Source organism: Pelobates fuscus, chromosome 6, assembly GCF_036172605.1.
Source record: "Pelobates fuscus isolate aPelFus1 chromosome 6, aPelFus1.pri, whole genome shotgun sequence".
NCBI lineage: Eukaryota > Metazoa > Chordata > Amphibia > Anura > Pelobatidae > Pelobates > Pelobates fuscus.
The window spans coordinates 214,141,784-214,213,872 of record NC_086322.1 but is presented as its reverse complement, the minus strand read 5'-3'; the positions used below and the strand labels follow the sequence as shown (position 1 = coordinate 214,213,872).

The window sequence follows — 72,089 nt, the reverse complement described above, 5'->3', positions numbered from 1 at the left end:
TTTAGATCGTTAATTGTATCAAACATTTTAAGAAATTATAAACTTAAGAATAATATTTAAAATAATAATAACGCATATGCGTCAATTTATAACGTGTTTTATCCACTTCTCAGCATCCCATCTCTTAAAATTGATATTCTAAATTTAGTATCATACTAAAGAGATCTGTGTAGGCTCACAGATTGCATTAGAGTTTTTTCAAATCTATATACATAAGCCATAGTCCTTAAATTTTGTAGTCGCCAGACTGCCATATAATTTTGTTATCTACCATCAATTACAGTATTAATCTACTGTTCAAAGAACAATCTATGGGCTGGACCTTCAGAATGGCTGTTTATAAATGAATGACATTCTATTCCAGTTTGTCAAAAATCTTAAAATGCAACTAAACATGCAAACTTCTGATATACAAAGCATTCTAAAGGAACAGCATTGGATCAAATTCAATAAAAGTAAATGCCTTGAGTCACCTCTTGAGACTTGTAACCATCACAGATATTCTACATGTATCCATTTAAATCACACATTATGTGACCTTATTTTTTTAAATCACTGTGGATATAGACTTAACTAAGGAGCTTTTTGTCTAATAATATCTAAATTCTGTAGTAAATCATCAACCTGAATACAGTTCCTTTCTATTCTACAATGTATAGAAAAAACATCAGAAACATCAGATAAAGAACATAAAAGACGGGGGCGGGGCTTGACCACCACTCTGAGCCGACGCATGGCTGGTGGGCTCCCCACATAATGTAACAAAAATCATTATAAACCAGGTGACTAATCTATTTACCAATCGTGTTCTGGGGCTGCAGAGAGGCTACTGGCTGTTAACTGGAGCATTCGAGCGCCATGAAATGACGAAGAACTTACTAATCTTTGTGGCCTTTCAGGACCCGACCGGGATTGTTCCCTCTCCCCCTCCCCGGGCCGGCGGGATATATCCCTATCCCTGCTGACCACATTCAGTCTCTGCCAAACTACCCTGGCACCTGGCTTCAGCACTGAGGCACACCGATGCAACTCCTACCACCCAGGATGGTGGCAGACCCTCTCTGCAACATATGGTACCTGGTCCTAGTGCGACCACCCTCTCGCAGCAATATTTAGCAAGGTGTGCAGCGTCTGGATGAAATCTGTAATGCCTTCTGGGCTTGACTGCAGGCCCGAATGCAGCAACCACCACAGACTTATATTAAAGTGGATAAGAGCGCCATAGTGCAAGGAGGAAGGTGTCACCTCCGGACAAAGGCTCACCTACTCACACTCCAGGGTTCCACCATCTCTGGCACAAAGTCACCAGAGGCACAACCTTCAAACGTCGACCACACCAGCCGAAGACTTACAGCAGGCACTCACCATCATGCTCCTCTGGCTGCCCCGACAGGGGAAAAGACTTGGAACCCAGGCAGCCCTGAGATTTTGGTACCCACACCAGAGTGCTGCCTCAATATTGTGATGACAGAGGCCAAGGAGCTACCTGTTTCTGATGGGCAACTAATCGTTATTATAATTTTGAAGCAGTGTTCTTGCATTTTAGTTAACATTTACATTTTTCTTGCATATCCGTTCAGGTTAGCGAGTCTATAGATATATGTTCTCAGCAGACTTCATCTATGTTCATATGCTGTGTCTAGCTTCATTTTTCAAATTGCCTCTCAAAAGAGAATAGGGCATCGCCTAGCAGTATGACTCAGGTTTGAACACTGCTTACTTTTCTAAATTTTGTCTATCTCTCCTCACACATGACAGATCTTAATTCATATACTATATCACTTATGCCATGTTTTCTTATGTCTCTACGCATTTTAGTTACTCTCTTTATATATACAAATTGTGCTGCAATCTCAGTGCCATGCCTGTGTTATACTCTGTTGATGTTACTGTGCCTGCTTTTGCTGTCATGGCGAAGCAAGCTGCCTTGTTATTGTTAACGTATGCATAACAAAAATAAAGAATATTACAAAATTTTAAAAAGAAACAGAATTATTCTAATTGTGTAACTAGTAATTAAAGGGATACTACAGGCTCCAAAACAACTTTTGCTTAATGAAGCATTTTTTTTTTTTATGGATCAAATGCTTTATTAAAGTTTTGTAACGGCATATTGTCATAGCATAAGTGAGACTTGCAGGTCTCCGTATCAGGAGGTAACAATGTGGCCTCGCAAGGCCTATCAACTGAAAGCATTTGTTAGTGCATTTAACAGCAGTTAAGCGAGTGTCAACATCATAGCATGTAACCTTTCAAGTCACATGGGGTAAGTATGTGTTCTGCTGGTTTGGTGGGTTTTAGAGAAGAAAGAATTAGTGCGATGAGATGAGGGTGTGATAGTGTGTACCCGTTTTAGTTTGCGTTTTGGTAGCCTTATATTAGCATTTGCTTTGTGAAGGTCTCTCGGGTGTTGAGGATTTTCCTATACCATGTTGTCTTGTCCCTAGTGTTGTTGTCCCTGCTATCGAAATAGTGCAGGGTTTATGTTGAATGTGTTGACTTGTGATGTCCAGTTCGCTATGCGTGGTTTTTAGGAGCGGGGTAATAAAGCATTTATGGTGTAAATATCATGCCCTTGCAGTTTCACAGTGCAATTCTCTACCATTTAAGAGTTACATCACTTTATACAGCCCTAGTTAAACCTCCCTGCATGTGACTTAGACAACCTTCCTAAACACTTCCTGTAAAAAATTATCTAATGTTTACACTTCCTTTATTGCAAATTCTGTTTAACTGAAAACGTCTTACCTACTGCTCTGTTAATGGCCTGTTACAGTCTGCAAAAGTCTCCTGTGTGTGATTACCATTTAATTTATAGAGTTAAGAGTAAATTAAGTTAAGATCTGATTGAAAATGAAACCACTTTTTTTTGTCAGTCAAAGTCTGGAGAGGTTTGGCTAGGGCTGCAGAAACCGAAACAAAAGTGATTCAACTTTTAAATGACAGAAAATTGAGCATTGAGACTGCACAGGCATGATCTATACACACAAAAACTGCTTCATTAACCTAAGCTTGTCTTGATGCCTATAGTATCCCTTTAAGATTGCTTTTCCCAGCCAAGAGTACTTTATCATCATGTAAGCATGTACGGTATATTTTTGTAGCAAATATTTGGATAAATAGTTTGTCATTGCCTGTTCCTTACTAAGTTAAAAGGATGGCAGGACCGAAGAAACAAATTATAAATCTGCACAGATTTGTAATATATTTCTGTGAGTAGTCACATTTTTCCAGTGATGCAGATGTAAAATAACAGATTAAACTAGTATCTTGTAATACCTTGTTATTGGATTAACAGAATTCTGTTACTAAATACTAATACAGCACTGACCCATGGCATGCACATAGTTGTCCTTTTTGCATATGTCATAATACCATAACCTTAAACCCCCCAAAAAGACACGGACACCAGATTTAAATTGGATAAAATATCCCGCCTTTAATAAAATATATATATATAATTAAATATATAAATAACAAAATGGGTCATTGCCAAACATACCCAATTTTAACATAGACACATAATTCACCACAACTTTTAACAGTACTCTACCCACTTACAATGACCCATAACATAAGCTAACAATAATCCATATAACAAGATATGAATAACATAACACAAGACACAGCCACAACAGGCATCATACTCCAAGTGATTTAACATTGTAGGAGTATACCGAGATACCCCTACACACAGAGGTTGAAAACCACATACGGGCTCCAACCTACCAATTAACAAATTCAACCATGTGAATATTGTTACCAAACGTCCAAACATCACAGCTACCAAATCTACCTACCCCCCAATGTCTTATCCAGCCCCCACCACCGTGACCAAGCGGGACAAAATAAGAAAAGACCATAACCCAAAAAATAAGGGACGGAGGGTGGGACAACAACAGGTAAGAATGGCTAATTAAAATGGACCCTAATCTAAAATGTCCGTTATTAATAACTGTTATCAAATTAAGCCCCCCACAACCACCTAGCCAATAAACACTGACCACTCCATATGCCTGCCTCCTAGCTCTGTCAAGGCCCATTCCCTAAGCTTCGCTGGTCCCTAGGCTACAGGAAGCACCTTTAGCGGCCATCTGAGTGTCAGACACTGGAGTTATCCTTAGGCATTATTTATCTGCAAAGGCAGTGTTTACATTAACATGCCTGCAGAGACATGCTATAGACACCATAACAACTACATTAAGCTGACTATAGTGTCCCTTTAACATTATACTTTTCCAAAGCAACAGTCACATACAAACCCTACTCGGTGTTTTTTACCAGGATTTCATAAAAGTCCAACACAGATCATGCATCACAGAATTAATAATAATGTAATAACGGCAAATAAACATTAAAAACTGGCAAATTCGCTTGACATTTTCTCTTAAAGAGCTTTCAATGCCTGAAGAAGCAAACAAATAACATGAAAAATACCACACATGCAAATGCTTAAAGTGTCCAGTTCAAATAAAGTCAAAACTAACTAATACAAAAACAAACAAACATATACCGTAAATAAACACAATAGACACTGCTGGAGTTTACACATAATGACAGAACAACAGGAGTAGAAAAGACTGTGTGACAGGACTAGATAGAATTTGCTAGTTGTTAGTTTTTTCTGCTCTCTGCATGAGTTTAATCACGCTGAGTTAAAAGGGAGAAAGTTCAAACAATGGGGAGAATTTGGAATTATTGCATGTATTTGTAAGCACACACCCCAGGTGTCTGATAAATAGGTTTTTTTGCAATTTAGAATATGCACTCCAGTGTTAAATAAACTTACGTTAGTAAAGGAAGTGGAAATCCGAGGGGGGTCTTTTGTTCATGTCTAGGCTTGTTCTCCAAATCAAGCAGAATTATATTTTTCTGAATATCTTTTCTCGTAGAATATTGCTGATTTCATATTAAACCTGGAAGAACAAACCCTATATACAAACATCATTGGATTTCTTCTTGTTTTTATACATACATTACCAAGCAAGCAACAAGTACATCATTTTTTCATGTTCAAATTCTTCTTCAGAACAGTCTAATAAACATATAACAATATTGTCAAAGTTTACATATGTAAAATCACATTGGTTTCATGCAAAAAGTAAGTTTGTCTATTAAACCCTCTGCAATGCAGTGTTAATTTTGTTGACTAACAATTTTAGTTTGATTTTAGTCGACTAAAATTCTTTAGATTTAGTCGACTAAAACTAGATTAAAACTAAAATACGACTAAAACTAAAATGGTGCTTTAGTTAAAAGACTATGACTGAAACTAAATTAAAATTTGCCACGAAAACTAACACTGCACAGAGGTGTGGTGGAAGGGCAGAAGAGACAGATAGATGCTTTAACTAAACCCATTAGATTTTAGTTGTGTCGACTAAAATCTACTGGAGATTTATGTGACTAAAATCTACTTGAGATTGTGTTGACTAAAACTAGACTAAAACTTAAACAACTCAGATGACTGAAATACAAAAGACTATGACTAAAACTAAATAGAAATTTACCGTCAAAATTAACACTGCACAGAGGGGCTCTGGAAAGGGCAAAAGAGCTGTGGGTTAATAGATATTTATTTTCCATAGATAGATTTGCCCAGTGATTGCGAGACAACAAAGGCAGACCATGTTGAGTGGAAATTACTAGCTGTTGCGATATTATGAGTGTCATAAACTTTCCCACAAGGAACTTAAAACTTCAGGATTCTTATTGAGTCACCTGAAAATACTAGCATATCTTCTCAACTTAAATAAAATGAAATCAAACATTAACGTCCCAGGTATATTTACTACTGACCACGTATTAGACTGCTATTAAGTGCAATATTCTGAGGCTATAGACTAGTTCAGCGGTTCCCACACTGTGTGCCGCGGTGCCTGCCGCGGAATGTTTCCCCGATGCTATGATTATAGCACCGGGTAAACACTGTTGCTCAACAGGGACCCGGTCGAGTGCCGCGGTCCTTTAAGACCACGACCGGGCCCCTGTAATGTCACCCGGCTGGGAGGAAGTGACAGCCTGTCATTTCCTACCAGCGTCATGCAGATAGATGGCACGGGAGGGAGTCTGAGCATGAAGAGCTCCATACCCCTTAATCCCCCCCAACTGGAGCAGGACTTCAAGCCACCCTCCTGGACCCCTAAGGTAAGCTAACAGGAGGGTGGCAGGAGATATAAAAAACGTGTGTATGAGTTTGAGTGTGCGTGTGAGTGTGTGTATATTAGTGTGAGAGTTAGTGTGTGTATGTGTATGAGTGTGTGTATGAGTGTGTGTGAGTGTATGTGTATGAGTGTTTGTATGTGGTTGAGTGTATGTGTATGAGTGTGTGTATGTGTATGAGTGTTTGTATGTGTGTGGGTGGACGTATGAGTGTATGTGTGTGAGTGTGAGTGAGTATGAGTGTGTGTGTGTCAGGGTGTTTGTGAGAGTGTGTGTGTGTGTGTCAGGGTGAGAGTCAGTGTGCTTCTGTGTCTGTGTGTGCGCACACATCTGTGTATGTGCCTCTGTGTGTAAGGGTGTGTGTTTTTATGTCAGTGTGTGTATCTGTGTCATGGTGTGGGCATGTATCAATGTTTGTGTGTGTCAGGGTGCATGTATGTATGTCAGTGTGTATCTATGTGTGTGTATCTGTCTGTGTGTATCTATATGTGTATGTGTCGGTGTCTATATGAATTTGTGTGTATTTGTCGGTGTATTTATATGCATTTGTGTGTTAATGTGCATGAATATCTGTATAAGTATATATGTATGTGGTAGTGTATTTGCATACATCCAATCAGTCAAACACCAGCACAACAAGCACACTCCTGCAATCTAACACAAATATTACATACAAACACACCCCTGCATTCAAACTCAAAAAAATATATATACAAACACACCCGTTCCCCCAAACACAAATACTTCATACAAATGTACATCCACATTTAAAAGTGAACATTACATTCAGACACACGCCTGCAATCAAACGCAAACATTACATACAAACACACCCCTGTATTAAAACACAATACATGTATACAAGCACCCCTTCAAACACCAACACTGTACATTACACTATAGCGCCAGTAAATGTTGCAGCGCTGTATAGATTTACAACCTAAAAATTGTGACTTGGGGTGCCTTGGAAAAATACGGAAATGTTAAGGGCGCCTTAACCCCTTAAGGACACATGACATGTGTGACATGTCATGATTCCCTTTTATTCCAGAAGTTTGGTCCTTAAGGGGTTAAACCTAAAAAGTTTGGGAACCGTTGGACTAGTTGATATTTACTGTTATTTATTTCATAGACAGTGGGGTTGACAGCGTTTTGACAGTTGGTATTTTCATTCTAGTGTTGCACCTTATAATATATGAAGATTGTACTTTTTTACACATGTTGTTGCATACTGATGCTCTAATACTTTATTATACCATCATTTTCTTTCCTGTCAATACAGAAACTAATCAATAAAATGTTTAAAAAATAAAATAAAATGAGATCAAACCAACAGCTGTCACCAGGACTTCTGAGTAACCAGTGAGTACACAATAGAATGTACTTTCCCCTTACTCTGCATGCAGTGTGTTTAGGGGCTCAGTTACTTTGTGGGTGCTCCACAAGATACCTGACCTTTCACTCCATCTCATGGTCATATGGAATTGTGTACAAATTGCAAGCAATGTCTATCTTTAATTTCTGTATGCGTTTGTGTGGTTTTTACAGCACTTGGACACACTACTTCTGCATTGAAGGAGTTAATGTAGTCACAGCTTGTCTAGTGGCAAACCAAGTGAGGATTTTTGGCCCAGGAAAAAGTGCTTCTATTGTTTCTAGCCTAGACTATCATGTTTATTATGATTATTTACTCTGTTGCAGAACGAGTGCTGGGGTATACATTATTATTAGGATTTGATGTTATTCCATGGTTGCCCTTGTTTTGCAAACTTTTTTAAATTAATCCGTGCATAAACACACAAGTACGTTTTAGAACATACATTAGTTGTGTGAGGGGCAAATAAGGCCGTATAGGAAGTGAAAGGGAAATAAGTCGGTTGAGGTGTACCGGAACCAACGTCGTAGTAGGCCTGTAATAAAAGAGGGCCCACCCATAAGTAGTAATGAAAGTATAGACATGCGAGTCGCTAAAAAAAACGTGCGGGACGGAGGAAGGTGAATAGGGGGGATTAAATAGGCACCATGCCCCTCCCACTACTGCAGGCCAAGCCTTTACATTTATCTATATGTGCACAGTCATGAGAGAGATTTATCAAGGTGTTCTGGTCTACAAATTGATCTGAAATGGGATAATCACCATGGAAACCACTGGAACTAGCAGACACATTAGTGACTCTCTTTTAGAACACTTTGATAAATCTCCCCCACTCATTGCAAAAAGAGAGGCCTCAGGCGCACATATGCCATCACTCTATTGTGTTTTTGAGTTTTCCTCTTCTGTTCAGAGTGCCTACTGGGCTTTTACACTGTGCTGGTAGGGGTGCCATATGCAATCATTCTGAGAATGCAGTGAAAAAAAAATAGGGTGGCAGATGGGTTATTCACTCAGTAAAAGAGGATGAGCAATGACAGAACTTTTAGAAAAGTAAGTGTTTACGATGTACTTTATTTTTTTCACTCTGAAAACAATGAACAGTTTCCTGCTGCAACAAATTCTGAATATTCCTGAGTAGCCATGTTGTGTAGTTAAAGGGTTACTGTAAGCACCATAACCACTACAGCCTATTGTACTGGTTAGGATGCCAGGATTACCCTGGCCCATTTCCCCGATAATGGGGCAAACTGTTTTGCAACTGTTTGACCTTTTATTTGTAGTGAGAAAAGTAACAGGTGAAATAATTATTCCAATTCAGATATTTTAAAAACAAATGTACAATTCTACGGTCAATTCTCCGCTATTTCCAGTTTAACTAACAACCCCATCAGATTTTAATTCAAGTCTATTTATTCTATTAACCCTAGTGCTACTGCTTGACACCAAGAGCATTTCTACCCCCGAGTATTTCTACCTTTCCCTTAATTAAATCAAGCATTAACTGCTAACAATGAGGTGGTTGTCACTGTTAGATGTCCCAACTAATGCAATTAAATATAACTACATTATTACACTATCAGGTCCATGGACAAAGGTTTTGATTAAATAACTTGAATTGCATTAACTCTATCAACTCAGGATAAGCATTTCTATATAATCTATATAGTTTTTTTTTAATCTAATTTTATACATTGAAAGAAAAGCTGATATCCTAATTTTCCTTTAAAATGATAAGGAGCTCTTCTTGCAAATTATTCTCAGCAAAGAAGATTCCAGCGCAGGCTGTGGAATGTTCCCAACTGAAGTAATAACACCTACCATGGAGAATAAAAATTCCTAGCTCCTTGATGTTTAATAGAAATGACATACTTCACATGCCATTCTATCTGTGTAAAGAAAGATAAAAAGAATGCAGATTTCGTTATATGTATTTTTTAACAAACACCTGGAGGATTCAGTGTTGCCAGGATTATTTTTGACTGTTTCAATAAAAACACCTGTGCACCTTTAGAGACGGCAACGAATGTTCACAGAAACAACTTGTCAGTTATCTGCAATCTGTGCAGGTATCATTGCATTTTTATTTCTATTGGGAAGAAAAATTATGATCTTTTGCTACATTGTTAAAGAGACTCTGTCACTATTTGGGGTCTTTTTGCACTGGTGGGTGTCCGGTGGCCACGTGGTGCAGGGAAAAGTGAGGTTTACGCTATATAAATACCAATAATAATAGGAAATATAGTAAGACATAGTAGAATCTATGTATATCTTTTGACTGCGTTGAAATTTCAGCTCCCTATGGAGAAACATAGGAGGACCGCGATCATGGCTGAAAGGTACGTCAATGGCTGAAAGGTAAGTAATACTTATTCTTCCAACCCTCACACGGTGGGGGGACACCACAGTGAGCCGCAGGACACTATTGCATTGGGAATACAGGTTTGTATACCTAATGTTATAGTGTTCCTTTAAGCTGCAGTCTTTGTATGCAATACCTCCATCATGGAATTAGATATACTGAAAATATTAGCTGGGAAAGTAAAGTAAATAGGCCTAAATCATTTTTAGATGATTCCAGAATGGATGTCGGAAATCATTTTGTAACTAATTGTAAAAGAGACTGCTAAATATATTTTTGTTTATTTAGCAATCAAATTCTGACGGATACAAACAGAATTGTGTTGGTTTTGTAAAACACAGACTTGCAGGTACCTGTGGTTCTGCGCAAATCAGCAGAACTATTAAAATTACAATAAAATTTATAATAATTACACCTTTATTACCAAGCCATTACAACTAGCATTCCAATGCTTCATAACGGTGAGTCACTCATAAGCTGCAGAACCTTTCGACAAGCGAAAACGTCTGCATGCTACAGCCCTGCCTCACACATGACTGCTGACTCCTTCGATCACCAAATCCCGTTACCCTTCCATTCCCAATAAGTAATGCAACACCATGTTAAGTGGGTAAGGGCAACGGCACAGCTTTATTTAAACCAGCACAAACAAATACTGTCAGCTGCCGGTCGGGTTCCTGGGCTGGTTGCTGGGCGGGCGGCGCTGGCGGGCGGCGAGGGAGCACTTCCTTTGAGCTGTCTGCCAGCACCGCCCGCCCAGCAACCAGCATGTCAATTAGCCGCAAGGCTAACAAGACATTTGCCGCTTTTTTTGACGCTCCCTGGAAAATTCCGCCCAAGGCAAATGCCTTGTTTGCCTCGTGGCTAAAACGTCCCTGCAGCAGGCGGGTACACTTAAAACTTGTTCCAAAGCTTCTTCAGCCTGTCCTTCGTCATCAACCAAATTCAGGCTGCGACTCCCCAAGCCCGTTCGGGCATTATTCATTTACCAGACTTGCTGGCGCAGGAAACCCGCAGCTGTGACAAAATTAAAAACAAAGAAAACACAACACAAAACAACAATTCCAGAATAGAACCATTGGGGAGGGAGGGTGGGTGAGGAAAGACACTGCCAGGCTCCCTCAGCATTGCTCACCAATAGTCAGAATTCTCTGTTCTCAACTGTAAAACCAACTGTATCCATTTGGTTGCTATGCCAACCCCTCAGGGCAGCAGTCATGCTCCACCCTCTCTCTATTCGCTCTGAGGGTTGACCTGATTGCTCTGCTCATCCCTTGAAAAATACTTAATCTTTTCAGTTTTGTTACTACCACAGAATGAGTGAAAGAGCCTTTGTTTACACAAACAAATTGAGAGCCAGGGAGCTGTGAGAATATGTTTGACTGTTTGTTCCTGTGAAGTCTGTAAATTCAGCAGCAGGTGCGGAGTGGAATTTTCTGGTTGTTTAATCTGCTTTGTGAGGTCACTTTTATGGATCTGTCTTTTTCATTGGCTGCAAAATCTTTCACTGATTGAGTACATATGGCAATAAAACATTATTTTTCAGTTATAGAATGTGACTTGAGGAACAAAATAGACTATGATAGTCTAGACATTGATTCTTCTACATTAAAATTACAATTGATTCAAAGTAAATGAGAGAAAAATATATATATATGAAAATTTAGATTATGTAATGTAAAGTTCTCTGTCTAAATACCTGGGATTTATTATTATTATATTTATATAGCGCCAACAAATTCCATAGCGCTGTTCAATGAGTGGACTTACAGACGTGTAATTGTAGCCAGACAAGTGTGACACACAGTAACAGAGGGGTCGAGGGCCCTGCTTAATGAGCTTACATGCTAGAGGGAGTGGGTTAAAGGGACACAATAGGTAAGGGTAGTATTAGGGAAGTAGATGGGTAGAATAGTATTCAAGGAAGACTTAGTGTGAATTGTTGTTTTTTTTTTTTTTTTAATGACAGTTGCAAGAGATTAATCAGTTGGGAGCCATTAACAATTTAATTGATACACTTTTGTGAAAAAGGGAGTTTTTAATTATTTTTTGAAGGAGTGGAGACCAGGTGAGCATCTAAGGGAAAAGGGAAGGGAGTTGAATAGGAACGGTGCAGCCCTAGAGAAATCTTGAATGCGAGCATCAGAGGTGGGAGTACAAACAGAGTATAGACATAGGTCTTCAGCAGAGCGTAGGGGCCTACACGGGACATACTTGTGTACTAGGGAGGATAGATAAGTGGGAGTAGCAGTGTAGAGATTTGAAAGCAAGAACCAGAATTTTATATTTTATACTGATTTTAACCTAATAACGCAGGGCCAGCTTGGACAGTGTGTTGCCTGGATCCAAGGATGAAATGCAGCAGTGTGTGTTTAATGGATGCAGAGTAATGGATATTGTGTGTGCGTGTGTGTGCTGCAGTATGTCAAGGTGATACATTGTCTTTTTGAGTGATTTTGGATGCAGTGTATGTGCTGGGAATGTAGTTTGTATGTGTGTGTGCTGGGGATGAATGAAGTGTCTGTCTGTGTGTGCAGGGGACCAAGTGTTTCTGTGTGCTGGGGATGGAGTTAGTTCATGTGAGTTTTCCCCTGGACAACTTGGGAAGGGGGAGCTTGACTGCTGCCCGTGCTTAGTGGGCTGAATTAAAATGGATAGTAATGTTGCAAAATGGATAGTTTTGAAGGATCCTAGTAGAGGAGACTTACCAGTCAGCAGAGTCAAGGAAAAGGAGCAAACTGACTTTCCCGCCCTCCCACCCTGGCTTTGGGTCGTTTGTGGTTTAGGGTCTTGTTGTGTGTTTCTGTTTTGTCACAGCTTGGCGGTATCCTGGGCAGCACAGAAGGAAAAAGTATAAAATGACGAGTCGCTTTGGGGAGATGACAGCCTGCACGGGAGCTGATGGCAAGTGCCAGCTGTTTAGGCTCTTGGAAAATAGTTGGAGAACTATCTGTTGGACTTCAGCTTAACAGCTGACAGGGTTTTGGATAATGTTAAAGATTGATATGTTAATAAAGCTGTGGCCGTTATATGTGTTATGGGTCAGCAGTCATGTGCTGGGGATGAAGTGTGTGTCTGTGTGTGCTGGGGATGTAGTGTATCTGTGTGTGCTGGGGGTGTAGTGGCACACCTCTGCTATCAACTCACAGCCATCCTGCCAAATTCCCTGGCACATACCTGGCACTGTATCTAGCCTGTTCCTACCGCTCAATAGCAGTTGGTAGCAACTTTTACCTTCCTCAGCCCCGCCATGCAGGAGGAGGAGAAAGCTGAAGGCATGTAGAGTAAGGAGGAAAGAGCGGCTGCTGCGGTAGGGGGAGAGGGAGCGGGAGCTGCGCATTTCATCTGCCCCTTCCTCCCTGGCTGAGTGTGAGTACGCTTGTGAGGCGAGGGTTGTCTCAGCTGCACAAAAGGAGCGTGTGACTGACTGACTGCACTGCACCGGCCAACACGGTGTTGAAAAGTGCCACCCGGAACAGACCGTCCACACCCCCAGTTATGGCACTGCCAACTGCTGTTAGTTAATGACAGGGGCAGCATGGAGCCATGGTACCATTGGGACAAGCCGTCCCTGTAATAATATGCATGCTACAAGAGTAATTTGCCAAAGAGAGCAATGAAAGATTCAAACGTGTATATATATAAACCAAATACTATAATATAATAATAAAGCTAATGGACATTTAGTAATGAAATAAAAAAACAAAAAATATCCTTGGGCTCAGACTACCACTACGCAGCAATGGCTATAGTATTCATGGACCTAAATGCATAAAAAATACACATTTTTTCAAAAGTTACCTGTGCACACTTTATCATTTGGTTCTTGGTACCACTGCAATGGTCATTAAAGTATAAGCCTATTATGTAAGTCTTACATTTTGAACTTTGTCTATGATTTTAAAAAACATTTTTTTTTGTTCTGATGCATCCATAATAGTTGTCAAAATACTCCCTGCAAAACCTACAACAGGAAGACGGATAATCTGTATATTATTAATAAAACTATCCAAAGTTATCTTTGTTTCTATTCTTCACATATTGACGTTGTTATCACTTTAGCATACTATGGCTTTAGTCACAAATTTGTGTTTTTACAGACTATTTAGATAACTTGGGTCCCACATTTGTTTCAATATTTGGGCTACAATTGAACGTATCTTAGCTAATGAGATTTCCAAGAAGCAGCATCAGGTGACTTATGTTATAATACACTATTGCTGGACCTCAAGCCACGCTACATACAAATCATTTCCTGATTTTTACTACTTATTTAAACTCAAAAGAGGAAATTGTCAAGAATATCCACTAGTCCTCTTAACATCTTCAAATCTTTTAACCTTGAGCAAGACTTGTGGTTGATAACAGTGAAAAGCTCAGAAGAAATACCTAATTACAAAATAGTAGCAGTAGCTGCCAGGGTCACTTTAAGGCATTGTTAGATCTTGGGTACAACACTTAAAGGACCACTAAAGTCACCTAGATCACAACCTCAAAAAAGTGGTATGGGTGCAGTGGCCTATTAGTATTAACCATTCAATGTAAAATATTGCAGTTTTGTAGAATGTTTCCATTGCAGGGTTAAACACACCTCTAGTGAATGTCCTCCTGACAATTCCCTGAATTATCCAAACCATTAGCCACACCACCACTACAACTCCTTTAAATAAGTTAAAAAAAATACAGAAAAAAAACAGACTGCACAAATAAGAAATACCAGATAACGTATACAGATATGTATACACAATACTATATATAAAATATTGAGATATAGCAATCATAAAGAGTCCCAGCAGAAAAAGTTTTGTTTAGATATAAGAACCTTTTGAAGGTAGTGCTTTTTTGGAGTCAGTCCTTAGTGTTCAAGTAGACAAAACATTAGTGCCGATAAGGAATTATGTTGTTGGTATCTCATTTGAAATAAAACACCAATGACAATGTTTGAAACTAAGGTTACAATATAAATAAATGTACAACAGGATTCAGAGTTTAATCAGAAAATTAACCTTGCCAATTCTTATAAAGCTGTTATTACCTTCAAAAGTCAAGAATGTGGCCTTGGAATGTAAGGAAGAGGAAAATAGCTACAGAATTAGGAAGGGTTAGTAAATATGCAAAAATGACAATTATTCCCTGAGGAAATGCTGATACCATTTCCTCTGGAGAACAGAAAGTACATAAATTCTGACATGAATTTGTTTCTCTGTGTTCTGCATATTTCCTGGTATAATGTTGATGACTTACACATCAATGTCCATGAGAGGAAAGCCCCTTCAAGGGGTACTCCAAGCACCCACAAGTTACATTCTAACTGCAGATTCGGTTACAATTAGTAATGCTGGGAGATTTATTTCATTGATCTTCTTCAGGTTTTGTTTGTTAAATAATGATTAGGATAGAGTATTCCTCATAGGTCTCTCTTTCTGCCCTCTCCTGTTTTGTCTTTTTGTCCCAATAATGCTGCTAGGTTATGCTTTTGGAAGTTTTACTTATAGCTTTGTACAGTAGAATTAAATTCCAACTCTCACAAACATTTTTGTTTTCGTAAATCACTTTTTATGGGATAAGATCAGCAGTGTTATAGAAAATGAAGAGAGCAGCGTGCACTTCTGAGTCACTTCCTGTTCTAGTGACTCTCTGCAGAAGCTGCAAAGTCTGGTGATTTGCAAAAGCAGGTTTATCTCACGTGAGTTTCTCTTTTATTATTGTCATTATTTTAATTTTTAATGTGCTTCTTTTAAATGTTTTGTTAATTCGTTGAAAAATACCTGGATCAGTCCTCAGAGTGTCCCCTGAATCATAATATTTATTCAAGTAATCTTCTTCTATTTTTCTGATTTATTTGCATGTATATTTAAATAAATAAGAATATCAATGATCCTGAGTGATTCCATGGTTACATACTAACAACATACTACCCATATGTACATAAAAACAACAATACCATATTATTGCAGAGCACCTAACTAAATACAAAACATTTATTGCTGCAGAGCAATTCTGAATTAAAGGGACACTAAAGTCATCAGACTCACTACAGCTTATTGTAGTGGTTCTGGTGTCTATTGCAGGTCTCTGCAGGCTTTTCAATGTAAACGCTGCCTTTTCGGAGAAAAGGTAGTATTACCTAGCTGTCTAGTAATACCTCTAGTGACTGTTACCCTGACAGCCACTAGAGGTGATTTCCTAGTCCAGTGCTGCACAGTGTGCAGGACTGGCATTCAGGGTCTCTACATTCTACATGGAGACGCTAAATGTTCCCAATAGGGATACATTGACTCAATGTTTTGATGTGCATGTGCAATAGCTTCCCAATACTTTTCTATGGGTAAGCTTTTGATTGGCAGAGATTATAAAGATTGATCATTTCAGCCATGGAGGCGGGGCCAGCAAGAGCAAGAGCGGCGCAGGGTGAGAAAAAAGGGCAGCACAAAACCAGGATACACCACTGCACACACACCAGCCTCAACCAGCAAGTCACTCTCCTGCAGACAACTGGTATGCTAACAGAAGGATAACTGCAAATATAAAAAAAAAAAATGTGTTAAATTTAAATTTGGCATAGGCGATGGAATTTTGCAGTATTACCTGTATAATTAGAAATGTCCCAGCATGGGACCAGTGAAGTTGGGTCTGGTTCTACAATAAACCTTCCCCCCTATGCCTGAAGGGGTCAGGGATTGAAATGGTCCATTGTCTGCTCCCCATGCCAGAGATTGTACATTGGAGAAAGCAGCCCCAAGGAGCAGAGATCGGTTTTAGCCAAGGAATACAGGTGTCATCTCTTTTATGTTTGTGCTACTAGAGCCACAATTACCTTTTTAAGCTGAAAGATCTGTGAAGTTTTGTGCATAAAAAAAATAATACTTTGTACATGCACCCTAAGCCAAAGGTTGTGTGTGGCTAATTATGAGCATGTTAGAGAGAGCACCACTAGTTTGGACTAATGTATGTTAAAATAACTAATGTGGTGTGATGTGAGTGTGGTCGATTAGGTATGCGTGAGAGAGAGTATCTTAAAAGGGAACTATCACTTCTCTAGAAATGACACCTTTGGATTAAAAGTTGAAAATCACCTACAACTATCACCTTTTTAATGTGATGCTTTGTTTTCTTTTTTAATTATATTAAAGATTTAGCAAATTGAAGCACAATCCAGTTTGATCAGGACAAGCCAGGGCAAACCCCTCGCTCTCTCTCTCTCTCTCTCTCTCTCTCTCTCAAAGCTGCAAAGGATAGAACTTCTAACAATTACCATATTCTTAGGAAACCACTCACAGAGAAGGTTGTATTTTTAAACTTGATTTCACTTTTCACAAATGCATTGTGAGGGGGCAGTAAACAGTTCCTCTTTAAGATATATGTGAGAGTATGGTTAACTGAGATAAATGTGAGAGTATGGTCACTACTGAAAATATTGACTGGTTAAATTTTCGGCCTTATTCCCAACCTTCTAGGAAAATTTGTCAAATCATATACTTGTTACATTTGTCCAAATTAGTTTGACACACAGAACTCTTTAGTCTTCATTAAAAAGTTAGAAAATGTTTTAATATTAGCAAATTATGCAAAGAAACTAAAATAGATGTGAAAAAAACTATTGCTACTTGACTATACTTGTGCCACTTGACTATAGTTGTTTTACATGTACAAGATGTATGTCCACCTATCTTTTTCCATTTTCTCTTTGTTTCTTTCTTCCTTTGGTTTTATTGTATTGTGGAATATCTAATAAACTACAAGTAAAAAAAATAAAAATAAAAAAAAAAGACTATTGCGATGACTAAATTCAGTTTTCTAAAAAAAAGAAAAAAAAAGTAAATCATTTCTTAAAAGAATGGGGTCAAGATTTTTTAATTTTCTTTTTTATTATTCTAGTAAAAACAAATCAAAAGAAAGAATAGAACAAATAAGCACCGAAATCATCAAAATGGTGTACTGACTGACTCGAAAATTGCTATTAATGCATGCTTCATGCAAAAGGGAGTTTCTATAGAGCTATAACTTATTGACAGAGGATGGTTTGTAAGTATTTTTTTTTTTTTGTGTGTGTCCTTGAATTTGAAAAAATATGGTCACCTAATGTGTTCAATTGCAGTTAAACAATGTGCTATACAATGTGTTATGTACTATTACTCTAAAACTTCTTGAGGCTTAATATATGGGTTATCTACTTGGTATAACAGTCTCCTTGTGGCTGCATTTACAATTCTTATCTTTCCAGCCCTCCTCATTACACCTTCATCTACAATCACTTTACTGTGATCCAAGACAATAGGAGGCAGTGATTACATTCTTGAGTGGAACATGACTAATTGTACTGCTTTCTTTAAAATGCAAAACAGATTTTGATTCACTATGAGGAAAATTAACTGAATAGAGATGCTTTTTGGGGGCAATGGGGCATATAGTTAAACCTCAAGGTGAGATTGGGTGTAACCAAGGAGTAAACAGTTGGGATCCTGGTATGTCTTATAATAAGTCCACTAACAGCTTTCTCAGACAAATTAGATCTAAATAGTTTCCTGCAGATTCTGATATAGTGACCCCTTTCCCCTTAAATTAGTGCCTCTAGTAACTTGCCATTTTAACAGCATTCACTGTAAGTGACTTGCACTGAAGATGAAGATGACTACTCAACTCAGATAGGGAAAGTATGAGACTTATGTTGCCTTTTCTAATGTAAAATGAGGAGTTATGTAGGAAAGAAAAATGTTTCCACGTGGTGATTATGCCACACTTAGCATTTAGATTTTGAATTGCTTCAGCTTGGCCTTATTATATGTTACCCTTGGTAAACCAAACCTATAAACTTGTTGAAGCTAGAAAATTCAAGAAGCAGCACTAATTGTGAAGATTGAGTGTGTTACAGTTAAAGTAGAATTTTGCCTCACTTTTCTAGTAGAATAATCACTTTGTAAATTTCCCCCATTGGGAGTTACTTCTAAAGTTTAGTTGTGGTGCAAAGTTCTAAACCTGGAGACGTTAGAAAATTGAATGAACATCCCATTGTTCTTCATTGTGATTGCACCATTTTCAGAACTGTACCCTAGATTGACCTTTATAAATAACTCCTAAAATGGCTGAATGAACACATTGATTTTAAATGAGAAAACAAGAAAAAAACAACTTCAATTGATCAATGCCCACCTCTCCATCTCTTCTACTGGATAATGCTGGATTACTCAGCATACAAGATATTTGTACACTAAATACAAATCGCAGTGAATTAAATTTAAAACTGAATTACAAAATTATGACAAAGCACAGATTTGGAGGGGAGAAAAAGTCTTTTTAGGCGGTAGTCACATTGGTTTACTCACTAGAGTCTAAATAAATCCCAAATCTAAAGAATAGAAAAATGTATCTGGGACAATCAATTTGGAGGATAAAGTGTAGAATATATTTTTAATATTTGTCAAGATCAGAATAGGTGTAAATGGATGCTGGGTTAGATAACGTTTGTAGGAAGATATTTGTCAATTCTAATAGACGTTTTCATACCTAAACGCCGCCATCAGCATCATTTTTTTTTATATCTGACCCCATAGGGGAAAGGGTTAACTCTACAGAGGGATTATATATATATATATATATATATATATATATATATATATATATATAATACAATTCCCATTATTTCATTCATATAAATATATTATAATAACTTTCCAGTAGGCTGCCTACAAAATATAGGTATGTATATCTATAGGTGAATTCATTTTGCACATTAGTTTTTTTTACATATTTCGCAGTTCCATTTTCAATTTACCACAGAACCTTTATAAGCGAATAAACCCCACAGTATTTTTTATCTCATATGTTGCACTATTTTCCAATACACATATTTCTGAGTAAGTCATTTATTAAATTCAGGCCATTTTGAAAGTCACACTGCTCTCACTAATTTTGGAACTTTTGACACAACTGACACAAAGTCGTGCCAAAATAGGTGAAATACAGTATTTCTCCAGGACACAGTGGGTTAATGACTCTTCCTTTTGTTTGTCAAGTCTTTCCTAATGTAAAGAGTTTAATTGCGCTAAAACAACCAGGTTTAAACGGACAAAGTGTGTCCTGTGGGTGGAGAAACGTGTTCGGGACCCATACTGATCCTGTGCAGTTGGATAAGAGAAGTTTTCAGCCCCTCCTACTATTCTCTACCTCTAAGCCTGCCTGTGTTCGCTGTATCAGTGTGGATCGGGCTGTCAGCTCAACCAGTGCACAACTTGGACTAATTGTGCTAAAATCTAGAGAGTGGCACTGCCAGCTTCTTTACTTCCCAGCATCCCATCCGCATCCCTGGATTACTTTATACCGAAGACCAACTCACAGAGTTCTAATCACCAGGTAATGTGATACAAACTTATTTTTATTGAATGAACACATGTTAGAACTGACTTAGACACATAATGTATTTATTCATATATAAACCATTCTACCAGCAAGGATCCATTGCGATTTCTCTAGTTTTCAAGTATATAAAAGGGCACCCCATGTTCTCTTATAGCGTTGATGCCTTTAGTTGTGCATATACCGTATCTCCTGTATGAACTGCAATAGGAACTTGTCCAGGCAATAGCTTATTCCATTCACTTTTCTCCTGTTGTCTGGTGTTTATCCCACCCCTTCCCCCAGGCTGCTAGCAGAGAAAGGGTTACACAGGGCATGTGTGCTTCGGTTACTTATACCAAGGGGCTGGGGGAATAAGGAGGGGTGGTGGTAGTAGTAAAAAGAAAAAGACAGAAACACCATTGGTGTTGCATTTCAACCCAAAACAGAGATTTCTTTTTCTTTTGTTAATACAGACAGTGTGGGGGTCCTTCCTTTTTTTTTTTTTTTTTTTAAATTGGATGTGGAGATTACTCAGAGTTTGACTATATTGGATTTCATTGGGCAGACTGGTTAACCAGGCACAATTAAAGTCAAGAGAGATTTGAAGCAGGGAAAATTGATCTATTAAAGTGGAAATTCAAGAAAGGGGACTTGTTAAAAGGGAATTTCAAATTGTTTGCCCAAATAGCTGACTTGGGAAAAAAAAAAAAATCCCCAAGTCAACTTTGAGTGGTTATTTTGGCCTGAAAAGTTTCAATTCCATTTGAATTCCTGACAATTTAGTCTTTAGTCAGTAACCCTCTACAGATACATCAGGGGTTTTGCTGTGATCTAGGGAGATTAGAAACCGAAAACATGATTTAACATCTGTAAAATCAACCCTGCAGTATAGAACTTCTATTACTGTGTTTGGTTTTTTAAGGGAACTTTAAGGCAACTGAGTTAACCTTTTACATGCCATACACATTTGCTTCTGTTACTGTTCTAATGAGTACATATATGTCCATATACAAATACATTAGTTTTTAGTATTCTCTATTTGAACTTGATTCTGTATACTAGTAATTCACCTTAGCTATGGGTATTAGCGTTTCTCTCGGTTTGGGTTGTATTTTAACTCTGTTCTGTAAGAATATTTTCTTAACATTCTGAGACAGTTGTAGGAGGAAATACAGAACCCACCATGTGACTGTTTAAACCACCAGACCCTGACTTCCAAAGTTATATGTTAAATGTAACCACTGTTGTAAGGGAGTTTATGTGCTAAATTTTAATTTTGGGAATTTTTATCGAAAATGGACAAGCAAATGGTAACATTTTAGTCCAAAACTGAGCATGCTTCCCTATTTTAGTCTATTTTTGACTACAATTTGCACATTTATTGTCTAATCTGCACAACTTCCAGTTTAGCAAATAAACCTGACCACAAAATTAGAGTCAGAGGCAGATTTATAAAATTTTCATCTTTCTATTGTATTGTTCTACCCAGACTTGTCCCTGTTAATATACTGCCAGAATATTGTGTGGTATGCATTCACTCACAGATTTTATACACGACTTAAGTGGTATTCACCAACACTCCACATTTATAGGGTACTTGTTTTTATAAAAGAATATACTGTAAACCTTTGTTTCGTGGCTGCTATTCTGCTTCATTTCTAGTTATTTTTCACAATATTTTGTTTTTTGTGACCTGATTCAATCTGGTTACATGTCTAATAGTGGACGTGTGCCATGCACTTTGCTGGTTCAGTAAGAGGATGTGTGGCAAGGCTACCAAATGGCACTCTACAACTAACTTCTGAATTTTACACCCATCCTAAAGAGTTTGGTTTCCTGCTTATTCCAATAGCTGGTAATCATTGCACCTTTAGGATTCCATTATGTATTTTATTACTGTTTATTATGGGGTATCCCTGTAATTAGACCTCTGTAGGTTTACCATAATTGGAGTACTGGATCGTTACAGAACTCTTTTCTTTAGTCTTCTTGAATATTAGACGACTCCTGCTGGAGTATTTTGTAAACCTCATAGTTAAAGCTGAAATGAAATAGGTATAGGACTGACCATCTTCACTATGCTCAAGTAAATTAACATTCCAGGTAAAAGGATGAGTGTAATGCATATTTCATCTCCCAGTAAAATAACAACATGATTAGCTTAGTACTTGTTGTCTAGATTTTGTAGAACTCAATTAATATAATTTTTTTTAAATCCCCTTGCATCTTATTAACTTCTATGATAAACATGCACACTTGCTATTCTACAAAGGCATGCTCAATAATTTGCTATAGAAAACTATTTTAAGACAGGTAATGGCTGATAGAGTGCAACCAATAACCAAAAGAGGTTGAAAAGTTGCTTGGGAACTTGTATAAAAGTAGGACATTCAAGGACTGGCTTTGGAAATAGTAGTAGATCTCTGGGTATTTTTGAGTGTGCAACGTAATACATGCAAACCATACAGGTGTGAACACCTGTTTCATAGAATATGGGTAATGGGCATAATATCAAAATCAAGTTGCATCATCAGGTACTTTGCACTTTGACCTCTATCCTTGTTATCATACTCCTCAGATACAGGAGTTGTTACTCATTTATAGTTTATTGCTATGTTTTAACGCAGTTGTTTCCTCTCATATACTTTTCCAGTACCTACTACATACATGTAGTGTGTGTATATGTGTGTGTGTATATATATATATATATATATATATATATATATATATATATATATATATATATTTATATTTAGTAAGATTTGCCAAACTATCTTGTCCTGAAAAGGTTAAACAATATAGTATGGGGAAACAAATATTGGAGCACTTAAAGGAACACTACAAACCTGTCATGTACAGGTCCCCCTTCCTATTTTACTTCACTTTTTCCAGCGCCAAGACTCCCTCGGCTCTGTTCACCTCCTCAGACGTTGTCCAGAAGGCATGGTCACCTCTGGCAATGGTCCATTCCAATGTTCTATATAGTGGACAATTGGAGCACATGCATTGCATAGGAATCCTATGTTTTCCTCTGAGCTTCTGAGTCGCACAAGAAAACTGCCACTGGAGGTGTTTTTAACCATGAAATAAAGGCATAGCATTTTCTACAAAACGGTAATGTTTTACACTGCAGGGTCAAAATGACAGAACCAGTCCACCCAAACCACTTAATTGAGATGATGGAGTGTAGGTGACTTTAGTGGTTGTTTACTAACTTGTGCAACCACCGTTGCATAATGCTTTATTCATATTATTGGCTACTTAAAAAGATGTTGGTTTGTTTTCCCTCTTAACGAACAGTGTAGTTATTTTGGATAAAATTGTTGGGTTATTCTAGATTTTCCTTCGTTGTGGATATAATAGTGTTTTGCTAGAGTTCCCATTAGATTTTCCCCAGCAGTTTAAGACAAAGACACAGAGTCTCATGTGAAAGGAGTGGAATGCAAACTGATCAGACTGTTCAGATAGGGATCCACAGAAATTCCTGTCATGTTTTCACAGCAAGTCAGTATCTGAAATAAAGTGCTAGTGTGTTTACAAAAAGCTTTACACTGGGAACAAGTTGATTGCATTTTTGTTTACACGTGATGTTGGTTCAGCATAGCAATTAATCATAAAAGTCTCCAATCTTTTTACATTTAATGTTTATAGTAGTTGTCTTTGGAAATGTCAAAACAATTGGAACTCCTCAAAAGTACTTTTTTGTACTATAGAAAAATCAGCCCTTTGGAACTTCAAATATTTGGGAGCATGGTGGAAGATACCATCCACTGTGCTGTTGTGACAATCCTGGAGTGTGCAAATGCAGACTAACAAAGGCTATATTCTGCACCTTATACAATTGAACTTTTTTGGGGTTTTATATACTTTTAATTGCTAAGAACTAAGGAAATTGCAAAATTTAGGTCAAGATGGCTGAATTGGGAAAAAAAAAATGTTCCAAATTTACTATTATTTCCAGTTAGCTTGTATGGTCTAAACTTTGCAATTCCTACCCAATCAGTCAGTAGCTTGGTGAAAAAAAAAACTTTGTCTCTCTGAAAGTTCAAAGGCAGATAATTCATGTGAATTCCTCTGCAATGAGTAGTTTGATTGGTGCAGCAGTGTTGGAAGTTTTCATTGAGCAAGCAAATACACAGATTTTTGTTAACTAAGTCATTTGATCCATTGTTAAAGGACCACTATAGTGCCAGGAAAACATACTCGTTTTCCTGGCTCTATAGGGTCCTTGGATCTCCCTCCCGCCGGGATCTAGGGGGAGGAAGGGGTTAAACTCTTACCTTTTTTCCAGCGCTGGGGACTCTCCTCCTCCTTTCCCCGTCATCGGCTGAATGTGTATGAGCCGCGCACGCTAGGGATCGACCGATATTGATTTTTTTAAAGCCGATACCGATAATCTTTGAACTTTCAGGCCGATAGCCGATAACTTGCCGATATTCTGTACATTTACCATTTTGAAAAATAAACTATTTCTAACGGTAAATGCACAAAATATACATGCCACATGTAGTGGATGAAGTGTATTTAGACAGGGGAGCTGTGTGTGTAGTGGATGCAGTGTGTATTTGTGTAGTGTGTAGTGTGTGTATAGTGAATGCAGTGTGTGTGTGTGTGTGTATAGTGAATGCAGTGTGTGTGTGTGTGTGTATAGTGAATGCAGTGTGTGTGTTTGTGTAGTGTGTATAGTGAATGCAGTGTGTGTGTGTGTGTGTGTATAGTGGATGCAGTGTGTGTGTGTATAGTGGATGCAGTGTGTGTGTGTGTGTGTGTGTATAGTGGATGCAGTGTGTGTGTGTGTGTGTGTGTGTGTTTGTGTAGTGTGTGTATAGTGAATGCAGTGTGTGTGTGTGTGTGTGTATAGTGGATGCAGTGTGTGTGTGTGTGTATAGTGGATGCAGTGTGTGTGTGTGTGTGTGTGTGTGTGTTTGTGTAGTGTGTGTATAGTGGATGCAGTGTGTGTGTGTGTGTGTGTTTGTGTAGTGTGTGTATAGTGGATGCAGTGTGTGTGTGTGTGTGTGTGTGTTTGTGTAGTGTGTGTATAGTGGATGCAGTGTGTGTGTGTGTGTGTGTTTGTGTAGTGTGTGTATAGTGGATGCAGTGTGTGTGTGTGTTTGTGTAGTGTGTGTGTGTATAGTGGATGCAGTGTGTGTGTGTGTGTGTTTGTGTAGTGTGTGTGTATAGTGGATGCAGTGTGTGTGTGTGTTTGTGTAGTGTGTGTGTATAGTGGATGCAGTGTGTGTGTGTGTTTGTGTAGTGTGTGTGTATAGTGGATGCAGTGTGTGTGTGTGTTTGTGTAGTGTGTGTGTGTGTATAGTGGATGCAGTGTGTGTGTGTGTTTGTGTAGTGTGTGTATAGTGGATGCAGTGTGTGTGTGTGTGTGTGTGTGTTTGTGTAGTGTGTGTGTGTGTGTGTGTGTGTTTGTGTAGTGTGTGTATAGTGAATGCAGAGTGTGTGTTTGTGTAGTGTGTGTATAGTGAATGCAGAGTGTGTGTTTGTGTAGTGTGTGTATAGTGAATGCAGTATGTGTAGTGTGGGTAAAGTGAATGCAGTGTTTGTGTAGTGTGTGTTTGTGTAGTGTTTGTGTAGTGTGTGTATATAATGCAGTGTTTGTGTGTATGTATGTAATGCAGTTTGTGTAGTGTGTATGTAATGCAGTGTGTGTGTGTGTAGTGTGTATGTATGTAATGCTGTGTGTGTGTAGTGTGTATGTATGTAATGCTGTGTGTGTGTGTAGTGTGTATGTATGTAATGCAGTGTGTGTGTGTGTTTGTGTAGTATGTATGTAAAGCAGTGTGTATGTATGTAATGCAGTGTGTGTGTAGTGTGTATGTATGTAATGCAGTGCGTGTTTGTGTAGTGATGTCATCTGTGTAAAATTGGGGGGGGGTTATGTTAATGATTATTATTTTTTTAATATTTAAATTGTGTTTGTGTTTTGTTTCTTTTAGTCCCCCCTCCCTGCTTCTTACCAGGGAGGGGGGATATAGTATTCCTTGGTGGTCCGGTGGCTTGTTAAGTTCCTGGGGGGGCCGGCAGCAAGCGCTGACTTACCTTGCCAGCAGCTCCTGCAGCTCCCCTGTGTAAATCTTGCGGCCCTTAGTGCCGCGCGGAGCGTTGCCATGGTCTCGCGAGATTTAGACAGGGGAGCTGCTGGCAAGGTAAGTTAGCGCTTGCTGCCGGCCCCCCCAGGACCGCCGTGCTTAATGAGCCTGGCGGTCCTAGTAGGTATTATCGGCAATATCTGTAGCTATATTGGCCGATACCGATATTGCCGAAAATACCGAATATCGGCCGATTATATCGGTAAAACCGATAATCGGTCGATCCCTAGCGCACGCATTCAGCCAGTCCATAGTAAAGCATTTTTCAATGCTTTCCTATGGACGCTGGCGTCTTCTCACAGTGAGTATCGCGGAAGCGCCTCTAGCGGCTGTCAATGAGACAGCCACTAGAGGCTAGATTAACCCATTTGTAAACATAGCAGTGGACCTGGCACCCAGACCACTTCATTAAGCTGAAGTAGTCTAGGTGCCTATAGTGGTCCTTTAAAGTCACTATGTATCACCTGCTACATAAATGTCATTTGGGCACGTAATAAATATCCCCTCAATTTGAAATGATTGCAAACAGACTGCCAGAAGATTTGCTTGAATTAGCCACAGGGTAAGGTTAGAAAAGGTTTCGGATCTGAGTGAGTCACCTTTCTTTAATTTCAGTATTACTTATCAAAGTGAGCCTTAGGCAGATAATGTTTTTTGTATTTTTATGCCAAGAGTTCCTTATAAATAAGGAAAACATGCATAATACATAATAAGCACATTCAAATCTTTAAATGGGTAACACCGTGGCATTTTATTTGGGACTTAATGCATTTAAAAGTAGTTGAAATGCTATTTATAACTTTTATACTAAAACCTTTACATCTAGGACATAATTGAAAATGAGAGAAATATAAATGTATCCTTCCTGGTAAAATATTTTATAAATGAAACCATATTGATTTAAAATGTAACTAAAAGCAAGTCTGCCATAAGGGAAAATCGCCAAACTACTTATTTAAAACCATCTGAATTTCATATGAAACAAGGGGGTGACTTACCAAGCAATACATCGACAATAAGAATACAATAACAAGGTGGAGAGAGGGATAAGTGATTATAGTTCTTTTGCTCCATAACAGTCTTCCAGCATATCCACGGTGTTAATAAGTGAGCAAACTACTCTCTGCACTTATACTTGATCAGTCAATCAGATCGTTAGGTTGTACTACTGGCAACAGCATGTTGACCAGAACCCCTACACCAAAAGGCTGCCGGCCAAACAGAATTACACAGTGCCGCTGCTGTTTGCCCACAGTTATCGGCAACCACATTAACCAGTTAGTTAAGCTGTAGTGGTCCTGGTGTCTAAAGCAGACAAATATTAATTTCAAAGCAAATGGACCGAACCTTGTCAATAGAATGACAGCCTTCTGAATTCTAAGACCCCGTTGGAAATGATTTTTGTGGTCACTGTTCGCCCAGGGGGGGTCTCTATTTGATTACAGTACAGTATATACAGTATTTTTGTATTGTGAAATGTTTACTTTCTGTATACAAGCTGTTTGACAGCTTATGTTTGGTATGAGGTGTGTTTTGTTGAAAGGCAGGCGATCAGTGAATTTAATTGGTATGAGACATATTTAGCTTTTATAGAAAGCTATATATAGATAGAAATGAGGTTGCTTGACATAGCATTTTTGGTGAAATAAGATAGCACACAGCAAGCTGTCGATTTGTTATGTTGTTTGGTTTGCAGGTGGGAATCTGCATTCCAAAGATTGATTAGATAAGTTTTGCCACCCATGTGGCAATCAGCCAAGACTTTTCATTTTACTATTTTCAATTAAATACTTTGATCTCATATATGCTTTTAATTGAATTTACCTATTATCCATGCAGTTTACCTCTTCATCCCAGCTGCCTGGTAACCCTTATACATGCAATGAGCCTAGGCCTAACTAAGCTGTTACTAGAGCACTAACTCAAAAGTGTTAGAAAGCCACATTCTATAATAATGTGGGCACGGAAAGAGTTAATACATGACCATCACCTTTTAATTAGAGTTACAGTGATAAAGATTGACAGCAGTTAGTGCTGTATTCAGCCCTTTGAAGCATGTATAATTACAAAATCAATTAGGCTAGTAAAGCTGTGAAATGTTTTCAAAAGTGCTCTTTTGATATGTTAAATATGCAAGGTGTAGATTCTAATTGTCATTAAAATGAGAAAGGAAGTGACCCTCATTGTAATGAGATGGTGGAAACAAGATATTCAACACTCTAAAACCTAAATTAGTATTTGAGAGCAGAAGATGTGATCGTAGGGAGGTTCTGCAGTGGTAGAGTTTGCCAAGTTCTGAGTAGCAAGTGAAACACACGCGGGCTTATTTACTTAAGTAAGCATTTATGCAAATTTCTAATTTAAGGGTTACTCCAAGCACAATGACCATGAGTTTAAGTGGTCATGGTGCCTGGAGTCAGTATGTGCAGAATTTCGCTATGAGACGCTTGAACAAGAGTTTCTAATGTCAATTCTATGCAAATTTCTATGTACAGAATTGCAATCATTGGCAGTCAGCTGACGTTCTCAGCCAATGAATGAATGGCCAACCTGATTGGCCTGTATGCAGCTTTGCAGGTGCTGGATGCACGCCACAACCAGCATGCTGTAGTAGTTATGGTGCTTGAAGGAACACTCCACACTTAAAAAAAAATATAAACATACATGAATTTACTTATGCATGCTGTCATTGGGGGTATATCTAAAATCCACTTGCAGCCCTTTGAAAATTTAAAATTTGCTTTGAATTCTCACTTTTGTTAATAAACCTGGCAAAGGAATATTCATAAATACAGCCATTTTGAAGGCAATTGTCTTTGGCTACATGGGAATTATGAGTGCATAGTGATGGTCCTTCAAGGTAACTTGAAAACATTTTGAGTTTTGTTTGCCTGAGTCTCATATTACAACTAAACATGATCTTGGTCAGACTGACTTTTAGAATGTTATAATTGTAATTGCCTCATAAATGATTTTGTGGAATTGTTTAAATCATTTAAAGGGACACTCTATGCACCCAGACCACTTTATTGGATTGAAGTGGTCTGGGCGCACTGTCCCTGTTCCCTTAGCCCTGCCATGTAAATCATCACAATTTTAGAGAAACTGCAATATTTACATTGCAGGTTTAATACTGCCTCTAATGGCTGCCTACCAGACAGCCACTAGAGGCACTTCCTCCTGTATCACAGAGTTAACACTTTGCATGAGGACATCCATTGTCTTCAGATCCTCCACCCCCACCCCCCATAGGAAAGCATTGATTCAATCCTTTCTTATCGAGTAGGCCTCATGCGCATGCACATTGGGTTATGTATTGGCAGAGGAGGAGGCCAACCCAGCGCTGAGGGACATTGGCGCTGGAATCAGGTAAGCCAAAAAAGGACTATTAACACTTTGCTGCTGCGAGGGTGTGGGAGGGGGTGCAGAGGGACATGATCGATGTTAGGTGTACAAAACTGTATTCCTAACACCCATTTTAAATCTGACTTAAAATCAAATCTGATTAGTTTTATGTACAGTAAAATCCTGAAGAATAAGCTTTTACAACATTCTGTAATATTTTCCATCAGGCTACCAACTTTGTTTATTTTATAGTGAAATTCTATCCGAAAACCAGTTGCTGAGTATTTCAAGATTTCTTCTAAACTATCATTTAATAGATATTGTTTAGTGATCAAGACTTCTCCTTTTCCCCCTTAGGCCTGTGAAGGTGCCTCCATTATTTGCGAAAGTTGTGCACAAGATGAGAGACAGGATTCCACACACAGAATGCACAGAGCCGTTAAAGTGAGCAGCCAGGGCTTGAAAATGTCTGTGTGCAACGAATTTGTGGAACACATCTGGAAACCTGGATCCTGTAAAAATTGCTTTCACCCCAGAAGTGACCACCGAAATTCATCAGCTCCCTCTGATGGAAAAGTCGGCAACCTGCCAGTATTGCACAATCTTAATGGGATTAGGATCAAGTCGGAGAACTCGCAACAGGACGATGACATTGTAATTGCTGCTTTATATTCCAAGCCCACCATAGCAGTAAAACCAACAATGATTACCTCAGATACTGCTGAAATGTGGGCTGAACTCAACGGCACAGAGACCCTCACTCAGGTACGTTGCAGAGTGTTATAGAAGCAGTATCTGGAGTACATTTTAATCTCATTATATGAAGTTAAAGAGAGAAGCCATTTATAATAGAACATATGCAGATTAAAGTTAGATATAATAACACTATCTGGTAATATTGTATGGATATGTTTTTTTGTTTTTTTTTCTTGAACAGGATTTTCGCTCACTCTATTACGGTATCAGCATAGAGATATAAACTAAAAGTGTGGCGCTTACACTTTCACAGTGCCTAGTAAAATGGTACACTTAAAATAGTGGGGACACATTTACGTGTAGCTTGCAACACAGGGTAAAAACGATGCAGACTGTACATTTGCTTGAGTTTCGGTATTTCACAAAGCATAGATACGGTAATTAAATGTTTTACATTTTATTCTTGTTTTTTATGCTACCCTGGTTACTGTATGAAGGAAATCTATCTATTTAATTTGTGGTTTATATATAATTCCTGTTTTATCCTCCCTTTTCAGTTGTGTATTATTTCTGTAATGATAATCCTCAAAAATTGGATGTTGAAAATGGATCCTACTTAGTGTGCTGCAATGCTATATATAACGATCGTATCTCATCATGCAGTTATAATGTTTAAGGGATACTGTAGTTACCCTGACCACTTACAATTTTTACATTACTGGGCTTGAATGCCTCTAGCGGTTGTCACTCTAACATTATAGACGTTTCCGATGAAATAGCAAAGTGAAACTCTATTTTAATCAGTCTCAGAAAGACCATATGAATAAAGCCGTGCAGCATTTTGCCATACATGCTTACCAGCTTCCCAATGCTTTCCAATGGAAAGGTACCAAAGAGGACTTTAACTTGCCTCTTAAGGTCAGTTCAAGTCCTCTTTAGTACCTTGCAGTCGGGAGCCTAAACAGCCAACTATAGACTTAGGAATAAACATTTGTGTACATTTGATTACACTAAAGTGTTTAATTTTGATATTCTATGTATTACTTTTTTTGGTTTTGGGGCTGAAATCAGGATTTATTATTTTTTCATTATTTATAGAAGGGGGTTTATTTTTAGTTTGTGTGGTTTTTAACACACACAGTTGTGATATATTATTTTGTTTGCCACATGCATTATTAAAACTCTAACATTAGAAACTAGACTCTCATTGTAATTTTAATTATTTATTGATTTCTTGCATTTTCAGGTCAGTTGGAAATTGTCATCAACAAGCAACACTGTTCTCAAATCTGGGGATATTCCAAGGGTTATCCTAGAAAACTTGAAAAAACCCTTTAATCAGAATTACAGTTTGCCCCATGATAACACATCCAAATACCTTTTTAACAGACTGCAGAATTCTGAGAAGAATATGGAAATAAATGCTGTGAATAACTTAACGTATGTGAGCCATTTTGGTGGCCAGGCAGACAAGGCCACTTTTATAAAGGAAAAGTTACCCATATCTTACAAGGAATCAAATCAGACGAAGAGCTCAGGAACTCAGTCTCCTACAGACAGGTCATCTCCTCGTGGAACTTTACTTGCAAGGGAAGGTAAGAATGGCACTGGCTTGCTGAACCCCGAAATCCAGGATCAATCAAGATATGCAAGAGATATTAAACTTAAGAACAACTTGAATAGCCCTGAATCTGGAACTGAAAAAAACCTACATCTTAGTAAAATTAAAGTATCAGTCCATTCTGAGTCAGATACCAAGTCAGACACTGTGTCATACATTAGTGTTAAAGACATCCCAGTTGCAACACCTACAAATACAAGTTCCCACACTTTTGAGTTTCAGTCTCCTAAAGTCTACACGCAGAACTCTGTTGCACAGACCCAGCAATTCACACACACGGAGGCACTTGTACAGTCTGAGACTGAAAAAAGCCAAAGTGAACCAATTTATGCAGAAAGCACTAAACGAAAATGTGTCTCAGGTAAAACTGGAATGGTTACAAAATCAGAATGGAAAATAGAAAATGATGCTGCGAAAAAGGAGAACTGTACAAGTGAAGACAAGCAGCTGTCTTTAAGCAATGAACGAACTTACCAAGAGTCAATGACACAAGTTTCAGCAAAAATAACTGTTATGGCTGCCCACACAGAAGAAGACAACAGAACAATCTATCTGAGCAGTCCAGATTCTGCAGTTGGTGTCCAGTGGAACTGCACCAGTCCCTCGTCAACGTCAGAAAGCTCGTCTCCTACTTTTTTCTGGGGTGAGCGAAGCAGAGACATGAAGTCCTTTGAAGTAAGCAAAAATTACAATAGTTCTTTTTTCCATAAAAACCAAGGTAACAACAGTCCTGTTGCATCACCAAAGATCATTAAACCTGAAGAGATTCACATGCGAATTTCCTCACCAACTCAAAGTTCGGGATTTTTGTCTTCCGGTTCTCATCAGAAGGATCTGTTGGAAGCACATGACAGGTGTTTGCCATCTGGAGACCGAAGAAGGTTTTATCAGGCAATGAAGAGTAGGCAGTGCAGGATTGATGAGGAGGAAGAGGAGGAGTGCCCCGTCACTCAGCAGCCAAGGACAACTGCCGTGGCCAATGGACCACTTGTGAAGTCCAACACTGTTTGTAATCATGATGAAAGAAGCCGGTTGGAAGAAAATAATTCCTGGAAAGGAATGAGTAAATCTGCATCTTGCCCCATTGAACTTTCCAAAGTAAATGATAATCCTGAAGAATCCAACCAGCCCCCACCTCCACCACCAAAAAAACAGCCCAGGTGAGTGTTTGTTACATTTGAAATTGTGAGTTTTGCATATGGGTTGATGAAGGGCTGTTGATATATAATTTTTTTTGTTTGTTTGTTTGTTTTTGCCCCAAGTCAGTGAAGAGTGAGAGGAAAAATAAAACACAAAAACCTAGTGCAATTTTTTATGTTTGCTGTAGTTTCTGTAGGCTTTTTTGCAGACAATCGCAATGTAACTTGACCAGTTATAATGTCCGTAACAAGGGGGGAGATTTATTCAAGTGTCCAGTTCTGAACATGGTGCAGTCGCCATGGTAATCAATGAAATCACCTGCAACATTCCATTGCTTATTCACTCAACTTCTGCAAGAAGAACCACTTTACCAGTCACCATACTTTGATACAGTTCTCTCATACAGATGGTACACACAGATGATTAAAACTAATGGCATTCAGATTTGGTTCATATAAAACCTGCTTAAAGTCCGTAACATTAAAATTATGAGGGATGCCCTCATACGTTCCTATAGTATTCTCCTTTCACTATCCACAACAACGTCTTAAACGTTCTCACGATAATTCCAAGTAGTGTGTTAGGATCATTTCATCTGCATGATTTGTGTAACTTCTCTCTGTTTGCATTATCATCACCTTTTTCTGAACATCCGTCACTACATTCCTTGCAGTCATTGTGCAGCAAGGTGGCTTTCAAATCACATACACCATGTACAAGTGTATGGCTTGATAGGTCCTGTCACTGACTTGTGTTGAGATGAATGAGGTAATTGACTCAGGACACACAAAAGGTTGTCTGTTAGATCAACACTTCACTGTGAATCTAGTCTTCCCTTCTGGTAACACTGACAAATGTGAGGTTTGGCTGAGATAATCACATATCTGAATAATTATGTAAGATCTATATTTAATGACAAGGGAATGTATTTTGAGTATATCCATTACTGAAAATAAATTCCATTCAGATCACCTGTATTGCGTCTTACAATTAGTCATGGAGATTCTATGTACCTGTTAGACAAATGTCCAACCATTTACTGCTAATTTTTGCTAGTTTGTGGTTTATTACTTCATGTCATCGTCATGAGCTGGGAGTTGGTACTCTCAGAATTTAACCTATAAATCAGCATTAAAAAAGAGCACACAGAAATGTGGGTTTGAAATCTGAAAACTTGAAGACCAACTATGGCCATTTGCATTGTTGTATAGCATTCTGGAAAAGGTGTTGAAAATAGTTAAGGGCAATTTTTTTTTCTTTTGTTGCCACCATGCTATGTGATCTGATAGGTTGAACATTTTAATAGCAGTCTTTAACTTTGTGTGTGTGTGTGTATTATAAAATGTCTTAAATGTGGCAACGTAATACCCCTATATCCCTGCTTGGTTTATTATATATTCAGTATTCAGTTTGCAAACATATTCAGCCATAGGGCATTTTACAATTGACATTTGCTGGTGGATGCCATGCCAATAGATGCTCTTACAAGCCTTATGTGTCATTTCACGTATTATAAGAGATGTCAAGACACTAGACCTATTTCTGTTGCAAGGATTCAGCAAGTAGCTTTTTTTTTTTTTTGTATCTTAAACAAAGTGACTTCAAAGCCTTAAATGGTATTTGTTTTATATTTCCCAGTGAGCAGTACAGCGGCAAGAGGAGGGGGTGAGTTATGTTAAGAATTTTTGTCCTTCAATTCAGCAATTTGATTTACACAATGACCTGCTGCCTTCTGTGTGGACTACCCCTGTCACCTCTTCCCACAACCTCCGTGGCAAATTCCTGGAGTGCGGCCTTGCCACATTCCGTTCTGTAGCCCCGGGCCATCCAGTAAACTGATTTTTTATTTTTATTTTTAGCTGACAATACCCTAGTATCACAGTCCAAACCTAAGGCTGCTAAGACAAATAAGTAGACAAAGAGAATTAACACAAACAAGTCAGTGAGAACTTCAGTCCATTTTTTTTTCTTTCTATTTTTTCATTCCACCTCAGAAAATGTAAATAGACTAAAGCGAAGACATAGGTTAATGATTGTTAATGTTCCAAGGAGAACAAACATTCAGCACCACAATGTCTTCTTTCAGAAACTTGCTAATTATGCCAGGAATCGGTTGCTTTTCCACATATTTTTGAGACATTCTAGCTTTTATCTCTCATGTTTTGAACCTGTTCCAAGTCTAATCACCCAGAAATATGTGCTTTGTTAGCCAAGTACATTTTCAATTTGCAGGATTTCTAAATCCCGTAAGCTTTTTTTCCCCTTTCTTTTTGTTGTCTGTTTTGAATGCTGTTTTTCCAACCTTTTCTTGCTTCTTTATCCGGAGGGACTAGCGAGTGGCTCTCCAGCAACTCATAGAACACTAGGCATTCTTTTTAGCTAGCTCATGTAGGAAACCATGGGAGGTGAATTTTAACAACTATAAAGCTACCCATGGGCTATCATTGCTATAGACTTATGTTCTTTACAAGTGTTTGTCTTACAATTACTGGTATTTCATGGGACCCATTTCAGGCACATTGTTTTTAACTACCGTATTCTCACTTGCTGATGGTGAAAAATATAAAATCGTAAATAACATTTGAATGGTGCTTGAGAGTATGATTGGCCAAAGTTGTATGCAAGTGGAAGAAATAGTTTGTGTAAAATTTTAAAATGTACGACGTAGGTAGGCAGATCTTTAAAAACCAATGGAATCTGATCCCATTGCAAGCAGGGCACCAATAAAAATCTAGGTGAAAAGGATTAGCTTAGGTCTAAAATAGCCGTTTTTTGTTTTTTTTTTTAAAATCTCTTCCACGTGGCAGTCCTGTCTGTACAGGGAGTGCAGAATTATTAGGCAAGTTGTATTTTTGAGGATTAATTTTATTATTGAACAACAACCATGTTCTCAATGAACCCGAAAAACTCATTAATATCAAAGCTGAATATTTTTGGAAGTAGTTTTTAGTTTGTTTTTAGTTTTAGCTATTTTAGGGGGATATCTGTGTGTGCAGGTGACTATTACTGTGCATAATTATTAGGCAACTTAACAAAAAACAAATATATACCCATTTCAATTATTTATTTTTACCAGTGAAACCAATATAACATCTCAACATTCACAAATATACATTTCTGACATTCAAAAACATAACAAAAACAAATCAGTGACCGATATAGCCACCTTTCTTTGCAAGGACACTCAAAAGCCTGCCATCCATGGATTCTGTCAGTGTTTTGATCTGTTCACCATCAACATTGCGTGCAGAAGCAACCACAGCCTCCCAGACACTGTTCAGAGAGGTGTACTGTTTTCCCTCCTTGTAAATCTCACATTTGATGATGGACCACAGGTTCTCAATGGGGTTCAGATCAGGTGAACAAGGAGGCCATGTCATTAGATTTTCTTCTTTTATACCCTTTCTTGCCAGCCACGCTGTGGAGTACTAGGACGCGTGTGATGGAGCATTGTCCTGCATGAAAATCATGTTTTTCTTGAAGGATGCAGACTTCTTCCTGTACCACTGCTTGAAGAAGGTGTCTTCCAGAAACTGGCAGTAGGACTGGGAGTTGAGCTTGACTCCATCCTCAACCCGAAAAGGCCCCACAAGCTCATCTTTGATGATACCAGCCCAAACCAGTACTCCACCTCCACCTTGCTGGCGTCTGAGTCGGACTGGAGCTCTCTGCCCTTTACCAATCCATCCATCTGGCCCATCAAGACTCACTCTCATTTCATCAGTCCATAAAACCTTAGAAAAATCAGTCTTGAGATATTTCTTGGCCCAGTCTTGACGTTTCAGCTTGTGTGTCTTGTTCAGTGGTGGTCGTCTTTCAACCTTTCTTACCTTGGCCATGTCTCTGAGTATTGCACACCTTGTGCTTTTGGGCACTCCAGTGATGTTGCAGCTCTGAAACATGGCCAAACTGGTGGCAAGTGGCATCTTGGCAGCTGCACGCTTGACTTTTCTCAGTTCATGGGCAGTTATTTTGCGCCTTGGTTTCTCCACACGCTTCTTGCGACTCTGTTGACTATTTTGAATGAAACGCTTGATTGTTCGATGATCACGCTTCAGAAGCTTTGCAATTTTAAGAGTGCTGCATCCCTCTGCAAGATATATCACTATTTTTGACTTTTCTGAGCCTGTCAAGTCCTTCTTTTGACCCATTTTGCCAAAGGAAAGGAAGTTGCCTAATAATTATGCACACCTGATATAGGGTGTTGATGTAATTAGACCACACCCCTTCTCATTACAGAGATGCACATCACCTAATATGCTTAATTGGTAGTAGGCTTTCGAGCCTATACAGCTTGGAGTAAGACAACATGCATAAAGAGGATGATGTGGTCAAAATACTAATTTGCCTAATAATTCTGCACTCCCTGTACATTTGTGCAAGACATATCTGTTGGGGTAAGGATATCATTACTGGCATCTCCTTACTTTTTTATTACATTGTGGATGGACAGTTGGTTTTGCATTCTGTTACACCTTTTGAATCCAGAATGTTTGCATCATTATGGGTCATTTGCATCTGTATGGCATCTCAACAGATGTCTAAATGGGGGGAGAGAGAAGGCATGCATACCTGATGCATATAGTACAAGTCAAGTGATCTGAAAAAGATTTCTGGATAACAAATCCATAAACTAAAGCTGAACTTGGGGATAAATGGAACTTTGTTTTTTGAATGTTGTAATAATAATTAGAATAGAAGATGGCAGTTTCTGTCTAGTTTTTTCTGCTGCATTGTTTCCTGCATGTAATTTTATTTTAAATATTCATGAATATTTTATAGCTGGCGTAGTTTCTGTTTCTGCTTAAAAGTGTACTTCTTGAAAAATAAGGAGAAAACCTTGTTTAACCAGTTTGACAATGGGGAATAAAACCTGGATATTCTGGCCGTTCTTTCTTGGCTGGCTTACAATGGCTATTTTCTGTCTGCTTTATGATATTGACATAGAATCATTTCTAGAGATGGCCCTGAGTTTATGCAAGACCTCTTGGCAATTATTAAACTGACTGATGTATTGCTGCAAGGACTGGACACTGCATATTTGAAACACATGCTTATTATTTGCAATATCCTTGCAATCTTAATAGATGCAGCTTTCTTTCCAAAACGTTATTTTCCAACGAACCGTTTATATGACTTGTAGGATGTATTTTCCAATAACCCTTATCAGTCATTGTTGCTTTCTGGCTGTTTTTTATTAGAAAAAAATAAGACCCACACCTGGAAACAGGGTTACTAGCAACGTTGGTTCCCCCAGACCTGAGGGCTGGAGACAGTCCTCAAACACTCACAGTCCATTGGAAAATCCTTTCCTTAATATTTAATTACCAGTCATATGACTAAATATTGCACGTTTTAAATTTGTCCTGTAGCATCTTTTTTCCCCTTTGTGGATCCCGTTATAGACAGTTGCCTTTTAGCTCCCTTTTAAACCAATCAGTAAACACATGTTTCTGGGGGTATGGGGAAACCTATACAGGCCTTGCACAAATGTATTGCACCTGGGCATATGCAAATAGCTGTTTGGGCTTCGTAAATCACATGTTAAGTTTATTACACTTATCAGAACTGTAAAGCACAAGTGCTACTTACAGACACAGTAAAGATCAAAATTACTAAGCTGCAAAACTATTCCAGCTGACCGGTCACATTTCAGATATTTGGACAACCCAATAACGAACTATTGTGTTGTGCTTATCTGAACCATTTTTATTTAACTGGTTCTTTTTGTCTGGATATCCTGGCACAGCCAGATCATACCATGTAAACACTGTTAAAGCAGTGCCTACACTAGAAGTAATGCATAAATGGTAAGCTCATTTGAGCAAATCCTTCTTCATCTTCTGTCTCTGACAAGTAATTGCCATACGGAATATTCAAAATTACCTCTTTTCTATAATTGTAAATCACTGCAGAATATTTTGATGTTATATTAAGGCTAATAAAAATACACAAGTGCATATTTCTTGTTCAGTATTAGAGATGACCTGAACCTGTAAGGTAACGGGGCAGTTTTTTTGCCCTAGACATGGAACTTCTGCAACACTAAATTGTGTATTTTATGTTTATTTTTCCTGCACTCCTAACCCTCAGTAGATATTTCAGAGAACATTTTGATTTAAGTATACATACATGTTTTGTGTAAATAGGAGTTTCTCAGAGTGCCTTGAGCTACACCCAAACCCTATCCACCTGCAGGATTTCTGCATATCTTGCTGGATCGAGTTTCCGTTTCAAACAGACCCACCTGTGTTAATTTTAAGAATTGGTTGAAATGCTAAAAAACCTGTATCACTACTTAGAGAGGAACTGCCACATTTGGTTTTAGCCATTATGTTCCGCTCAGTAAATGTAACTGAAGAAAATCTCTGTCAAATGTATAGGACAGAGAGTACAATTTTACAATAGCTTTTAATAAGATCTGTTAAGGCTGTTATGAATTTATCAGCCTCGGAAACGCAAACTGCTTGTGATCACAGGTTTGCTAAACAGATTGTTTTTGTGTTGTGATTAGTCCTAGTGAATTCTTTTTTTTGTGTGTATAAAACAAAAATTATTAGAGAAAAATCGTGGCAAAATCAAGGTAACTAGTATTGAATGTCCTTAATGGTTCATAAAATACAAAGCTGTTGTCAGGACAAATACAAAATAGGTGTGTCTATGTATAAGTGTACTTGTCAATTAACTGGAGGCGTATAGACCTTAAGTGCAAAATGTACAGTATTGTCCAACACATTTATTTGTTTTTTCCCTCTCAAGGAGTCCGCCCAAACTGATTAAGAGTAGCACTGAGCTGGGAACCTTCAGCCTTGGTTCTGTGGAGAGTCTTGGAGAATCCTTTAAGGCAACGAACTCCAATCCAAACATCAATGTCTGTTTCAGCACAGGATCTATGGACAGTCTGGATTCCAAGGCTTGCAGCGAAGGAGGTAACTTAATACATGAACATCCTCAACATGCTATGTATGTACTTATATGCTCTTCCTTACACATATTAATCTATTAAGGACACCGCTTCAGAAGTAAAAGGCCAGCATGACAGAAAATGTCCATCATGTGTCCTTAAGGGGTTAAAGGAAGGGGAGGGAGGAGGGGAGATTTTATCAAAATATGGTACAAAGTACTAAAAGTCAGGCAATCACAATGGAAACCAGTTGAACCAGCAGGCACATTCCATTAGTGATTCCTTTTAATGTACACATTTGCACCCCTTTTCAGACACAACACTTTGTGTAATCTCCCTTTGGGTATCTTCTAGTTACTACATTTAAATAAACACATAATATAAATATGTATGTATGTATGTATGTATGTATGTATGTATGTATGTACGGTGTGTGTGTGTGTGTGTGTGTGTGTATATATATATATATATATTGGTGTATTTAGGATTTGGGCTGCCCTAGGCAGGACGGTGCTCGGGCACTCCTTCCCCCAATTAAAATTTTCCCTACCCCTTCCTGCCAAGGCCGCACTTTGACTGACAGACGCACACACTCACTGACAGACGCACACTCTCATATACACTGACAAATAATGACATACACACACACTATTACTTGGACACCGACAGACGCACACACGCACTCACTGCCGCGCGCTCTCCCTGACTGACACACACACTTACAGACACATACACATTTCTCCCAACACTCACAATTTTTTTTTTTTTAAATCCACCCAGCCTCCCTGGTAGAGCTGGAGAAGATTGCCTACCTGTCCAGAAGGGCTGCTGGTCGGGCAGGCAGGCGGCGCACAGGCTGATTAGGCGGCGAGGGAGCTTTAATCTTCCTTCTCAGCTCCCTCGCGCACCGCTTAGTGATGTTGGGAGCCGGTCTGACGTCATATTCCGGCTCGTGGCTTCATTAAGCGGCACGGAGGGAGCTGAGCAGGAAGAGCTCAGGTGAGTATGCTCCCTCGCTGCCAGCCTCGGTGGGGGTGGGGTCTTAAAAGTGGCCAGCTGGCCAGCTCTTGAGCCCCCCAGGACACGAAGCAAACAAGGGATCTGCCTGGGCGTTTGGGGGTGGCTTTTTTTGCCGCCCCCTGCAAAGTGCCACCCAAGGCAGATGCCTTGTTTGCCTCGCGGAAAACACGTGTGTGTATAATAAACTATCTCTGAAGTGTGCTCTGAAATTTCTTAGACCTGTGCAAGAGAGATCTGGGTATAGATGGAAAGTGTGTGTGTTTTTTTTTTTTTTTTGCAATGATTCCTTTAAAAAAAAAAAATAAATAAATACAATTTATATATGAACAGTATATATAACATATACTGTTCTTATATAATAAAGTAACAGGCTAGTTCATGAACTGAGTCTTTGTTACATGAGATGCCAAACTTTTTAAGGTTAAGTGGAGGGTTTAGTGTCAGTTTAGAAGATCCCTTATGTTAAGCTTCTGTTAAAGCTATTGCGACATCTGCCCTCTGCGCAGACTTAATGTTCCCTGAATAAAATAAAGCTGCCAGGTCTCGCTGCTCAACAGGTTGCCACTCCCTGTCTCTATTTATAATCTGTCTCCAACAGGGCTCAAATCACAAACTATAGAATGCTTTTTTATGCTCTCTACCTGAACAAAGCAAACACTCTTCAATTGCAGTGTTGGCAAAATAGCTGCTTCCAATGGGTCTGCTGGTTATTACTCAGATAGCAACATTTATTGGGACTGTTTTATTGTGCAACAATGCAAAGTGCACATCATCATTAAATGGGCAGGCATAACCTCAACTTTTTGTTTCAAACTGGAACGAGGGTCTGTTTTGGAGACATAGTGACAATGGGAGCAAGTTTAAGGATCCCCTTAGGTGCTATTGTGCCTTCAGCACTTCTTATTAGATCACGGCTGTATTTACCACCAAACATTAAACAGTAGGACACTGCTCCAAAATATAGAATCTTCTCCTTTCTTAGCTTCTCCGTATGAGGTTTTCATCCATCAAGGTCATTGCCCTAAAGTGAACGTTTTCAAACACAGGTGTCCAATCTCGCTCTAGAATTCGCTACCAGCTGTTCAGTGCAGTAGAGATTGCTTGTCTGTTTACATAAACTGATCATAGGAAAGGCATTGGGGGAGATGTTTTTTATTTTTGTGGGGTGGATTCCTGATCGGTAGGATTTAGATTATGGGAGCACTGAAATGGAAAGAAATAAAACAGATGCTGCTCCCACACCATAAATAAACTATGAAATTAGTGAAGCTATCTGTAAGCTATGCTTGCCTGTCACCCTAGATCAGGGATGGCTAACCCAAGGCTCTGTCCTTGGTCCCCTTCTATTTTCTCTTTATACTGCCTCTCTTGGCAAACTTATTACCTCATTTGGATTCCACTACCACCTGTACGCTGATGACAACCAGATAACTCTCCTCCCTAGACCTCTCCCCTGCCATCCTGCAGCATGTCACTGCTTGCCTTTCTTCCATCTCTGACTTGATGTCCTCCTGCTTTCTGAAACTACATCTTTCTAAAATTGAGCTCCTTGTCTTTCCTCTTCCTAATACTGATCCTGTTCCAAGTTAGTGGTATCCACATCAGTCCATTATTGCAAGTTGGCTGTCTTGGTGTCATACTTGATTCTGGCCTCACCTTTGAGCCTCACATCCATCATGTTATGAAGTCCTGTAGATTCCATCTTAAAAACATTGCCCGCATCCGCCCCTTTCTTACGCAAAATGCTACTAAGGAGCTTGTCCATGCTCTAGTAATTTCCCACATGGATTATTGTAACCCTCTCCTAATTGGTCTTCCCAAAAACTGTATTGCCCCAGTACAGACTGTAATGAATGCTGCTTGTAGATTAATTTTCCTCTCTAGTTGGTCCTCTCACACCTCACCCCTCTGTCATTCCTTTCATTGGCTTCCTGTATCCTATAGGAGTCAATTCAAAGTGCTAACCCTTGGCTTTAAAGCACTGAAAAATGTAAGCCCCTCTTATATCTCTTCAACGATCCATAGGTATGCCTCTTCTTGGTCTCTCCACTTTGCCGCTGTTCGCACCCGTATGGAAAACTCTCGCTTGCAGGACTTCTCGCGGGCGGCTCCCTTCCTATGGAATAGCCTGCCTACCGCCATCAGACTCTCCCCTATTCTTCAATCGTTTAAGAAGTGCCTTAAAAGACATCTCTTTAGGAAAGCCTCCCTTAGTAACCTCTACCTCACATACCTGTCTCTTGCTCTCTCCTACAGGGCAGCACATTACTCTCCCCTTCAGCTCAGCTCCCACCTTATTTGATTGCTATTTCAAGTCCTAATGTGTTTTATACCCCACTTCCTATAGACCCTATAGCTCATTTGAGCAGGGTCCTCTTCAACCTATCGTTCCTGAAAGTTTTCTTGTAATTGTCCTATTTATAGTTAAATCCCCCCTCTAATAATATTGTAAAGCGCTACGGAATCTGTTGGCGCTGTATAAATGGTAATAAATAAATAAAGAAATGTGAAATTAACGTTTTCTTGATGTTTGAATATTAGACATTACTATCACTAACCATCCACAAACATATAATACTGTTTACTTTTAAAGTACTTTTTCACTCTTTAGCACTCTAAATATTCATAAATGAAAATTACCAGTTATAGAGTTTTTCAAAATTAGGATTCATAATTTACCCCCTTCTTAATTTGTCCCCTATTTTATTGTTTTGTCTGTACTTTGGAAAATATTGTAGTTCATTCACTGCACAAGAGTGATGGAATTCTGAACTCAGGTGTATTTAAAATATATATAATATTATTATAATATACACACATCGTATTTACTTACATCTAATGTGCATTCAAATTTTGAAACCTTGAAGACGAAAAATATTTCCGCTAGTACATGTAATACACCTCTGTACAAGAAGATACTGCTATGCGAAATAGATTCAGTGGCGCATTAGAATAGAGAACGTCGCACTAGATATAACTGACATTGGACGCGAATTTGCCTGTGCAAAATTTGGAATTTGCATTGCGACAAAGATGCGAGGTGCAGCTTTACTGTACATAAACAAACTCCTGCGTCCCTGTCGCAACAATATAAATTCGCACCGGATGCCAGTCGTATCTAATATACCATTTGCACTCTAATCTGATTCGCATTGAGAATTTATTTTTCCAGTAAAGGTGCGCATTAGATTCAAGTAAATACAGTGTGTGTATATGAATGTATGTGTGTATTATATTTATTTCACTATCAAGCCTAGTTTTAAATCTGTTAAATCCCCCCCCCCCCCCTCCAATACAAACTTGTCACACTGTATGCTGTGCAGGCAATGTGGCAACTATATATTGACAATCCTTTTTGTGCAGCGTCAACAAACACCAGACATAGAGGTCACTTACTGAAATATTTGTTTTCCAATATTCCTCTCTGATGAAACCATAGACAGACAGCTTGTGCCCTTCTATACTTATCATTCACTGTATGCTTTATTATTAACAGAGGATTGGACACATCAATTTGTAATTAACATCTAGCCCTCTTCAGACAATCAGAAAATTAGTCATTTATTGCATTTTATTGGTGTGCAAACACCAGGAGAAAACAGGCATGTTAATGTTCTTGCCGTAAGAAAGATTATCTTAACTATCGATTAGAAATAATGCAAGTACAGTATTATTAAGGACATGCTACTAATCATTTACTCTTTATCCTGGCACTTTAGTGACCTGCAATTAGTCATAGGGATAGGTACAAGCCGAACGACCCTCTCCAAAATACTTAAATGTTCTGATACCCAAACATTTCGAATTCATTTGGGTGAGTTCAGTGGAATTAAATGACAAAAAAATATAACCGAAGTCGGTGAATGGGCAATGCTGTGCTTTTGCTTCATCTATAAGAAGATATATATTGGAAACAGTGCTTCCTCAATGCAACATTTACATTTTTACCCATGGAACCATTATCACAACAATCAACAGCCAGGTTGAATGTTGTATGGGTAAAAACCTAAAACAAAAAATGCCTCTAGTGGCTGTCGGGTAGTCAAATATTGCAGTTTCTCTAAAATATTGACATTATAAGGTTAATGGGACAGGGACAGTGCAATCAGATAAAGTGGTCTGGGTGCCTATAGCGTCCCTCTAAGTTTTGTAATAACTTTTTAACAATTTTGATGTTATCTGTAGCCTTTGCAATTAGTTTCAACTTTGTGTAATATCCCTACTATTGTTACTATATTAACAAAGCTAGTAGTTTCCAGGCTGGCTACATATATTTCAATACTATTATAAGGTTAAGTGGGTATGGATTGACAAAAAAAAAGGAATAGTTGCTGTCCACAATTTCATAAAATATCCATATGTACCCAAATTAACTTAAATATCCTTTGTTTTTCTAGGTCAATCAGTGGAAACCCTTAATTCACCTAAACTGAATGTTGACGAGAAAAAGCATTTTGCACAAGTTTCCCTTTCTGTGGATTCTGGTGAAGACACTCAAAATGGTGCACTGCAACCCCCACCATTGCCTGTGAAGAAATCTATCAACAGAGCTTGTTCTGCACCTGATAACTCTGCTTGGGGTCGGGCCTACCCACCAAGAAATGGAGTTAATGTTAACAGCCCACGGCTAAATCCCAGTCACTCAGAAGGCAACGTTTGTGGAGATGAAACAATGCTATCTGGTTGTCCATTGAGTCCAGGAGATAAACATGCAATGTTTTCTTCTTCTGAATCTTTGGAGAAGTGTTGCAGAGGACTTGGTCACCGAAATGAAATTCGGAACAGGAACTTTCCTCAAAGCAGGGTGACGCAAGCCATGTCTGCCTCAGAGTTAAATGTTTCTAGCCATACTTCCTCTGGATCAAGCTTGCAGCTCCACCACTTGCTCAGCAACATCGACAGCAGGGAAGGGATGTACGCCAAGCTCAGTGGTCTTTATGCTCAGTCCACGCGTCGCTTAATGACTAAATGCGAGGACTTCTTCATGCGGGACCAAAAGAAAGAACTGCACTTTAACGAAAACAACTGGTCACTGTTTAAGCTGAGTAGTAACAAGCCATGCTGCAATGCTGGGGATGCCATTTATTACTGTGCCACATGTGCCAAAGATCCTCACAATAACTATGCAGTAAAAGTAAGTATTGCCTATAATTTAAAGTCTTGTATACTGTAAATACTCTAGAACAGCGGTTCCCAAACTGTGCGCCCCAGGGCGCCGCGACGTGCACACAAGGGGTGCCGCAGAATGTTACCCCGGTGCTATGATTATAGCACCAGGGAAACATTACTGCTGAACAGGGGCCCGGTCAAGTTCCGTGGCCCTTTTAAGACCGCGACTGTTCCCCTGTAATGTCGGCCGGCTGGGAGGAAATGACAGCCTGTCACTTCCTCACAGCATCCTGCAGGGAGACAGCGTGGGAGGAGGCAGCCACAGCATGAGGGGAGAGGAGCATGAAGAGCTCTAGATCCCTTACTCCCACCAGCAGCAGGACTCCAAGCCACCCTCCTGGCACAAAATGTAAGCTGACAGGAGGGTGGCTGGAGATATAAAAAAAATAAATAAATAATCACTTGTATGTGTGACCTTGGAAAAATACGGAAATATTAAGGGCGCCTTGAACATAAAAAGTTTGGGAAGCGCTGCTCAAGAAGTCTCATTTAACCAAAATGTTTTTACAGTGAAGCAATAAGTTTAACAATGGCTGTTTAAGTAGAAAATGTATTATTACTAATTATTACTCCAATCACTGCTGTAGTGATTATGATGCCAGGAGTTCCTCTGACCTAGTACCTCAGTATTGGAGCAAACCATTTAGTAATGACTTGCCCTTTTACCTGGGTCACCTCTGTTCTCCGACACTCACTGGTGATTAGTGACACACCTCCAGCTTCTCTGGATCCCTTGTTGCCGTGGGTGTCGCTATTCATCAGCTGAGACCTACAGCTGACTGCTCTCCACCAATGGATGTTGACATTAGCCGGACCGGAAGTTGGCAAAAGCTGCACATTCAAACTCAAGGCACCATGACCATTTCAAAACACTGAAGTGGACATGGTTCATGGCCCTTTTAAAGTTTGTCAATGTATTTTTAAAAGATTAGACCATTAACCCCTTAAGGACACATGACATGTCATGATTCCCTTTTATTCCAGAAGTTTGGTCCTTAAGGGGTTAAAGGAACACTCCATTGCCCAATTGGGCACAAATTAGAAATCACTGTTTAGTGGATATACCCAATGAATACATGCATGTTTCATTGGAGGTATATCTTAAAAGAGCTTGAACCTTTGCAAGCCCTCCCCTTTTTCCCCAGAAAAGCATTGAGAAGTGTCTGAATGTCTCCCTCTGTGCACAAGCACACACTTACAGCATTCTAGTCTGTGGACGCTGGTCTGGGGCCTGATCTAAGGTATGAGGTGGGGAGTCAGGTGTGCTTAAGTAGGGAGCCCAACCTCTTAACCCACAGAGCCCATTTTTGTACAGTGGGATATAAACTAAACTGTTCCAGAACCCCGATAATGGCTTGTCAAATTTGCAGCACATGCAACTTTCCAAATAAGCAGAAATGCTCTGCAAACAGATTTGTCTGAACATCAGTTGTAATCTACAGAAAGACTGATTGTCAAATACAAATAATGTATAATGTATTTAACATGAGGCTACATCATCTCTTTCAATGTATTGTAGATAAACTCTGAGATCACTTTATCACCCTTCCTGTGAGTGTTCCTGTGGGGGAGAGGAGTTGCTGGCTAGTGCTGCGATGTCTGTTCTATTTGTCAAGTTCATAGAACACAGAGAGTTTATTTACATATGGAAGGATATATATATATGTATTTGCAGACCATCTTGTGTATTTTTACAGAATTTGGTTATCCGCACAAACTGCTGAAAAGTTTAACTAACCGCTTAATTCCACGTGGTTTCATGTTTATTGTCATAAGAAGACAAACTGTTTAATGCAAACACTAATATGCATAGGTGCAAATAAATCTTGCATAAGTTACTTTTAGGGCCATAATACAGACAGTCCTCACTTACCAATCAGGTTCCGTTCTTGCGACCCGGTCGCAAAACGAATTTGTCGGTAGGTGAGGATGCGTTATTGAGCATGCACAAGAGAGCAGGTATACGTTTGGGAAAATTACCTGAACATAGACCAGCTCTCTAACGTGGGGAATCCTAGAGAGCTGCTCGTAAGAACGAGCTGTCGTAAAACAGGTAGGTCGTAAAGTGAGTATCACCTGTAGTCACAATCTATCTGACAAATACATGATTAACCCTCTCACTACTGAGAACTTTTTAATTGAAAGCATATTCGCATAACCTTTATTTGAAGCAGGGGACTCATAGCTTGCATATTAACAGATCATATCTCATTTCCTATATGGATGGGTTTGCTGACAAACGTAAAAACTAAAATCATGTAAATTTACACCATTTTTATAATTCACTTATATGTTTCATAAATGTATGTGGGAAATTAAGAGCTTTTGAAAAGTATGCATTGTCCTTTTATTTTGCAATATTTCACACAGGGTCTGAAATGCAAGCTTTCTCACATGTGAGAATTTGTTAAATAAAAATGGTCAATATTTTACTTGTATAGTAAAGAAAAGGGAATTGAGGGCACAACCAGAACATGCATTTATTAGCTGTCCTCAATTCCTTTTTCTCATTACTGTGTGACTTTGGAGCCCAGACTAGATTCCTTTTGGCTTGAGCATCCTGTCCTGTACCCCGGCTTACAGATACTTCTTAAGAGGTGACCACAGTAAAGGATACATTTTAGGAGGTTTTGGATATTAAGGTCACTTTACTTATAACTTTCGTATGATATAGAGCAGATATGATATGCATTGTGAGTATATCAAAGCACTATGACTTTAATTGTTTAATTTTGACACTGCATTTTTTTAATATTGTTTTTTTTTTATCACATTAATTTTGCATTATATATATTCACAATGCTCTTATCTTACAACAGATTTTTTAAATACACTTTAACTCATTTAGCACTTGTGCTATTTAATATGTCTCCCACGTGTAGGACCCATTGATGTTGGGGTGCTGTGAAATAGTGGTGGGCTTAACGCAATATTGTAATATGGTGTGACTGAACCCCTATATTTGTTTGCTGATATAGGTGATTTTAAGTAGCCTTATATAACATTTTAAACTGTATTTTTATGTGTGTGCTGTTCTGTAATCAATACTTTACTTATAGGTGTTTGTAAGGACCTTGAATGCATTTAGTAGTAGAATTTACTATAAATTGCAATATGTGTAAAAAAGAATGTCTGTATTTGAGCATAATGTCCACATGCAATAAATACAGTTACATCATTTTTTTTCTAAAATAAAAGTATTTAAAATTGCCATATCAATCTTTATCAATCTCTGGAACACTAATGTAACGCTGACGGTGAAATGGTAGAGTTCATTCACTCCTCCCACTTCCTGACTGTAAAAATAAAATGATCCATTGAAACTGTTACTGTTTGAAAGTAGGAGGTTGGCTTACATTTTCAGAAATTATACATTCATTATATCAGTAACTAGTTTCCTCTATCAGAGAAATTTGTTCCGCTACAGGCTGGTAATCATAACTAGATAGGACTAAATTTTTATCCTGCAAAAAAGATAAAAAACAAAAATGTTTGTACTCCTTTTTTGGTATTGCAAACAATGTCCTACTGGGGACTGGTATAACTATTTCCAGAGCAATTTATATGTTAGGCTGCCCTCGTTACTGTTAGTTCACGAATAACTGGGTCCATCAGAGTTACCGTAGCCAAGGACCATGTACTAAACCCAACGACACAGGGTTTCCAAAATAGGTCACAAACGCAAGATTGTTTGGTTTTTGTTTGTTTTATTTTTTTTATTATTATCATTTTATTTATTTTAATGCTACTTTGGAGATTATCCAACTCTCCCATGATTGCATCTTGGATATTTTAATTAAGACTAAAATTAAAATATTTAATACAAATTCAAGATTTTAATTTTCTACAATTTGGAGCTTAGTGAATAAACTCATGTAGTGCAGCTAAAAATATACACTTTCAGTAATTTCTTGCTAACATGAGGTTATGAATTACCACTATTAACTTTTGCATGCTTTTTTTCTGCACTGTGCTGATATAGTAATTAATCGGTTCTTATTTTACTTCTTGTATTTTTTCAGATGTGTAGAACAGAGGACACAAAGACTTCATACTGTAGCCTCTCGCTGCCAGTCCATTATAACATACAGCAGGATTGTGGCCATTTTGTGGCTACGGTGCCCTCAAGTATGCTGCATCCCCCAGAGACATCCAAGGACTGTCAAACTAACGAGAGTTCACAGTCTGGTTCTTTACGTGAACAGGAATGCGTGGTGGTAATCACCCGGGAAGTGCCACACCGTACCACGGCAGACTTTGTCAAGGAGTCTGTGTCCATACATAAAGCCCAACCAGAGGTTTATGAGCGCCAAGTTTGCCTTCTTTTGTTGCAGCTCTGTAATGGTTTGGAACATTTAAAGGAGCATGGCATTATTCACAGAGATCTCTGTTTGGAAAACCTGCTTCTTGTCCACTGTCAGACTTCCCCCAACAAAATGAAAGATGGCAAGTATGTTCCCAGGCTCATTGTCAGCAACTTTTCTAAAGCTAAACAAAGGCCTGGCTCAGAGGACCTCCGGCCCAGGAGGGATAAAACCAGGCTGGCTCCTGAAATCATGGTTGCTTCCCAATACAAGAAATTTGATGAGTTTCAGACAGGGATCCTTATTTATGAACTTCTTCATCAGTCCAACCCATTTGAGGATAGAACTAGCCTTCAAGAGCAGGAGTATACTCAGAAGGACTTGCCGTCACTTCCTAATCTGTCGGTTTACTCTAGAGGGCTACAACACCTAGCCCACTTATTGTTGGAGGCTGACCCAATCAAGCGCATCCGAATATCTGAAGCCAAGCGTATTCTTCAATGCTTGTTGTGGGGTCCGAGGAAAGACTTAACAGATCAGCCGTTCAGTCATGAAGAGGCTCTCCACTGCGCTTTGCAGAACTGGATTGATATGAAAAGGGCACTTCTCACAATGAAGTTTGCGGAGAATGCCCTGGAGCCAAAGCATAACATTTCACTAGAGGACTGGTTGTGCTGTCAATACTTGGCATCTGCCGATCCGTGCTACCTTTACAAAACACTGAAACTTATTAAGCTCATTTAATCCTTACTTGGTCATTCTAAGGACAACTGAAACATTATGAGTAAATCCTCGAACTTTAGCCCTTTTACTGAACAGTGAGCAATGTCTTGTAGAACAAACTTGTAGAACAAACCATGGCAAGACCATATAGAAGATGAGACCCTACTAAATGTGCTAAAGGTGCTGGTCTTGAGAAATTCCTCACAAAGGATAAAAATTACACATTCACTGTTTCACAACTTTGTTAACACAAAAAAGAAGTAGAGCATTTCCCACAAAATTTCCTTTACCGAAGCACATCTGAATTTGTATCAGATCATTAACACTCGAAAATAAGGTTTATAAACCTTTTATATAACTTGTGGTTGTAATACAAGCTGATGAAGGATATGTATTCTTTATTATTCATTAATACTGTACTAGGATAGGAAAAAAATAAAGCTACATTTTTTTTATTTTGTTCCGGTAAGTTATCATGGAAAAGAAAAAATTAACACACAAAACTTTGACCATTGTATTACACTTTTAAAGTGGCACAGTTATAAACCCATTTTGCCCCATGTATACAGCACTTTAAAAAGCCAATTCCCTTGAATTAAAATGTGACTCCAGCATATAAATACAAACTTCTTCTCTATCTCTCTCTGTCTCACTCCCTCTCTCCCTCTCTCTCTCTACAAAATTATATTCTGTAGACTTTTTAACTGAACTGCAGCAAGCATGGACACAGTGTTTGTGGTTTTATTTTGTGTTCCTTTTTTCTTTTTTATTCATTTGTATTCAGAAATGTAAAATAACCCCTGGTAAGTGCATTTGTTCACTTTCTGATGGAAATGATTGACCAGGGATGTATTATAAAATATATAGGCCTGTCTAAAGGAGTGATTTTAATATTATGAGAATGTATTATACAAGTTGTTTATAATGACAGTGCCACTTTAATTGTAAAATTATTTATATGTAAGTTGATATATAGTCCCTTACCAATGTGAGTTCCAGATTTAATCAATAAAAACCTTGAAGGGATTTTTAGGAACTGTTATTCTTGCATTGAGTTACGCTTTCCACTGTAAAAACTGGAAAATGTCTGGTGCCAAGTCATTTATTTGGAGCTGTCCACAAAAAAAAAGCTAAAATAAAAGGAAACAATCTATATTTGAGAATATCTATGCTTAACTTTAGGGACACATGGAATTTTAATTTTTAACATGGAATTGTTAAAAATGTATCGTGAGTTTTTTACCTACAAAGAAACTAATGGAATGATCTAAATCAACCACTTTGTACAAATATTGCTCTGGTTTTGCCTTTTTGAATAATGAAACAATAGGGTGGGTTTATCAAAGTCCTCCATTCTAAAAGGTGGCCTACAGTACTCAAGATGAGGGAATATCCCTGGAAACCAGTGGAACCAGCCGGTACTGTCCATTATTTTGCACCACATTTTAGAACAGAACACTTTGGTAAATCTCTCCCTCCTAACCCATCCAGGTCTTGACAGCCTATGTCTGCATGACATTTTATTGCTGGCAATAGGAAGATAAATTTAATTTGGCTGTCATATCTTTTTTTTTTATTTTTATTTATTTTTTTACATTTTTGTGTTACAACATTGTAAAGAAAACACCCAAGATTGCTGCATTGTTTCTGAAGTTCCCACAATAATATTTTATTGTATAAATTACAGCAATACAGATCATTTTATGGGTGACTGCTATTACCTGTGCAGATAATATTACTGGTTTTATTTTCATACAATCTTTAAAAACATAGCGATAACCAGTGATTCTCACTTTAACAGGTAACTGAATATGTACATATGTATGTATCATAGATGTACATATGATTGTGTGTATAAATATATGTGTGTATATATATATATAAATAGAAAGTTATTATAACCTTTCTTCATGGCCTAAGACACATTGCAGTGCAGTGGTTTGTCTGCTTTTAGGCAAAGAAGGGTAAAAACAAAAATGGCTGTTTACACTGAAGTCCATTACACTCTTTACTAAGTATTTAAAAGGACATTATATTGTCTCCTAGAGATTTTTAGCTGGTAGGAACCTTTGATATCATGAGGGCATGTCCCACAGGTTTGGAGGGTTTACGTTGGAGAAGTTCATGTGTTATACTATATTGATGGAAACTGGTGGATTGTGAGAAAGGACTGTAAAGAGTTGTCTATCCTGTATGTTATACTGAATACATATTGTAGTGGGCAGCAACCCTGGCCATTACTCCCTTGCTAAAGAGAAATTGATCTGGGAAGACAGCGGTATATTAACAAATGATGGAAAATGGACTTATACATGTACTGTTTAAGAGCCACGCAGATGCATATGAGAGCAAATGGAATTTTTTAAATTAATTTTCAGCTTTTGTTTTATACAGATACACCTGTAGAATGTTCTAGGGCTGGGATGGCCAAAAAGTGTATTTTCAGTTGTTAAACCATGACAGTCTTAAAACTCTTAAACAGCTGAGGATCTATTTTTTGTTTTTTGCCTGTCTTATTTTAGAAGACAGCATTTGAAGGTCTAGCAACAATTAATGGCCCTGATTTTAAAATTTAATATGGCTTCTGGGAGAAAGTGTAATGTATTTTCTTGTTTTTTTTAGATAAATACTAATTTCATCTTGTTTCACATTTCCTACATCCTAATTGTTGAAAATAAAATTTTGAAAAAAATATCATTAGATTCCTTCATTTTATTGATTTTTATTATGTAATATTTATGTTATAGCCTAAGCGTTTGTTTTAATTACCGTATTTATTGGCGTATTACACGCACTTTTTCTCCCTGAAAATAGGGGGAAAATGATGGGTGCGTGTTATACGCCGATATACCATGTTTACTTACCTGTCTTGAAGCGTGGGCCAGTGTTCAGCGCGCACCGAGGTACTGGAACTTCAATTTCAGGTTTCCGGTTCCGGCAGTTGTGCACACTTCCTTTCAGTCCCGCCGGAAACCGGAACCTGAAATTGAAGTTCCAGTACCGCGGTGCGCGCTGTGAAGCCGGCCCACGCTTTAAGACAGGTAAGTAATTATGGGACAAGGGGAGGGGGGGACACTATGGGACAAGGGGAAGGGGGGACACTATGGGACAAGGGGAAGGGGGGACACTATGGGACAAGGGGAAGGGGGGACACTATGGGACAAGGGGAAGGGGGGACACTATGGGACAAGGGGAAGGGGGGACACTATGGGACAAGGGGAAGGGGGGACACTATGGGACAAGGGGAAGGGGGGACACTATGGGACAAGGGGAAGGGGGGACACTATGGGACAAGGGGAAGGGGGGACACTATGGGAGGGGGGGAATTTCCTGTAATTTCCTTCTTAAAATCAGGTGCGTGTTATACGCCGATAAATACGGTATTTGATTATAATGTACAGTTTGGATGAAATTTCTGCCTTTTCGGTTTCATCTGGACAGATTCAAATGTACTCAAAATCCATGCAGTGCAACATTTCGTTATCAATATCCAGATTTTGATGTCAGAATTTCCCTGGATGGTAGTGAATATTTTATTAATTGGACTGGTGGGCATCAGACTTTAGTGAATAGGCTCCCTCGGATTCCACTTTGAATTTGAAACACAGGGATGGATTTGCAAGTATGTAGAGTAGACCACAGCTGACAAGTACCTGTCTGTTACAGGTGGTACTACAAAAGTGGTGTTTTGGCTTCTCAAGAAGAATAAGAGAGTCTGAAAGCCTCTATTGGGGAAACCGGTATTTGCAAGCTTTTTAAATATTCCCCAATGACTAACTCCATAAATAAACGCATACATTCATTGGGGTGTATCTACTAAACAGTGATTTATTTGTGGTGTGGAGTGTTCTTTTAATATCACTGTCCACATCTGATCAAGAAAGATAAGCAGCAGACTTATTAATAAGTAAGGTGAACGATGGTTGCTTCCCAATACCAGACTAATTTTTTTTTGTCACCCCCTGCAGCAGCAGCCCTTGGTCATTTTGTCAGGCATCTTGTGCCGCTTGATTGATACAAACCATTCCAGCTCTGAGCAGGATGCCCTGGTACCTTACATGCACCGTGCATTGTTCCTAGAGGTCTTCATATTGATGTACTGTTTATCTTTGAACTCGCATTACAATTTAAATTTTTTTGCATGTTTAATGTCCCTGCCCTCTTTATCCTATATGCAATGCTGCACATTCTTTAAAAAATAAACAAAAAAGTAACATCAATGGATTATTGGAGTTACCTAGTGACCTTTATAAATATAGTGTGATCACAAACTCTTGCATCTTGATCACTTGGCGCTTTGTTTCAAGACTGAGTAGAAAGTGTCTGTCCACATATGAACCCTGCACTTAGATGGGCGAGTGCCTTCCTTAGTTAGCACAAGTAGTCTAGGTCAGAGGTTAGCAACCAATGGCATGTGTACCATGCAAAGCAGTCTGACTCAAATAGGCTGGGGAGCTCTAAAGTTCTCTCCTAAAGCTAGCATATTGGGGTTCACACTTCTTCATATATCTGCTAGTGCCAAACGAACATCTAGCACTAGTGGTGATTGGGACAGTCCTCAATTGACTGAGATCATTTCCTACCTGCGCTTGTCAAGGGGAGAGTAGCCCACAGCAGCCACTTTCCTTGACCCATATTTGTCAAGCCTGGTCCCCACCGGACACCAAAGGAAGCCTTCCACCCAGCCTGACATACACATACACACACACAAACATCTCCACATTAACACACACAATGTGATACACAGCACAAATACAAACTTACACTCAATACTTCAAACTGCTCATGCACTTACACACTAACAAAGGCAGAGAAACCACACTAGAAAGCACAATATAGCAGCATACACACACTCTAATAATAAAAAAAAAATATATATATATATATATATATATATAAAATGGCATGCCAAACGACTGCAAAGTCTTGTTATAATACAGTGTTGCTATAAGTTTGCCTCTCCCTCGTCTAGACCCTGCTGAATTCTGGTATGCCTATTGCAACACACAGAGATGAGTGAGTCTGACTGATGGTTTGCTGCTCAAAACTGGATACAGACAGGAATTCACCAAAAACCTATCCAAACAATGTAGTACAGAGAGGTAACACCCTTAGTGTGGTGTATAGATTCCAGGAGCCAGCTAACCGAAATGGTTTGAGTACAGTACAGTAGTACTTCAATAAAAGTGTAATTTAAGATTGAGACATAATCGTAAGGGATAGTATAAATTATATAAAAAAATATATAAATAAAAGACTTTAAAAAAAGATTGTGACGTTAAACTGAGTCTAGGAAAATCAAAATGCAGCAAATGTGTGGTGTGTATGCCTTTAAATCGGCTAATAGCAGAATAAATGAGATATACACCAAATAGTATACGTTGTAGGAAAGATATAAACCATTGGAGACAGAAATAACAGTATATGGAACTGTTTTGTAATGCAATACAAGCTGGGTATCGCTAAAATAAAAACCCACTTAAAAGAAATTAATAGTAAAAACTGGGTAAAAGTAACAACCAGTTTATTAACAAAATCTATTAAAAATATATAAGAAATACAAGCCAGGAACGGTTTGCAAGAATGTTACCAGCAGAGTAGAAGTCTGTATTTAGAAATTGCCTCCGGGTCCGGCTAGAATGGATATAGTTTTTTTTTCTATATCCGCCCCCTCTGCTTCTTTTCCTCCACATTATTAGGCTTCTTTCTCATCACACAATTTCATGTTGGCACAATAATTACTTTTCCTATCAGTACTGGCATCCCCACTTGTGGTCTCTCTTGTCCATTCCCAGCCAGACCTGCTGTTGTTTTTCATTTAAAGGAACACTAAAATGACAAGGAATTTGGGTCACCATTGATTTTATATTTTTAAGCAACATGAAAATAAAATTATTGGGTGTGTTTGTATATTCAGAATTAGGAGATTAAATCATAGTTGGACAGGATCTAACCTATTTGTTTGATAGTAAGAAGGAATCATATAACATATTTAGTAGGAAGAAGGTGAGTCATGAAAGAAAAATGAATGAACAAACAAAAAAAACCTCAAATCAAACTGAAGCTAGGATAAGAACAGTACAGGCATACCCCCACTTTACATACACTCACTTTAAGTACACTCACGAGTACAGACATACCCGCGAGTGTACGTAAAGGTGCCTCGCGAGTACAGACATTCCAGCGCCTCTTCTGTCCGCGTGTGAACAGGAAATGGAAGATTCTATAATCATATCAAATTATTAATGTCTACTCCTAGCTGAACATAAATATCATTTTTTTCTGCCCCTGCATTGTCCATATTCTGCAATCCGCGCCATCCAGTGAAAGGGTTTTCCCTGCCATTTTCTATAACTATGACTTAGCTGCTTAGCTGCATTTGCCACAATTCTGAGGATTCAAAGTTAAATAATAAATGCTTAAGTTATGAAGAGGTGTTTCTTAACAAAGTGTGCACCTAAGCTGCTTACAAATACAAATTGGCCCTGTATTGGCAGACAATGGCCCAGCGGGCAGGTTTATGTAAATTTTTCACCCAGTTTAAGGTTGTCAGATGAGTAAAACATTAAAGATAAATGGTACAATCTGGAATGAGATTTTACTTCTGACTGTTTGTTTTAACTGAATAAAAGCCCACTTGAAATCACTAAATAAATCACTGGAAATAAAATCTGCAGTTCCAGTATCAGTTATGCCTGTAAATTACCATTGCAATTCAGTACATGCATTGGGAAGTCAAAAAAGGTATTGCTTCACTTTAAGTACATTTTCGTTTTACATACATGCTCTGGTCCCATGGTGTCCTTAAAAGTGGGGTATGCCTGTATCTAAATATCACAGCATTGAATTTGGTTGTACAAGGTTGAGAAATAGCAACTATCAGGATTGTCTGAAGGGGTAGTGTATGTCAAGTAAGAGCTAGCAAGAGTTAATATTTATATTTCACTTTACAAAAGTATATAATTGTATTCGAAAATTGTTTAGTTTACTTCCTTCCCACTTACAAAAAATAAAAAATAAATGACCAGCATATTTAAAAGCATGTAAACTAGTTAAATGTGTGTTTTATTGCGGTGGGCTTCTACATACCTGTAATTCACAACTACTGCTGGGTTATACATCAAAAATGTGAATTGATGGGAATTCATAGTGTCTTCAAAGTGAATTTCAAAATAGCCAAACTGACATTTTCCAATTTGAATATGTATGCTTAAAATTTTAAATTGACATTTAATTCTCTATAATTTACTTTTTAATGAATAATAATGCTAGATAATAGGTCTGAGAGACAATTGAGATAATCGTGATAGTAGTTTTCTAATGTCATGTGTTTCTGGTTGTTCTTGCTGATATACGTTGGTGATAGCTGCTCTGTCCAGGATATGTGCACTGTGAATGACATGGGATACATGAAGAGACAAAGTTCTGAAAAGGAAGGTGCCGTGGGTGGGTGTGGATGCAGATGGATGCTTTTCCTTCCACCGTATTGTACATGTACACATTCACTGAGAGTGTTAAAAGACAAGCGAGACATTCTTTAGCATTCTTTGAAACCCGTGATTTATTTTCAGACATTATCCAATGCATCGCCTATAGCTTTCCACAGGCTACTTTTTTAAAAATTGCAAGCCTTTTGCCTCTCCCTTCCCCTTCACCCTCCTACACACATTCCTCGGTGAATCACCACACTGAACAAATACAAGAGAATTGGGTGTTTTTATAGTCCCTTTTGCTGTTTCAAGGAGTGACAATTATTCCTGAAGTCTTATCAAACACATTTTTCATATTCTAACTACGCATTATCATTATCTTTTTCATATTTTCAGAAATGGGTGTGGTTGCTTGCTGTCGTCATTAGAGAATATACAGAGATATAAAGCTGTGAACTCTATTAGCAGAATATATCATCAAGAAACACTATGGTACCGTTCAATATAGTGTATTCAAAAAGAGTGTATGAACTACGGCAGGGGTAGGCAACCTTTTAGCAGCACTGTGCCGATATAGGATTGTGATGACCCGTAGCGTGCCGGTCCATTTTTTTTTAAAATTGAGGTGTGTATGCTGCCGTATTCTGCTTGTGTTATTTGTACTGTGATTGCTTTGGATCGTTGTATTTGTGCATATATAAGCTATTATATTGTATATGTTCATTAGTAGTTTATGGTATCGTGTATGATACATATGAATGTGGGCTGTGTATGGGGGCTGCTTGTGGAATTGTGTGTGGATGCATATGTCACATTGTGTGTTTAGTAGTGTGTGGGGGCTGTTTGGGGTATTGCATGTGAGAGGCTGCATGTGGGGTTGTGAGCATGTATGTGGATTGTTAGCGGGTTACTGATTGTGTGTATGTTTGTGTGTGGGCTGTTTGTATTATTTGTATGAGGAGAGGGTCTGCATTTCTGTGTATATCTAGCAGTGTTGGTGGCTTCCCTGGGGTCCAGTGAGGACCAGGCTGGCCAGGTACAGGTCAAGGACAGGAGCTGCAACAGCAGCTGTGGGCTACTTTACTACATGTGGATTACCATTCACAAGTGCTGGGAGGAAGTGATCTCAGATCACTTCCTCCATGTGCTACAATGCTTAAATTGAGGATTGTCCTTCACAACCTCTTCGTATTAGCAGATATCTGAAGTTTTACTGGGACTCCTGATAAGCTAGAGCCTGTTTGGCTCTAGCAGCCTTGAGTGCCGTGCAAAGACACCTCGACTGCCGTGCATGGCACTAGTGCCGTAGGTTGCCTACCCCTGAACTACGGTAAATAAAGTCCATTGAGGATATGTGTGTGTGTTCACAAGTTGCCCTATCATGAGTGTGCATAAAGGTGTTTAGAGTGTATTTTGGGTAAATTATGCCTTCAAGAGCTTCCAGACATCCTAAGCAACAGGGCCAAACATCAAGTGGTTATTGGATCTATCTCAGACCCTTAAACTTAGCATTATTATTCCTTAACTCATGTATATCTGTTATACACACACTTACTTGTTGGTGTTCCCTTCCAGACTGTAGACAAATTTTGCACCAAACCATCATTGCTGTTAATTTGCTTTGTATCTCCTTGCGGATAGGAAAGGCGAGGTACTACGAAGAGCACAGTGTGGACAGAGAGGGACAGAATTAAAGGGATACCCTAAGCACCAAAATCACTACATCTTGATGTGGTTTGATGTATAGTCCCTTTTCATGGACAATTCAAAACACAGATTGTAACTAAAGCTGCTTCCACCTCTAGGACGTCTCTTTTTTAAGATCTTCCCATTCAGTGTCATCATGAACAGGACGATACCTGATACTTTTTGGAGCATGATAACTCCAAAAGTGTCTAACACTATTTATAGAAAATCAGTAGATTTAATGCTTCTCCATAAAAAGCATTGGTGGTGGCAATTGTTGCTCATTGACCATACGTCTGCAATGAGCATTGGATTGGTTCAAAGATCATCAAGCATAATGATATCACTATGGCCAGATCAGGCTACTGAAGAGACTGTCTCGGCACTAGTTTACAGGTTAAGTTTTATAACTTTTTTTTTAAACTTTTGTAAAAGTGCAAAACAGTTACAGACACGGAGGCATAGACATTAAATACTTTAACCCCTTAAGGACACATGACATGTGTGACACGTCATGATTCCCTTTTATTCCAGAAGTTTGGTCCTTAAGGGGTTAAAAGCAACATTTGTTTTTCAGACTTTATTTATATGTTGATAGATAAATTGGAAATATTAATAAAAAATAAAACAGTGGGAAGGGGTGGTAGAAGAAAAGGAGGAAAATATAAATATACAGGTACTGGAAGCATGTATAGGGTGTTCCATTGTTGATACTGGGCATAAACTGGGTACCTAAACAGCACAGGATGTGTATTTCCAAGTGGTGCACAGAGATTGTACTGCTCCACAATGCGTGTTTCTATTACCCCGTAGAGTCTGCGTAACATAATACGGTACAACAAGAGGTTTAAAAACGCAATCTTCTCATGAATTAAGAGATGGCACTCACTAAGTTGAGGAGGAACCAAAACAATTGCAGTACTGTAGAAATCCTGGTAGCCAAACCCCAAACCAATAAATTGTAACAGATTAAGCACTTACGTAGTCCTGAACAAACAGATTTCTTAGAATTACACCAGCAACATTTCAGCTTCAAGGCTTGAAAAAAGACTGATTAGTCAAACTGTTGGTGCAATTCCAATAAATCAGTTTTTTCTATATCTTGTCATTTAGGCAGAAAGAAACAACATAAGGGTAGGTATACCTTGTGTGGGTCACAACAGAGAACAAACATAAGAAACTTTGGAGTACGGGCTTGTAAAACACTGCATGTCTTAGAATCAGTATTACTGCATATCCCCCAATGGCCACAATTTTGTCTACTTACAATTGGCTTGAATTATCAGTCACCGTACACAGTATGTAGTAAAACATAAACGTTTTTTTTATTTGAAGATTTAAATTAAAAATACAGCATATACTGACAGAAATTGGGACACAAACTGGAAACATCTAATGATTTTGTAGCGAAGAATTGCCGAGAAAGCACTATTCAAGAACAAAATATGTTCAAATTGTAAAATAAAGAATTAGTTTTTCTTTTTTATATTACACAGAAGCAGATTATTTGTTTGGAACCTAAAAGAGGTGCACCAGCCAGGTGGGGGATCATGGGAACACATTCTATGTTCCTAATTTTGTCTACACATTTACAAAGTCTTCTGACTCCTCCCATCTTACAGATCTGTGTCTATGGTCAATTTAGTTAGTCCGACTAGGCAGTATTAAATAAATCTGCATTAGAACAGCTGTAACTCCTTGTTGAGGAAATCTATATATATGATGTTCATGTATAAACCAGTGTCTAAAAGGAACATTATAGTTACAGGAATACAAACGTATTCCTCTCACTATAGCTGTGTAAACCTAGTTTAGGTGGCTGGCCTCCCTATCAGCTATTTGAAAGGTGATTTTACTCGCCTTTCTTCAGTGCAGCTTGAGTCTGTCGCAGTTGGTTTCCGCCCATGCTCCACCCCGTTGGCTGAGATCATCAAACTTGATCATCTCAGCCAATCCAATGCCAATGCAGCACCATCTGAGTGACTGACACTAGAGGTGTTACTAGGGAGCAATGTAAACACTGCATTGTCTCTGGAAAGGTGGTTTTACATTAAAAAGCCTTCAGGGACAGGCTATAGACACCAGAAAAACATTAAGCTGTAGTTGTTCTGGTGACTATAGTGTCCCTTTAATTTTAGAATGCTCTGAAATAAAAAGTAAATGCCTAGCTGTATTTAATGTAAATACAGGAACTATGTCAGCAAATCAAAAGTTATAAATAGAAGGTAATCAGGAGGTCATGTCCACAGAAACTGACTGGTGTTTCGGCCCAGTGTGGAAGGGTTGCAGTAATTTTGCCTGCTTTCTGATATTGTGAACTGTCTACAAGCAGCTTCCAAGGAATTTAAGTTATTCCTTAGCAAGTTACATTCTAGCTTGCGCTCTGACTTGCTGCTTGACTCAACTAGTCACACCGTTTACTGGCTGTCATTCACACCGGGCCTTGTTTCCTTTCTGCTCGGTCAATACAGCTGTATATGACTATTGTACAGGTGTGAGACAGCACACATATTTCAGGATGGAATATGCAGTTTAACCTTCGATAGCTGACATATGAGTCACATTAGATATGACGCAGGTGATTTAGTCAGGAAAGTAAAAGTTCACAGACATCGGATTGGTTTTCCAAATCTTAAAGGAAAACTAGAATAATGAAAAAATGAGTTTTTGTTGGGAAATATCTCTCTCTGCATCTCTGCCTGTGTAGTCATACATTCCAGGATTTTACATCAAACAGAGGAGAATTTGTAACTTTCTGAATTTATAACTATCTACCACTACCTGAACAATAATTAAGCAAAACAGAGAAAATGGGATCCCAACCTCCATCACACACAACTTTCACACACATCACCCACCACATTCTCACACACACAGCTCCGATCACACTCATTCAGCCACTCAACACTCAATCCCTACTTAAACAGTTACACACGTGTGTACAGCATGCAATAGCTCCAATCATACACAGCCACCAAATACAATTCCTACCATGCACACGTGAAGTGACACACAAATCTTGCTCATTACACACAACTCCTGTCACACGCATGCAGCCCTATCACACATAACACCAATCAGACATTATCGAGGTATGTGAAAGAGACTGTTTCAGATATAGTGGAAAATGCCAGTAGATGGTATTTAAAATAGAATGACAGAAGCAAGTGCTTTGTGAGGCAGATAATTGGCATAACCAGAAGTGTATTTTATATTTAAGTGAGGTTCCAATTTTCTAATATTAAAGAGACACTCTATGCACTACAACCATTTAATTTCTTTGAATTGGTTATAGTGCCTGGAGTGCCCTTTCACTGTCTCTCCATTCAGTCTTAAATAATTTGAGCAAATTATCACTAAAGGAGTGTGCCTGGCGTCTCCCACTACAGCTATGGATAAATCAGAGATTACATACTTCCTTGTAACTAGGCATGTGCTTGGGGAAAATATTCGGCTCGGTTCAGCATTCCGAAATTCGGGAATTCAGAACTTGGACACTTCGGAACTTCTCTTGCAGCCGCTTGGTAGATAACTTCCTAATTCCCACAGTATTAGGGAGTTATCTACCAAAAGGATGAAAGACCTAAATTGGTCTTTAAGCCAAATTTACTAATACTAAGTAAAAATTACTTAGTATTAGTCAATTTTGCCCCTACTCGCTATATCGCAAGTAGGGGCATGTCTATTAAACAGTGTGCAGTCTGTGGGGGCTTTTAAACTAAAGGGGGACCTATTGCTCCCCCGGCCCCCACCCCTGAACGGGGGGTGGGGGCCCTAAATAAAAATTAGGGGGGGGGACCTAATGTCCTGAGCGGTGGGTGGGGGCCCTAAACTAGAATAAGGGGGGGACCTAATGTCCTCCCCCCTGGCCCCCACCCCTGAGCGGTGGGTGGGGGCCCTAAGTACAAATTGGGGGGGAACCTAATGTCCTCCCCCTGGCCCCCATCCCTGAGCGGTGGATGGGGGCCCTAAACTAGAATATAGGGGAAACCTATTGTCCTCCCCCCTGGCCCCCACCCCTGAGCGGTGGGTGGGGGCCCTAAATACAAATTGGGGGGGGACACCTAATGTCCTCCCCCCTGGCCCCAACCCCTGAGCGGTGGGTGGGGGCCCTAAATACAAATTGGGGGGACGACATAATGTTCTCCCCCCTGGCCCCCACCCCTGACGGGGGGTGGGGGCCCTAAATACAAATGTAACCCCCCTCCCCCCCAGATGACCAGGGGTCCCCAAACCCCTATTCACCCCCTCCCCCCAAAAATGAACCCCTGCCTACCCTAAAAATATTGAGGGGGGGACCTTTAACCCCTTAAGGACCAAACTTCTGGAATAAAATGGAATAATGACGTGTCACACACGTCATGTGTCCTTAAGGGGTTAACTAAGTACCTGTAAAAAAAATAAAACTTACCATTCAATGTTTTCTTTCTTCTAAAATCTTATTTTTCCAGCCCCAAAAAAGGCCAAATAAAAATCCATAATAACCGACACAATTAAAAAAAAAAAAACACGAGCGCCATTAGGCTCAGAGCACTCTGATTGGTAAATGAAGAGACTGACAGGTAAGTCTCTACATTTACCTGTCACAGCACTCTGATTGGTTGGTTTGAAATCCACCAGAGTGCTCTGTGTCATTTTACACAGTGTGGGAAAGTTCTTTGGAATTTTCCCACGTTGTGTAATTTGACTTATAGCTCTCTAATTGGTTACTTAATCCACCAGAGTGTTATGAGTCAAATTAGACAGCGTGAGGGGGGTAGGTAGGGGTTCATTTTTTGGGGGAGGGGGTGACTAGGGGATTGGGGACCCGAGTCACCTGGGGGAGAAGGGGGTTAAATTTGGATTTAGGGCCCCCACCTGCTGCTCAGGGGTGGGGGCCAGGGGGGAGGACATTAGGTCCCCCCCTCTTATTCTAGTTTAGGGCCCCCACCCACCGCTCAGGGGTGGGGGCCAGGGAGGAGGACATTAGGCCACCCCCCCCAATTTGTATTTAGGGCCCCCACCCACCCACCGCTCAGGGGTGGGGGCCAAGGGGGAGGACATTAGGTTCCCCCCACAATTTGTATTTAGGGCCCCCACCCACTGCTCAGGGGTGGGGCCAGGGGGGAGGACATTAGGTCCCCCCCAATTTGTATTTAGGGCCCCCACCCACGGCTCTGGGGTGGGGGCCAGGGGGGAGGACATTAGGTTGCCCCTTATTCTTGTTTAGGGCCCCTACCCACCACTCAGGGGTGGGGGCCAGGGGGGAGGACATTGGGTCCCCCCCTCTATTCTTGTTTAGGGCCCCCACCCACTCTTTTTTTACTTTAGGGCCCACACCCTCCGCTCAGGGTGGGGGCCAGGGGGGCAATAGGTCCCCCCTTTAGTTTAAAAGCCCCCACTCGCACATTGCAGGTGGGGACTCAGGCGGGGGCCTTTTTTTTTTTTTTAAACCGTGAGCAGCCACAGGCTGCTCACTCTTTAATAGACATGCCCCTACTCGCAATATAGCGAGTAGGGGCATAATTTACTAATACTAAGTAACCTTTACTTAGTATTAGTAAATTTGGCTGAAAGACCAATTCAGGTCTTTCAGCCTTTTAGTAGATAGCTCCCTAATACCGTGGGAATTAGGGAGTTATCTACTTATTCATTACTGTCATTACATTGAATGGCTAAGTAACTTACATTTTATATGAATGTGTGTTACTTGATTGTTATAAGTGTTGCAAATGCTTACAGCTGAATCCTGGGTATGTTTGTATACTTTTTATTTAAAATTGTATACAATGTAACGTTCTTCTTCTTTCACTGGGTAAGTATATTAGTACTTGGGCAATACTGTACTTCGGCAACTTCGGCAATTCAGCTATTCGGAAGCACCCGAATGTCCGAATTACCTGAAATTCGTACTGAAAGGAATTGCACATGTCTACTTGTAACCATACCAATGCATACCCTTAATAACACTCTCAGCCAATCATAGCCACCCATTGCTTCTCAGGCTAATGCTCCAACATTAGCCCTAACAGCATAGAGGAGGTGGGTTGCTGGGGACTTTTGTTTAGCTTTAAAACATTTAATCCAGTTTAACCCCTTAAGGACCGAGCCAATTGTACAAGTTGTGATCAAAACAAAATGTAAACAAAACCCGGAATTTGCGCTATATGTTGTTACCATAATACACCTCTTTCATATTAATATAAGTGCACCCACACTTATTAAATATCATTTTGTTCAGGAGAAACATGGCTTTCACTTAATATCACATATTTATATATGAAACATAATTGAATGGGAAAAAAATCTAAAGTATGAGAAATTAAGAAAAATATATATTTTTCAAGTTCTGCATGACGTTTTAACTGTGAATGTCATAATACTGTTAGATTTTACTGCAATAAAATACACATATTTGTATTCAGCAATGTCTCACGAGTACCACAGTACCCCCCATGTCCAGGTTTTCCGAGTTTTTGGAAACTTACAGGGCTTTCCCCTTTTCCATTGAAATTTGCCAGAATTGTTTGCTGGGCCTAAGTTGCCCCTGAGACTGTATGGTAGCCCAGGAATGAAAGTTAACCCTGTAAAATCTTCGTTCTTTCTTTTAGTTTTTCCAATTCATTGAAATAATTATTTTAGGTATATTTCTTGGATTAAAGACTCAATACATTAATATACGTCTATATTATTGAAAAGTACTAATATGCAATCTGACTTACGGTTTAATCTTAGTTACTGATACATAATAAAACAACAAAGGATGTTACATGATCGTGGATGTTCAACAGCAAAAGGTAATTCTTGGATTACTGAAGAGAGAGTAACATCGTTACATAGCTGTACAGGAAGAAGAGCCAAGAGAGAGAGACCTTGTGTCCCTTTGATCAGTTACTATATAGATATGCCCATACTTATGTCAGACTATAACTCTAGCCATATAAGGACAAGACCCCCAATCCAAATTCCAGAGTTCTCATACAAGGAAACCTTGTGACTTATTGATACCATCTGTTACTTATGTCAATCCAGACATCCATACATCATCAATAGAAACATAGAATATGCATAATTCTACAAACCCCATCTTGGCATACCATTTGTAAAAGTGGACAACCCAGGGTATTCAAAATGGGGTATGTCCAGTCTTTTTAATTAGCCACTTAGTCACAAACCTTGGCCAAAATGTGCGTTTATATTTTATTTTTGCATTTACACAAATAAAACTTCCCTTCCACAGATGATATCATCAGTATTGTAAATTTTACTGCTCTAAAACACTCATATTTGTGTAGAGTAATGTCTCACGAGTACAACATTACCTCTCATGTACAAGTTTTAAGGTGTTTTGGAATGTTACAGGGTCATATATAAGATTTGCCAATTTCGTTTTTTTGCAAATTGAAATTTGACAGATTGGGTTTGAGTTTGAGACGGTATGGCAGTCCAGAAATGAAAACTAACCCCACCATGGCATATCATTTGAAAAAGTAGACAACCAAGGCTATTAAAAAAGAGGTATATCGGGGGCGGAGCCTGACCTTCAAGCTGGCAAGACGTGCAGAGCCTGAGCTCCTCCGACATCGGCAGATTTTGGGGCATAACTCCCAGCTGTTGTACTCCAATACTACCCAACAAGCTCTATCTGGGTCAGGGTCCTCCGGGCGAGCAGACCGATACCTCACTCGACGATTTTTGTAGCAGAATGCCCGATCGGACTTACTGCGGCCTACTGGGAGTGGAGCTGGGGAGAGGCGGCCGATCTCCTCGCTCTTCAACTCACAGAGAGGCCCCGCAGTACTCTCCCCCCCCCCTTTGGACCGGTGGGGGTAATCCCGGTCCCCACTGGGTAAGCCTGTCTCCACAGCACATACCTTCAGCGGCAAGCATGAAACTCAGCGACGTACCCAAAATGGCCGCCGCAGCGGTGCCCCCACACTCACAAGCAGAGCTGGAGAGCCAGGAATGGAGCACACTCTTCAGGGCCAGATTTGATGCGATCTGCAACCAATTCTGGAACAGAATAGCTAGCCGACCTTCACGGCCCCCGAAACCAGCGGCCCCCACACCAACAGTGTCAAGAGCCCGTCTGCCCGTTAAGACGACTGTTAGGGGCCCAGCCCCAAAGCATTGCCCGCGCAGATGGAGACCACGCTGCCTCCTACAACGGCAGTCAGGCAAGACACCCCATTACCCCCCAAAGGGGAAAACCCAAAGCCCTATGGCTAATAGCACACAGGAGCAGCCCATAGCATACACTAAGAGCCGGAGGGCTGCCTTACCTCGCTCTGCCAACAGCAGAAACACCATAAATGCCCGCTGCTCAGTGATCCGACGGCAGAAACGAGTGAAGCGCCCGAACGGGGCGAAGCACTGGAGCCATCTCACACCCCGCTCAGCCTCCCCAACCATGAAAGGACCTGTCCAGAGGCCAGTCCATCCCCACAAGCTGCCACCCATACGGAGCACTGACTTGCTGACACTCCAGGACAAGCTATGGCAATCCCCAACAGCACCTTCTACAACATGGAAGGAATGGGCCTTGAGAAGGGGCATTGGCTGAGTGACATGCCTTCTTTTTTCCATACCTCACTCGGACAGCTTTTTTTTTGTTGGGACTACCACCCCTAGCATCCCCGACCAACAACCCACCGATGGACTCTCCTACCCTGTGAAGAGGTTTTATAACTAGCGCACAGCTCCAGATTGAATGCCTTCTTAGCATATGTTTCATTATGGCTTGTGTTTTTTCATGTATTTTCTTTCACCTTGTAAGCATCTGATATGCGCCGCGCAGTCCCAGTCCTCAAACATATACTAGAAACAAATGTTTTGTTAACTGCATAACTGGTGGGCATCGGTCACTAATACCATGCACCTTATAGTTAAACCTGTTCGTTTTGACTATGTTTAGTTTTCATATGCTATAGACTACTAAATAACCAGCTTCAACCTGGCCCTGCATGACTGTTTTTTGTATGTAATGCATGTTCCTGGCCATCCATTATAAAAGCTTAAGTGCACTGCGAAAGGGGCACACGCCTGTGAACAGCTAGTAACAGGGAATGTTATAAATGAGAGTTAAGCTTATGTGTTTAATCTATGTACCATTACCAACCGGATCCTATGATCCGTAGCTTGTATGTCGTGCACATGAAACATATCATTTGAGCAATCGCTAACTAACCCGTGCACCCATTTCTTAAACAATTTGTATTGCTACGTTTTACTTGATTTAAAATAATTTAAAAAATGGCAGTCTTTAGCAGGAGTGTACTACATCTCATCTTGTTTTCATCGACTTGTATTGTACCCCACAGTGCCTCCTCTTCTTTTCTTCTGTATCCCATAACACAAATGCCGTAATTAAAAATAAGTTTTAAAAAAAAAAAAAAAAAAAGAGGTATATCGTGGAAATAGAATCTTTGATGGTCGGTCTCGATGTTCCCCAATTCACCATGTGGGTCCCGAGGGAACATAGGCCCATGATTCGAGCAACCTGCCCAGCCATCCTTAATTCTCTACGATTATGGGATGTGAACTGCACCAAGTTTAGACTCGCCTCATCTCCTTCCCCTATGACTCCGATACTTAGGAATCGAGCGTTTCCACCGGGTATGGCCCCAAGGAACTTCCGCAATCTAGAAAAAAACGGGGTTCAACGGTATTACCAACTTTACCGAGAGGGGGCTGTGATCCCCTTTCAAGACCTCCAACAAAACACCCATTTGACCCCAGCAGATTATTTTAGATACCTTCAGATAAGAGACTTTGCTAGGAAACCAGATATTATAGCGGCGGCCAAGGGACAGTTTACCTTCTACGAGAGACTTTGCAGAGATGCCTCTGCCCCCAGGGGGATGATCACCCTCCTATACGCTCATCTTAGTACGGAAACTAAAGAATGGGGTAGACTGGCGTACATTGACAGATGGGAACAAGACTTAGGGGAGGAACTAGAAGGTATCGAATGGCAGGAAATCTGGGACGCAACTAAGAACGCATCTATATGCGTCACACAGCAAGAACAGGCATGGAAAACTATGCTCAGATGGTACACTACCCCGGCCATTTTGCACAAGATGCACAAATTGGATTCTGATGATTGTTGGAGGAGCTGCGGTCTCCGAGGTACGTATCTTCATATGTGGTGGGAATGCCCGACGCTCCAGGGCTTTTGGACGGCTGTTGAAAACTTACTGAGGCAGACCTTCGGCAGACCCCTCCCCTTAGACCCATGGATCTATCTCTTAAATAGAAATATAGAGGGAAGGTCGAGAAGGGAACAGAAATTAGTGCGGACGATCACCTTGAGTGCGCGTAGAGCTATAGCAGCGGCATGGTTAACACCGGGAGGGCCGGAGTTCGGAGGGGTGATCTCTAGGATAAAGGACAGTAGGATCATGGAAGATCTTACGGCCAGGATGAGAGGAACCATGGCAGCCTTCCGAAAAGTTTGGGAACCATGGGACAATAGTGCCCTGGGCGATGGAAACACTTGATGCGATAATATTAAGATCACGGCCTGGGGGGTCCCATGCTCGTTTGCCCTCCCCCCCCCCTCCCCCTCCTCTTTATTCCTTAGACCTTCTTTCTTTCCTTTCTTCTTTCTTCCTCTTTCATCTTCACATCTTCCCATAACCCTCGGTAAATGAGGGTGTTCTCTTATATTCTTTTATTACTTGTTTAGTCTCAGTCCGTATAGCTATAGTTCCTTCCTAACACAGGCATCCATTGTGATGGAGAGACGGGGATCCCTGGGGCTCCTCCTACTTCAGGTTGTCTCTGGGCTATTGCTCGGGACATAGAACATGTCTAGTAGTACAAAATACACGTAGAGAGGCGGATAGCCTGGAATACCGGAGGTGGATAATGTGTAGGAATGATATATAACTTGAGCTCTGGAAGAGGTTATTAATTATTGTTTACTACTGCACGGGATCTTTCATCACGCTACTTTTAGATATGCCTCTCCTATATCCTAATAAGGAACTTAATTGATGTTACTACAAAATAGAAAAACCCTCGAAGGGGGGCGAGTGATACAGACTGCATAACGTGAGTTACGGTATTTGCTAGAGAAGTTATATTTGTATTTAATTGTATGTTCCTGCATATTTTGGCTTCTGCGCAAGCCTACCAGTTTGTGTTGCTCTTGCCTTCCCTATCGAGTGCAAAAATAAAGAATTAAAAAAAAAAAAAAAAAAAAAGGTATATCCAGTGTTCTTTAGTAGCCACAAACACTGGCCAAAGTTAGCGTTCATATTTGTTTTTTGCATTTTTTACAAAAAAAAATGCACTTTTACAGGTGATATCATCGTCATGATAAGTTTTACCGTTTTATAATTCACATATTTGTGTTCAGCAAAGTCTCTGAAGTACAATAGTGCCCCCCATGTCCAGGTTTTATGGTGTTTTAGAAAGTTACAGGGATAAACATAGGACTTGTAAATTAAATTATCTGGACTTGCTGCCTGGGTTGTCAGGCTGGTCCCTTAAGTTATAATTAATTAAATTACTTAATTATGTTTAAAGATTACATAAATATACATGTAGAATTAAAATATATATATATATATATATATATATATAATAAACAATACACAAGATCCAGCGCACTCTCCTATCTACTAAACAGCAACTTCAATGTTGACAGATTTTATTAGTTTTTAAACGTTTTTTTAAAAACACCTAATCTAGGCAAAAAAAATAATGGGGATTTAGTTACATTATATGATCA

General features: G+C 39.3%; 1 protein-coding gene across 1 annotated transcript; it reads left to right on the top strand.

Annotated features, from left to right (window-relative positions):
* The first annotated feature begins 20,105 nt into the window (after positions 1-20,105).
* LOC134614688 (inactive tyrosine-protein kinase PRAG1-like) lies at positions 20,106-53,821 on the top strand. Its single transcript, XM_063458728.1, has 6 exons — positions 20,106-20,246; positions 30,035-30,442; positions 31,620-33,154; positions 39,894-40,063; positions 45,456-46,192; positions 50,250-53,821. The coding sequence occupies exons 2-6, from the start codon at positions 30,104-30,106 to the stop codon at positions 51,273-51,275; spliced, it is 3,807 nt and encodes a 1,268-aa protein (XP_063314798.1). The 5' UTR covers positions 20,106-20,246; positions 30,035-30,103; the 3' UTR covers positions 51,276-53,821.
* The last annotated feature ends 18,268 nt before the right edge of the window (positions 53,822-72,089 follow it).

What these genes read in the sequence shown, in the direction of transcription:
- LOC134614688 (XM_063458728.1), top strand. Translation starts at nt 30,104, where the DNA reads ATGCACAGAGCCGTTAAAGTGAGCAGCCAGGGCTTGAAAATGTCTGTG. An exon ending in GCACAGAGACCCTCACTCAG is followed by an intron (nt 30,443 to 31,619) that starts GTACGTTGCAGA and finishes TTGCATTTTCAG; the next exon opens with GTCAGTTGGAAATTGTCATC. An exon ending in CAAGGCTTGCAGCGAAGGAG is followed by an intron (nt 40,064 to 45,455) that starts GTAACTTAATAC and finishes TTGTTTTTCTAG; the next exon opens with GTCAATCAGTGGAAACCCTT.